Genomic DNA, 65,771 nt, shown 5'->3' with positions numbered 1-65,771 from the left:
CCCTCTCAGGTCACCCTTGCAAAGGTTCGCTGTGGCTGAGTGCCCTGTGGAGATCTTCTGTGGTGGCTTTTTTTTTTTAAATAATGTGTATTACCTAGTGCATGACTTGCTCCTAGTTCATGCTGTATTGTTGCCTCTTCTTTCTTTTCCTTTTTTTTTTTAAGATTTATTTATTAATTTGAAAGGCAGAGTTACAGAGAGAGATAGAGAGAGAGGTATTCCATACGCTGGTTCACTCCCCAAATGGCTGCCAATGGCCAGAGCAAGGCCAATCCGAAGCCAGGAGCCAGGAGCTTCTTCCAGGTCTCCCACTCAGGTGCAGGGGCCCAAGGACTTGGGCCATCTTCTACTCCTTTCCCAGGCCATAGCAGGGAGCTGGATGGGAAGTGGAGCAGCCAGGACTCGAACCAGCAACCATATGGGATGCTGGCACTGCAGGTGGCAGCTTTACCTGCTACGCCACAGTGCTGGCCTCTTCCCTTGTTTCTGTCTTCCTCTCCTCACTCATCCACAACACTCCATTCCGACCACCTCATGTTCTATCCCCTGTACCTCTTTCTCCTAAAGCTTTCTTCCTCCACCCTATGGATGAGCTCTGCACAAGGAAGTTCAAGTTCAAGGCTCTCAGCCAGGTGCTGGACAATGCTCTCCGTGATATAAGCTGTCCATCTCTGAAAAGGCAGCTAGGGTGCCCAAGCTGTGTGCCCTTGACCATGGCTGAAACCAAAACGTGGGCGCTTTGGCTTTTCTCACTCCCAAAATGCTTTGCCAAAGCCGTGAAAGACGACAGCCAACTTGGCCGTGAGCTCGCCTCACTTAGCTAGCTGCAATCTGCGTGCCAATAGTTTTTCCTTAAATAGCAATTGGTTTTGAATGGAGCCTGATCCCCATAAACCTCTTTGGCAGCTTCAAAAGAAATCGGCAGAACTTGCAAAAGCCAGCAGGCCTGGGTTTAACAGGAGCCTGCGCTTGAATGGGATTGGAGCTATGAATTCTCACAGCCGTCTTGGTCTCTTTTGTTCTGTTAATGCTCAGAAGGGGGACTTGGGGTTCCCTGTGTCTTCACTCCTTCATGGGAACCTTCATGAAGCTCCTAGTCCTGGGAGAGAGTTCACCTCCATACCCTCTGCCCTTAAAGATTTATTTATTTGAGAGGCAGAATTACAGACAGAGGGAGAGACAGAGAGACAGAGAGAGAGAGAGAGGTCTTCCATCTGCTGGTTCACTCCCCAGATGGCCACAACAGCCAGAGCTGTGCCGACCTGAAGCCAGGAGCTTCTTCTGGGTCTCCCATGCAGGTGCAGGGACCCAAGGACTTGAGCCATCTTCCACTGCTTTCCCAGGCCAGAGCAGAGAGCTAGATTGGAAGTGGAGCAGTCAGGACTAGAACCGGCACCCATGTGGGATGCCAGCACTGCAGGTGGAAGCTTAGCTGGCTGTGCCACAGCGCCAGCTCCTGGAAATGACTTTTGATCCAAGTCACATCTGCCAGACGTGAAAATCTCCAATTGGATCATTCATCTGGGACACTAGCTTGTCTTGCCTCATCCTATACTTTTGTAATTCAGGTGGGAACCTCTGTCTCAATTCTTCTTTATGCTCATTCCTCAAAAAATACAGCTCCCTAAACTGCCCACACCTTTGCACCTGCCCCTTCATCCTGTTCTAACTGCCTTCCAACCTGAACTTGGCATCAACTGTTGGCCTCATGTACTGGCATACGTATGTCCCACCCTTGGAGAAGGGAGGCTGTGGGGGTGGTGGGAGGAGTTGTTTGGTTTGCTCTGTGTATCTGTCCCTGGGATTTTTTCCAGAAATTTGCCACCTCCGCCCTTTGAAATGACTCCACAGCCCGGCCTATCCAGTTATGCTACCTAAGCGCTTAAGCAGGTCTTCATTGACAAAGATTGGTGTTAATGGAGCTTTCCTGCCAGTTTAGAGTTTATGTTCTGATTCTCCAGGGTAAAAAAAAAAAAAATCCACCTTTCAAGGGAAAGGTCTTTCCCTCTCAAGACCTATCAACAAAATAGACACCAGAGAAGCCAGGTGTCAAGGTGAAGTGCAGTCAGGCTGTATAGACAAAAGGACACCTGAGTTTCAGTGCTGCCTAGCTCTCTAACACAGTTCACTGTGCAACCTTGAACGATACTATGTAGCTTCTCTGCAAAACAAAGGTGAAGCTGCAAGTTATTGGAAGGATCCAATGAGCTCATGGAGAAATTGGCTCTCACCGTAGGGGGCATTCACTTAACACCTGTTCATCCAGGCTAGGTGGGTGGATGGATTCTCTGATGGAATCCTTCCAGGTCAGGGTCTCAATGCCTTGTCAAATGAATAGTAGAAATAGTAGAAAGGCAGCCATCTTTTGCACTTTTTTTTTTTTTTTTTGCTTTCTGAAAATTTCCAGGCTGACCATATCACCTTTTATGAGGCTCTTTGCTTTCCTCCAGTATTTTAACAAGTGCTGGCCTTGCCCCTTATCTGTCCCCACTCACTGCAAACCAGTTCTGCCTCCTGCTCCGCCATGCATTGCTTTCAGTGGCATCTTGTTTGTGGTGGTGGTGGTGGTGGTTCATTTCATGAGTCCCATCACTTCAGAGTGTGTCTGTAGTCTGGCTTAAAGTTCAGTCTTGTTGCATTTACCCTGGGGCTGACTGCCTTGCTGTGGAGCCAAGACACATTAACACAGTTATGCCTGGAATTTAAACAGGCATTCCCAGGACCTCCAAAGGAAGCATGGGTTGCAGGATTGTGTTTGCTTACCCATGGCTTGGCTCTGGGAGACTAATTCACAGGTCCTGGGAAGAAGTGTATTGAATTAGTTTTATCTAACATGGAAATCTTAGGTGCTGAAGCAGTTTCCATGGGTTCTTCATAATCCCATACCACACTGATACTGTGGACCCCATTTGACAGGTGGAGAAACTTGAGAGCCAGAAAGGGTCAATGGCTTATTTCAGTGATACACCTGGGGCATAAATTCAGGTGCCCTGTAACTGGAGGTTTGCCATATTTCGCAAACAAAAATAACAGGATGTTATGTAAAATTTGAATTTCAGGTAGGGAGTGAGTCATTTCTTTTGGCATAAGTACATCTCAAGCAACAGTTGGGATAGACTTTACATACGAAAGTATTATTTGTGGCTTATCTGAAATTCAGTTTAACTAGACAGCCTGTATTTTACCTTACAATCCTGACCCTCCAATTTGGGATCTGATCCCTGTTATTCTGTGGTGTTCTGCTATACTTCCAATGAAAAGGACTTTTCTCTGCCATCATTTGTTTTCCTTGAACGTAGATGCTTATTAACTTATTTTTACCCCCTTCTCAATCCTCACCAGAAAAACTCGCCCAGGCAAAAGAAGAGAACGTGGGCTTACATCAGACACTGGACCAGACGCTAAACGAACTTAACTGTATATAACCCAAACCGAAGAGCCTCGTGCCAGCAGAGACCACAGGGTTCCACGTGTTTGTCTTCTCTTGTAAGACATTCCTATTGTTATTGCATCTTTGCTTTGCTGGATATGTCAAGCCAATTAAGAATACGTGACCAAATATTTTATATATCAGAGAAGCTTTGAGCACCAGTTCAATCCAATGCCTTCCTTTTTTTTTTTTTTTTCCTTCCAAATGGCACCAGCTTTTTCAGCTCTATTTTTAGCCTGAAGTTGCATGTATTCCTAAGATAGGCAGGGTATTTCCTACCAAGCATCCTCTCTAAAAGACTGAGAGCATTTGGTTCCTGGGCAAATAGACAACCCCCCTCCCCCCGATTTTTTGAGAACACAGACTCTACATAATCTGTCTAGTCATGGGTTGATTTAAAATGCTGGACCCCTGTTGTGAGACCACAGGAAGCTGGTGACTGTCACATTAAAATGGGTGGGGATTTTCCATCCAGAGCAGGGGGAAAAAAAAAGGGCTATTGTGGGAAGTCGTAAACCACAGATCAACCTAATCGCTCTGGCCCTTCTCCACACTCCACTGTGCAGAAATAACATTCTCTGAGCAGCCAGCATGAGAGTGCTTGGGGAGTGGTCACCATAATTTCCCAAGGATTTTCTGGATAGTTCCTTGAGGTTATGCTTTTCTCCTAGTTATCCTTCTCTGAGGAGCAGGTGCCTTGTGCCAACGATGACCCATGTTTGTCTGCCATGAGTATGAAGTTCAGTCCTGTTCAGGTCAGCCATATCAGAAGGCTGCTCATCACCAATAAACTGAGCGAGTTTTTTTTTTTTTTTTTTTTTTTTTTCCTGTTAACACAGTATTAGGCAGAAGAGGCCTGTCTGGTAGCCAGAAAAGTTACTGGCTTCATGTCATCTCCATACTTGAGGGAATTGCAAAGTGAGGATTTTCTGAATCTAGGACTTTGGAGTTCCTTCTTCAGGACCAAGTTAATAAAAAGACCAAGAAACTCCTGATTAAACTGGATATGGAGTATTTGGTAGACAGCAGCTGCACATTTTCACTTTCTTACATTTCTGCTTTATCGGTTAACATCTCAGAGCTGAAACATTCCATATTCTCCGACAGTGTGGGGGCCAATTCAAGTTTACAATTCTGACTAAAAAGCACCCTGCTTCTAGCTTACCTGAACCCCTTGCCCTTCACTTCTATTTATTATTAAGCATCACACTACCCAGGAGATACACTAGCCAATTGTGCAATGGAATAAAACCCACACTTTCTTTAGATTCTTGCAACTGTATCATATGTAATGGTATCACTTTTTCTACATTTTGGTCAAATAAATTTTTACAGAAACTCCCATTTGTGTGAATTTTGTTTCGATGAATGTTGTTAGTGGGGTAGCGAGGGGGAGATAACTGGGCCAAGAACTTTGCAGATGTTATTTATTTACTTTGTACCATGACTTCATGATAGAAGAATGAATGATCTCCCTGTTGCACATGAGAACACCTGGCCTCAGCAACTCAAAAGCTCTTGTCCTTTGTTATCCGCAATCCTGTCTGAGCAGGGCTGTGAAGAATGAGTAGGATTTTAATAGATGGTGAAGACAGGCGAGATGGGCTCACTGTTTGACTTAGGAAAGTGCAAGGCCTGCCCGGACAAGGTTTTCTATGTGTTGTACCCTAGGTAGAAAAGCTGGACGGTTGGCTGGATCCAAAATTGATAAGAGCTAGAATTTAACTTACTGAGGAGTAGAGACCCAAACTGAAGTAAACACATCAAGACATTAGGAAAATGCACTTAGCACCTATTTTCAGGTGGTGGCCTGTACAGACAGGAAGGCATCAGGAAGATGTTTCAGTACACAGAGTGGTTGCCATGCAGTAAGAGGGAAGAAGTGATCAGAAGGAAGCAATCTTAAAATGTAGCCGACTTGATGGCAGGGATCTGAGAGATGAGAGTGTCAAAGCTGACTAGTTTCACTACCTGAATTGCTTTGATAATCTGGATAAAAGATCCAATCCAGAAAGGGAGGCAGAAAAATCAAAAAGAGGTATGAAAACCTTTTTAAAAATTAATGTGATATGGAAACAATCTTTTTGCGCTCAAGTACAATTAAAACATGTCCTTCATGTTAATTAAGCAGTAGTTGACAGCTTAGGTGGAAGGTGGGAGCAATGTCGATGGCAGTGTAACTCCCTCCAGTGTGAGCCCTACCATTTCTAGATTGAAGTTCCTCTTTTACGTCTCTCTTCCCCCTCCTCTGCACCCACTTTGGGTGTAGTCTAGTCTCTGGATACTGTTTTAGTCATCCTTGTACCTCAGCACTTAACATGAATGTTCCATGTTTGTTAAACTGACTTGTCCCAGCTCTTGGGGAGTTCCCAGTCCCATAAAGTGTGTGTGGAACACAGGGTGAGAATAGGACAAGGTAGTGAGAGGTATCATACTCGAAAGTATAGATTTTGGACTTTATCTTTATTGAGATCAATATTAGTTAAGTGAGTTAGAGTGAGCACACTGCAGGGTGGAATCTAGGCTAGGGAAAATGGCCAGGGAGACCAGTGGCAACCTGACTGTGGCAGTGGAAGAGCAAGACTCTTGAAAAATCAGGATGTGAGAGATGAGTCAAAAGGTAACTCCAGGTAAGTGAATGTGAGATGAGATTAATTGTGGACATAGTGAGTGTGAAGTTATCTTTGGCAAATCCAAAGGTAGATGTCAAGAAACTAGTTGGACATGGAGGGATGGTGAGCTATGGCTTAAGAAATGAGACTCGTCAGTGTGGAGGTATTAGAAGCCACCGGACTGAATGAGATCACCCAGAAATTGAGACCAGAGACAGAACCACGAGGAACATAAACATCTAAGGCACAAATAGAAATCTTCCAAAGAAGCAGCACCCAGAAATGGGGAAGCAGACACAATAGAAATAAAATCAGGGAGAGAACCAAGAAAAAATCACTTCCACAGTTAGTGGTTGAGTTGTCAAATACCTCAGAGGCTGAGGCTTATGAAGTGGTCAGTGGCTCTGGCTGAAGTTTTCTTAACCCTGAGTGAGGTCAGCGAAAAGAATGAGCCTAGGAAGGGTGGAGGAGAGGCCAGGGCCATCTTCCAGAGAGCCTTAGCCAAGCCTCCAGGCCTCTCTGATGCCCTCAGTGTGACCTACAAGAGACTGGACCATCGCTGAGAGGCACAAACCCCAGCGGTTCCAACTTTGGTTCTCTGATGCTTGGTGGTTTGAATTCAAAAACTAACTTCCCACTTGAGAGCCTGGGAAAGTCAACCTCCTGTGGGCCTGTTTTCCCACCATAAGAAAAAAAAATACAAAACTATCATAAAACTTTTTTTAAAAAAGATTTATTTATTTGAAAGGGAGAGTTACAGAGAGGGAGAGACATCTTCCATCCGCGGATAGCTCTGGTTAGGTCAAGCCAAAGCCGGGAGCTTGGCTCCTCCCACGTAGGTGGCAGGGGCCCAAGCACCTGGGCCATCTTTGGCCGCCCTCCGGGGCACATGAGCAGGGAAGTGGCTCAGAAGTGGAGCAGCCCCATACTTTTTTTTTTTTAAGTGTTGGTTACCACCGCCAGGCACAGACGCAACGCTCCTTAACGTGACCTAGAATTGCCGCCGCCCTGAGTCCCTGGGCGGGTGACTTGACCGCCTCAGACAGCCGGCTGGGTGTGAGGCTGACGAGGCTGGGGGGATGGACACTAGAAGCTGAAGGTGGCCGGGACAGCCTCTAATTAGGTCCGAGGGCGGGTCTCGCTTGAGGCGTCCCAATTTCTCCTCAGGGCGCAGCTGGCGGCGGGAAAGCCGCTCAGGTCGCCGAGGCCTGGATATTTCTCTTGGCCGAGAGCCCGCAGCCCGTCTCGAGGGGTTGCATTTCTGTCTCGATGAGCTCCCGGCTCTCTCTGTTTCCTCTTCGGCTCCCACTGACGGGCAGGACGCGGAAAACTCCACTTGGCGTTGCCTGGCTACCCAGCCTTCCCGCGCTCGCCTTGGCGCCTACTGCGGCTGCGCGAGCCGTCAGGGCGGGCCCCAGGGGCTCCTCCACGTGCGTGCGCCCTCTGCCGGCGACCAACGATCTTCCAAGTGCGCGTGCGCCTATCCACCAGGCCCCGCCCCTGGGCTGCCGGCGCGCGAAGCCGTTGGCCCCGCTCCCGACTCGCCCCTTCCCCTCAGAGGGCGGGGCGGGGCCTCCCCAGAGCCCGAGGCGGGGGGGGGAGGCGGGGACATGGGATGCCACACCCCCGCTCCGGTCCCTGTTTGAAGCCCCTCTACTCTTCATCGCTGGCCAATCCCAGCCCGCCCTGTCCCGAGCGCCGACCAATGGGAGGCGCGCTCGAGCTGCTTCCGGCTCCGCGCTCCGCTCGCCCCTTCCTCAGGTCTCCCCGCGACGGGCGGGGCTCGGGGGCGGGCGGCGGCCGCGGTGACGCGCGGCGGGCCGGGAGCCAATGAGGGGCGGGCTCGGAGCTGATGGACGGGTCCAGCGGCCAGTGGCGAGGCGCTGGCCGCACTTCCCGTCGAGGAGAGAGTGTAATATGGCGAAGACCTACGATTACCTGTTCAAGCTGCTGCTGATCGGGGACTCGGGGGTGGGGAAGACCTGTGTCCTGTTCCGCTTCTCCGAGGACGCCTTCAACTCCACTTTCATCTCCACCATAGGTAGCGGGGCTGGGGAGCGGCCGGGGGCGCCGGAGGCCCGGGCCGGGCGCGCCCCTGAGGGGCTGGGGCTGAGGCATCGACCCTGGCCGAGGGGCAGCGGGCTCTCAGGGGGTCTGAAGGGAGCCGAGCAGCTGGCTCCGCCGCGCTTCGCGGGTTCCCGGGCCGTGGTGGTGCTGGGGACCAGTGCCTGTTTGGCGAGTGGGTAGACTGAGGCTCCCGCCTCTCAGCCCGCTCCGTCGGGAGTGTCGGTCCGGGGCTGGGGTTTTGGCGCCCATCCTCTCGTGCCGTCCTCGCAGCCCCTTGCCAAGCCAAGTTCATCTGTGGGCGTTGTGGGAGGGGTCGGTCGTACAGAAGTGGATGCTGGGGCACTTGCGCTCTGCCAGCTGCGTGATCGCGCCCTCCCGGGGCTGCAAGTTAAGGTGTTTGTCAGGAACCCATTTCGCGGATGTGGGATTTGAGGCTCAGGGTGGCCGGGGGACTTGTCCAAGGTCACACAACCTGCAGAATAAATGGCACGGATGAGACTTGAACCTCGATGCGTCTTGACAGCCCAGAGGAGCCACTTGGGAGCAACACTCCGACCCCCACCTCTCTCTCCTGCTTTTTCCCCTGGGACTGGACTTTAAGGACTGAGCCTCCTCCCTGGCCCTGGAATCGTGAGGGAGAGTGAGGAGCATTTACCTTGCCCCGCCCTCTATCCCACTCAAGGGTGACAGCCCCAGTGAGTGACAGCTGCCCGCCCAGGGACCTGTCATCCCCTCCCCCAAGGAGATGCAAGATACAAGGCTCCGTGAGAAGCCACAGACAGCACCCCACTCCCTATCACAGGGCCCAGGACTCCGTGGTTGTCCCACTGAGGGAACAGCGCTTCCGGCTGGGCCACCCCACGTGGCGGCTGAGCGGAATCCACTTGTCTTTTTCTGTCGGCCCTGCTGACTTCTCATCACCGTGCCACAAAAGCCAGCCCCTGCCCACGATGACAAGGCTGGACCCGGGAGGCACAGCCGTCCCACAGTGGCCTGCGAGCTAGGTAGCCCTGTTCAGGAAGCAGAGGGGACAGTCACCCAGTCCAGGGGTTGACCCCAGACTGAGGAAACTTAGGGAATGGCTTCCCCCCACCCCACCCCACCACTGCCACCACCACCATGTCACTTGAGCCACATCTCATTATCACCCGGAACTCCACCATGCTGGAGGTCACCATGCCTGCTTTCCTGTTGCTCTTTGCCCTGGAACAAGCACTACCCCTCTCTGAGCCCCGTGTCTTCAGATTAGAACTCCATACAATGAATGAACGGCCGCCCGTGGCCCAGAGCGACAATCTGGGGGAGGCCAATTGGTTCCTGGAGTCGCCTCGCGTGGCGGGAGGTGGCACTGGAGCCAGGGTCCTGTCCTGTCCTGCCACACCAGTCTTCTTCCTGTTACATTTGAAGCCGCCTTAACGGGGCTCTGGCTTCTAGGCTTTGCTCAACCGTGACCTTGGAGTTAACGGGCCTCGTAAAGTGTGCGCTTGCTAATTGAACCTCGCGTGTTCCTAGAACCCAGGAGGAGTGCAGGACAGAGGGCTGCTCTAGGGCTCAGGCGACTGAGCAGTGCATCTTGAGTTTGTGCAGCCCAGTGACAGGAGGTGCAAAGGATCCGCGCCCGACTGCTTTATCCCTGAGACAGAACTCAGGCAAAGAGCCCTTGGATATTGGTATCGAGTGCCCCTCTGGGTTTTCTTAATAGATCGGGGATTGAATGGCTGTTCATTTGCTTCCCTGGGGTTACGTCTTGCCAAGGCCCATTCTTAGGAGCTCCATCCATCATCTGTGGTGTGAACTTGGCCCTGCGGCTCCCTGCGATCCATTCTCTACCAGCCTGGCTCCGTTCCCGCCATCTCCTCGGGGACCCCGCTCCGTGCCTTCTGCGAGACGGATGATGTTTGTGCAAGTGCCTCCCTCACCACGCGCGGCCACCTACACCCTGTGGCTCTGTGGCATGCCAGCCGCCTTCCACGGACATCTGGGCATCAGCACTGGAGCCAGGGCTTCAGAGCCGGCTCGGGTGCATCAGGAGGGGAGGTAGCGACGGCACGAGGCTGGGCGTTTTGTCCCTGTGACAGCAGCAAGGAAGCTGCGTGCAGCCCATTGCCTTGGCAAAGTTGCTAATGGGCAGAGTTCGAGTGCACGCTTGGGTTTGCAGCCACGAACCTGGAGTTCCATCTGGGTCTCCCATGTGGGTGGCAGGGGCCCCAGGCACTTGAGCCGTCTTTGGCTGCTGCCTTCCCAGGCGCATCCACAGGGTGTTTGGATCGGAAGCGCGCAGTAGCTGGGCCTTGAACCGGCGCTCATCCGGGATGCCGGCACCAGCCCCTTTGTAACAGCTTCAGTGAGATAATGGGGTACCGTACGGTGTCACCCACCAACCAGGTACAATTCAGGGGTGCTTTTCTGCACTCACCACAATCCGTTTTGCATTTTGGTCATGCTGTAAGAAACCCCCACCCTCCTCCGCCAATCCCCAGTCTCCCACTCTCCCCAGCCCCCGGCAACCCCGAACACACGCCCGGTGTCTGTGGGCTTGCTGTTGTGGACATTTCTGTCACAAGGTAGAAGAGGTGTGGCCTGGTGCGTGCAGTTTCTCTCGCTCAGCATCATGGCTTCCAGGGTGCATCCCTGCTGCAGCGAGTGTGGGCACTTTGTTCCTTTTTGTGGCTGGGCAGTATTCCACTTTGGGTTGGTCCAGTCACCGGCCGGTGGACCCACAGAAAGGTCTGGAGCAGAGGTTTGCTTGGTGACCTGGTTAGGAGAGCACTGGGGTGCCGGCTCTGAGGGCCCCGCAAAGGCACCCTTGGCAAAGGAGAATGAAGCAGGAGGTGGGGAAGGAGGAGGAGGTAAGGTCAGGACAGTGTCTTGGGAAGTGACCCCGGGGGAGGAGAAATTAGCACAGCTGATGGGCAGAGAGGGACTGGCATGTGCAAAGGCCCTGGGGCAAGAAAGGACATGGCCTGGGTGCCTCGGGGTGTGTGATGGAGCACCGTGCAGGGCCGTGTGGGACAGGGAGACAGGCACGGCTGGCGGCATTGGCAAGGGAGGAGACCAAAGACGTTGGCAGCCTGAGCTCCTGGGTGTGCCCACCATCTGTCACTCTGGGCAGCTCCCGTCGGCTCTGAGAGCCTCAGGCGCCCCGTTCTGTGAAAGGGGAGAGTCTCCAGATGCTTCCAGACTTGCTGGGGAGGAGGCAGAGGGCACACATCCCCAACAGCAGGCAGGTGAACCCCCAAGCGGAGGCAGGTGACCGTTCCCCCAGAAACATAGGTTGGCTGACCCCGCCCCCAGACAGCACCCGGGACAATGGGCTGACCGTGATGGGTCTTCTTTTATTCTTTTCTATTTCAGGAATCGACTTTAAAATTAGGACCATAGAACTCGATGGCAAAAGAATTAAACTACAGATATGGTAAGTGGTGCCCTGGGGCAGCCTCTGAACCCGGCGAGCGCTTGGAGCCAGGAGCCCTTGGTGCCTGCCCCTCCCCACCCCCACACCCCGTGACCTTGGCCTTCATCTCTTGGTGCCCAGGGCTGCCTTCAGGCTGTCTTCAAAAACTCTCAAGTGCTCTCCCCATCAGGGACCTGTGCGCTGCTGCTGTGGCCCGGGGGACTGTGTCCACACCTGTTGGGGACATCACCCCAGGCCCGCTTAGCTCAACCTTCTGTGTTGTTTTTTGTTTTTTTGTGTTTTTTTTTTGAGATTAATTTGAGAGACAAGAGACAGACAGAACTCCCGTCTGTGGGTTCACTCCCCAGATGCCAGAGCTGAAGCTGGGAGCCAGGAACTCCATCCAAGGTCTCCCACATGGGTGGCAGGGACCCAGGCCATCATCTGCTACCTCACAGGGGCCCTGCATGAGCAGGGAGCTGGAGTCAGGAGCCAGAGCTGGGATTCCAAGCCAGGCCCAGCACTCTGATGCGGACAAAGTCCAGGTCTGTGCCCGGGTGCGGAGCCGCCCTGACTGCACCTTTCCTTTGGAGTCCATCAGCTCATACTAGAGTGTAAAGGTCTACTAGCACTTCCTCTTTTTTCTCCTGGGGAAGCCCAAGCCTCGTTTCCTGGCATGCAGACCTGAAACCCAGTCCCCCAACACACACACACACTCACTCACACACACACACACACACACATACCCTGAACTGAAATTCAGCTGAGGCCAAGCCCAGTTGGGGAGACCCACTTCCACCCCTCAGAGCTGAGGGTGACTTCCCTGCCCCATAGAATTAGGGAAGTCGTGAGTGGCCAAGTCCCCAGCACGGGCGCCGACCCTGGTCTGCAGCCCGTTGTACTAGGGAGACCAAATTCAGAGTGTGCTGTGCCATGGGTAGGACTCTGTGCTGAACAGCGGGTCCCATGTCAAGAGTACCCAGGTTCAGTTCCCGGCTCGGGTTCCTGCCCCGAGTTTCCTGTTATTGCAGACTCTGGGAGGCAACGGTGACAGCTTTGCTCACTGCGTTTCTGCTACCTACATAGGGACCTGAATTGAGTCTGTGGCTCCCAGCTTCAGCCCCGACCGCTGAGGGGCATTTGATGGGTGAATCAGTGGATGAGAGTGCTGGCTTGTTACAGGCTTGTTTATTTATTTGAAAGGCAGAGTTACAGAGAGAGAGAGAGAGAGTCTTCCATCTACTGGCTCACTCCCTTAAATGGCTGCAATGGTCAGGACTGGAGTAGCCCGAAGCCAGGAGTTCCATCCGAGTCTCCCACACAGGTGCAGGGGCCCAAGGACTTGGGCCATCTTCCACTGCTGTCCCAGGCCATAGCAGAGATCTGGATCAGAGGTGGAGCACCCGGGACTAGAACCAGCACCCATATAGGATGCCAGCATTGCAGGTGGCGGCTTTACCCGCTGTACCACAGCACTGGCCCCAATAAAATTTTACAACAAGGAAGAAGCCCTAGTACCAGGCAGGCACCCCTGGCTGGGAGCAGAGTGCCAGGAGATAGGCAATGAGGCCGCCTACCCTGCCCTGCCCTGTCTCTGTCCATCACAAATCAGGGTGGCCTTTGCCCTCTGAATCTGACCCCACGCCCCAAACCTGGGGGTGGTTCAACACCTCGTCCGAACTACAGAGCCCGGTGTAAGCTGCTCTGTGGCCACCTCGTAAGTCGGGAGCCGCGGCCGCTCCTCCACTCCCAACACGTTGGCTCCACGGCAGCTTTTGTGCCCGGGTCGCACCTCCATTCCCCTCCCCCCTGCCTTCCCACTCCTGCTTTTTAGCCCTTCCAGGAAAAGTGTGTGTGTATGAGACTTAGAGTTCTTCCAGGAGGCCCAGGACCACGGCCGGGAAGAACAGGGCTGCTCAGAGCCACCCATGCCACCTGGGGCGGGCAGTGGGGATGGGGGACCAGCGCTTGGCCCAGCAGCCGAAGCACTGGTTAGAATGCCCACATCCCATGACAGTGAGTGCTGGCTGGGTTTGGGTCCTGGCTGCACTGCTGATTCCAGCTCCCTGCTGGGGCGCTCCCTGGGAAGCAGCAGGCGATAGCTTAAGTAGTTAGAGGTCCCTACCGCCCACGTGGGAGACCCGGATGGAGCTCCCGGCTTCTGGCTTCCGCCTGGCCCAGCCCTGGGCTGGTGTGGGCATCTGGGGAATAGATCAGTGGATGAGAGCTCTCTCTGTCTCTCTCTGCCTCTCAAATAAATAGAAATAAATATGTTGCTTTTTTTCGTTTTTTTTTTTTTTTTTTTTTTTTTATGATTTAGTTGAAAGGCAGAGTGACAGAGGGAGAGACGAGAAATCTTCCAGCCACTGGTTCACTCCCCAAATGGCTGCAACAGCCGGGGCTGGGCTCAAGTGGAGCCAGGTGCTCCATCCAGGTCTCCCATGTGGGCGGCAAGGACCCACCTGCTTGGGCCCTCACCTGCCGCCTCCCAGGGAGCACCTTAGCAGGGAGCTGGACCAGAAGTAGAGCAGCCAGGACACAAAACAGGTCGCTCCAGTGTGGGCTGCTGGTGTCACAAGCGACAGCTTAACTCTCTGTGCCACAACGCCGGCCCCCAAAATAAGTAAATAAGTTTCGAAAGCGTCAGCTTGGTGCTGGGTGAGTCATTTCAGTGCAGTGCATACATACGGAGTCTTCTAGGGAGAGAGCTAGGACCACAGGAAGAACCCTGGAACCAGAGGCATAGTCTTGCCATGACCTTGGCCCTGATCTTTCAACTAAACGTGGAAGCCGGGCCCCACCCAGCTCTGTCTTCCCCAGGCATCCCCTCCCACCCCAGGAGAAAGCAGGTGTCCTGGCCCCCACCGGTGTCACTGACCCCATTTCTCCTTCTCACGCTCAGGGACACGGCTGGCCAGGAGCGGTTTCGGACCATCACCACAGCCTACTACAGGGGTGCAATGGTACGGACTAGAGGTTTGATTTGTGTGTGGCTTTTTTATGTATTTGAGAGGCAAAGAGAAAGGTTTTCCATCTGCTGGTTCACTCTTCAAATGGCCACAGCAGCCGGAGCTGGGCCAATCAGGAACCAGGAGCTTCTTTCAGGTACAGAACTTGGCCCGTCTTCTGCTGCCCTCCCAGGCGCATCAGCAGGGAGCTGGATTGGAAGTGGAGCAGCCAGGTCTTGAACCTGCGCGCGTGTGGGATGCCGGCACTGCAGGCAGAGGCTTAGCCCACTACGCCACAGCTCCGGCCCCGTGTGTGGCTTTTCCCTGAAGTGGAAATGAACATCCCCCCAGGGCTTCAAGTCCAAAGCCCGGATGTTTCTATGGAACCCAGGTCCCGAGTTAGGTTTTGGAAGAGGCCGCATGCCCTGCCCAATCACCCCCAGGCACATGTGTTTCCCCCTCCCCCCCCACCCCTATCTGGCATCTGAACCAGTGCCAGGCTGAAGCCGGTTCCTCCGGGCGAAGCGGGTGAGATGGGCCGGCATGCCCCAACATCTCGGCCCGGTCCCGTGGCCCACGTCAGCCTCCGTGGAATTCGCTACTAAAAACTTGGCTGTTCCGCCAGGACCTGATAGGTCCAGGCTGTTGGCTGTTGGCTCTGGCGCCCAGGCCTGCGGCAGCTGGGTGACGTGATTGGGAGATCCAGCCGTCATCTCTCAGATATTTCTTTCAGTTTATTTGTTTTACAGATTTATTTATTTATTTATTTGAAAGGCAGAGTGATGGGGGGGGGGGGCGTGGGAGGGAGAGCTCTTCCACCCATTGGTTCACTCCCCAAATGGCCCCCAACAGCCAGGGCTGGACCAGGCCAAAGCCAGGACTTTGGAACTCCATCCGGGTCTTCCACATGGGTGGCAGGGACCCAGGCACTTGGGCCATCACCAATGCTTTCCCAGGCGCATATGCAGGGAGCTGGATTAGAAGTGGAGCAGCCAGGACTCGAACCAGCACCCACATGGGTGCTGACTTAACCCACAGCACCACAACCCCGGCCCCCCAGAACACTCTCTGGGCCTGAATCAGGAATGAAAGGGAGAAGGGGCGGGGTCCTGTTCTTAAGGGTCCCAAGTCCATCATGCTAGTGTGAGGTGGGCCCCGGAGACGGGACCCAGGACGTGGACCCTTGGAACAGAAGCCGGGAGCCAGGTCACCCACCCTCACTCCATCCATCTCCTTATACTTGGAAAAATGGAACCCAATGGGAATCTGTCCAAGTGTTTGTCTCCCCACTCCCAGCTCCCTCCCCACGGCAACCCCCTCCCCCAATCACTTATCCGCATAGGCACCAGGGCGTGGGCACTGGGCAGGCAGTGCCCCGCACCTGGGAGCCCTCCAGGGAGACATGAAGTATTTAGAGCGTGCCGCCCCGCAGCGCACGGAACACAATGGAAACTTGACCCGAGCACGGTGCAACCTTAGTGGTCCTCATTAAAATTAAGCGACTGTTTTTCCCCCTCACCTCACGGTGCTCCCATGGAGAGAGGGGCAGGGGGCGCTCCAAAGAGCTGTGTGGCCTCGGGCTTGGTCTCATGCCTCTCTGGGCTGAGAGAGCTACCCCACCCCATTCTCCAAGCCCTCCCCTGCACCAGCCCCCCAGCCCTGGGGTCTTAGCCGGGGTTATCTTGCTGCACATTGACCGTGAACCTGAGTGGACAGGTCATTACTATCCCTGGGCTTCTTTTTTTCTTTTTTATGTGAAAGGCACAGAGACGGAGATCCTCTGTCTGCTCACTCAACTCCCTCAAATGCTTGCCACAAGAGGGGCTGCAGCAGGCTGAAGCCAGGAGCCAGGAGCCCCAGCCTGGTCTCCCACGAGAGACAGGCAGGGACCCCCAGCACTTGGGCCGTCACCTGCTGCCTCCCAGCAGGTGCGTGCACAGGGAGCTGGACTCAGACCCAGGCCCTCCAGGTTGGAATGGGTGTTCCAAGGGGTGTGGCATTTTAGCAGCCACACCAAACTGCGGCCCCCATTATTGTCCGACCGCAAAGCGCTGGAGGCTCAGCCCAGGGCCCTGCCCTGCCCAGAGGGTACAGCTGGCTCCATCCCCCACCAGCCGCCGATGAACTGGACTGAGCAGCCTCAGACCGTGTCCAGCACCATTTAAGTGGCACTCAGTCCCCCCAGCCCCTGGTTGACCCTTGGCAGGTGGGGGGGGGGTGCGGGAGGGCCCACTCGACACCTGTTTCCCTTTGAGTTTCAAATCATTTAAACCTGGACAATCCAGCCCCACGGTCACGCCAGCCACGCCTTCAGCAGCTCAGAGCTGCCATCCCAGAAAGGGTGACCACCACAGCCTGGTGTCCCCGGCTGAGTTTGCGGACAGTTGTGGGGGAGGGGACCGGAAGGGAGTCATGTGGCCCCCTGAGGATGTGTTCCGAAATCTGGACTCCTGAGGGTTTGAAAAAAGTCATCTCATGTGACAGTAGACAGGGGACCAGCCACCCTTGTCCCCCGTCCCTGGTCTGCAGCGTAGAGACTACGGTGCCTGTATGTTCCGGAGCAGGCTGCAGCAACCAGGCTTGGGATGCAACTTGGGGGCAGTGGGGAGGCGGGTCACCGTGGAGGGGCCCGTGGAACACAGCTCACGGCCGGAGGGGCTGCGAAGGGTCACCTCCGGTGTCTGGTGGGCCAGGACCAGTGCCTGGCAGGCCAAGACAGGGGAGACTGGTTGTACCAGGGGTTGGGGGGGGCCCTTGTTTCGGCCCCCGGGGCCATTTATAACATCGTCCAGGGATCATACACAACGACCAGCTTAAAAATCAGCCTGCCATCTAGACTGGCCGAATTTCCAGTCCTGCCCACCATTGCCTTGGCACGGCCGGACCCAATAATTTCACAGGCTCCAGCCCAGTGACCCCGCAGAAGGGTGATGGGGGGTCAGGGTGCTGGCTTCCGGGACCCCTCAGGCTTGGCTGCCAGCGGGCCCAGTCTCCCATGCTTGGGAGGGGACCCCCCACCCCCTCCAGGGTCCACAGCCAGCTGAGCCTGGGCATTCCCCCCTACAGGGTATCATGCTGGTTTATGACATCACCAACGAGAAGTCCTTCGACAACATCCGGAACTGGATTCGGAACATTGAGGAGGTAGCTGAGACCCTGGGGGCGGGTCCCAGAAACCCCTGGGCTTCATCCCCTTTCCCGGGCTGTCACCGGGGAACCCGGCCGATCAGTGGAGAGATTGTGCGGTCCCGAGAGGCAGGGAGGTGCAGGGTGTTGCCGTCTAGAGGGAAGGTTCTGGAAGCACTGGCAGGGCGTGGCGGGTTGTACTTTGGGCTGCCTGCAGCGGGGCTGTGAGGTCAGAGGAGCGCCCCGTGTTCAGGCCAGCAGCTGGCAGTGAGAGGAGACCTTGAGCCCTGGGGGTGGGGTGGGGGACAAAAGCCAGCTTTGTCATGGCCCCGCTCCCCCAAGGCGCTGACCTCACCCCCCCAACCCCGTCTTCCTGGATGGAGGCGGCGCCTGCAGCTTTGCTGACTAAGCAGGTGGCGCCGCTGAAGCCTCAGGTGTGGCCAGGAAACGGGCCCGACCCGGCAGTGGCCGTGGCCCTGTGACCTGGGCCGGCTCCTGGACCCCTCTCGCGTGTGTCCCCCCTCCCCTGGGTCCTGGAGAGCACCTCTGGCGCTGTGATGTTGAGGGGCGGGGGCGCCGGCCTGCAGGCCCGGCTGACCGGCCTCTGCCCCCTCAGCACGCCTCCGCAGACGTGGAAAAGATGATCTTGGGGAACAAGTGCGACGTGAACGACAAGCGACAAGTTTCCAAGGAGCGGGGAGAAAAGGTGGGTGTGGTCAGGCGCGCCCCCTAGTGGCCGGCGCTGGAAAGGCCAATGCCCCCGCCTGGCTTGCTGGGGACTGTTGGGGGGGCGCGGCCCCAGGATGAGCTGGTCCCCCAGTGGGGTGCCTGGCATGGAAATAGAGGCCAGGAAGTGCACGCCCATCTGGTGTCACCGCCCAGCCACTGTCAGGGTCCTAGCAAACGGGGGTGGGGGGAATGGCCGCTGGACTCCAGGCCGCCTCTGCCCTCCCTATTGGGCCACGCTTAGCCCGGGTGCCCAAGGGGTGCCCATGACCGCCTTCTCCTGGCCCAGCAGGGGCCCGTGGGTGCTCCCCCACCCCCAACCCATCTGCTGCCCCCCCCCCGCATGAGGCCAGAGAGGGTACCTGACGGCTGACTCACCCCCACACGTGTGCCTCCCTCCCCCCTTCCACAGCTGGCCCTCGATTATGGGATCAAGTTCATGGAGACCAGTGCGAAGGCCAACATCAACGTGGAGAACGTGAGTCCGGAGCGCGGGGCGTGGGCACCCGCTGATGGGTAGGCAGCCGGCCTCCCGAGGGACGGGCCTGGGGCTTAGAGGAGCCGCCGCTGCGTTCCGCCGGCCGCAGAGCGGGACGTGCGGCCCCTGCCCGCCCTTGGTTGCGCTGTCTCCGCTCCAGGCTGAATGGGCTGCGATGCACACTAGTGGACAGGTGGGGGAGGCGGGCGTTTGGTGCAACCCCAAGGCGCCTGCAGGGGGCGCTCGCACCCGTCGCGGGAGAGCCTGGGTGTCGACCTGGCCCCGCTTCCCACGCCGGCTTCGCAGGGGATGGCTCCAGCCCTCGGCCCCTGCCGCCCACGCGGGGTAACGTGGGCGGAGTTCCAACGCCTGCTTGCAGCCTGGCCCCAGCTGTTTGCCGGCGTTGGAGGGCGGGGTTGGGGGGCTGGGAGCTCTGTTTGTCTTTCTCCTTCTGTCTCTCAAATACAAACAAACAAACAAATCGGCTTTAAACAAAAATCAGATCTTGGCAAGCCATGCCTACAGAGACAGACAGAGGGCTCCCATCTGCCGGTTTGCTGCCCCCGATGCCCGCGGCCAGCGGCGGGAGGCGGGGACTCAGGCAGCCGTCCCAAGGTGGCTGGCGGGAAGCCGGGCCCCGGGGCCGCCCACCCCCGCCTCCCTCCGCCTCAGTCTGCTGGTCTGCAGGCTGGGGGACTTGACCTTGGCCAGGAGGGGGGCGGGGCCAGGAGTGCCCTGCCTGCCTGCGGTGGGCGGCCCAGGAGTGGGGTAGGGGTGTGTAGGACAGAGCGCTGACAATCTGCGTGTCCCACAGGCCTTCTTCACGCTCGCCAGAGACATCAAAGCAAAAATGGACAAAAAATTGGTGAGTCCGGCCAGCCGGTGCCTCCCCGACCCCGGCCACGGCCGCCTAGAGTGTTGGTGCTGGGGAAGAGGGAAGTGTGCAGATATGGGGGTGGGGGCGCCGCCTGCTGAGCGCTCAGCCAGCCGGTGTCTCCGTGCTTTGCCGCAGAAACAAACCCCTGAGCCCCGGGAATGAACGAAGAGGGTTCAGCTGGGCCTCGGGCGGTTCTGCTGGCTGCAGCGCCCCCTAGCGTTGCGGGCGCTGGGCGGTGCGCCCTCTCCTCCTGCCTCTCTGAGTATTTAGTTTTAAGCAGTGTGGTGCTCTGTGTCTTTTTTCGTAAGAGTATTTATTTATTTGAAAGGCAAAGCAAGCACCAGAGAGGGAGGGAGGGAGGGAGGGAGAGAGAGACAGAAAGAGAGCGAGATCTTCCATCTGCAGGAGCAAGCTCACCCCAAACACCCAAAGCCGCAGAGAGGCTGGGCTAGGCCAAGGCCAGGAGCCAGGGATGCCATGCGGGTCTCCCGCGGTAGGGGCAGGGGCAGGGCCCAGGGCTCTGGTATGGGGCGCTGGCGGCGCAGGCCGTGGCCTCCCCTTGCTCTGCACCCCACACACCGCCCCAGCTGGTTTTGTTTTTGTTTTTTTGGGAAGTAAACCCTGTCCTACCTGCTCCTCCCTCTGCCTTGGTGCGTCCTCGGGGTGGGAGTCCGTGTCCTCTCGCAGCCCTGGCCGTGTCGGCCCACCGCGCCCACCCGGTCTTTCCTCTCTCTGCTGCTGTCACAGCTCAGCCCAGCCAGCGCCCACCCCTTGCCATGGCTGCCGCTGGCTGGTTGAAAGGGAACGAATGGGTCGTAGCTGGAAGGTGGGGGACTGGTGGATGGGGCGGGCTGGGGAGGGCTGGGCTGCCGGCCGAGGGCGCCCCGCCGCACCCTGAGACCCCGACCCTGTGTTTGCAGGAGGGCAGCAGCCCCCAGGGCAGCAGCCAGGGAGTGCGCATCACCTCGGACCAGCAGAAGAGGAGCAGCTTCTTCCGCTGTGTCCTCCTGTGAGGACCGCCTCGCTCTGAGCCTCGCTCAGCCCAGCTGACTGTGCCTGCCCCGAGTGAGCCCCTCGCTCGCGCGCTCGCCCGCTCGGCCACCGGAATGCCATTGAGAAATCGTTTCTATTTTAGTAACTGTCTAGAATCCTTGTCCACTGCGGAGACGGAAGAAGTTAAGAATTGGCTCTTTTTTCCTGGGACGTCCGCTGAAGAGGCGCGCGCAGAAATCGCGTACCCAGAGAGAGAGAGAGAGGGGTGGAGCCGAAGTGCGGGGTCCACAGCCGCCCACGCCCGGGGCCAGCGCCAGCTCCCCGCCCCCACTCCCTGGAAGCAAGGCCGCCGCCGCCGCCCGCCCCCCACCAAGGCCAGCCGGGGGTTCCTGGGTGCTGGGCTCCAGGCCCCGAGGGAGGCAGCCGCCGCCAGGCCCGAGCACCTGGCAGCCCGCTTGGCAAGCCTCTTCTCTCAGTTTGGGACAAGTGACAAAAGCCATCCCCGCCCCCGCCCCCCTGCCTTCTTGTTAACTGTTAAACCAAAGGGAAGCACAAAGTAAGGGAACCCCGCGTGCGTGCAGCGCTGGGAGGAAGCCGCCCGCGGGGCGGGGCGGGGTGCCCAGGGGCCACAGGTGACCCCAGCCACGCCCCTGCCCGGTGCGGCCCCGCCCTCCTCCTCCTCCTCCTCCTCCTGCCGCCGGCTCCACGCTGGACATTTGTTTTTCCAGCGGAGGTTTTTTTTTTTTTTTTTTCCTTTCTTTTGTCTTTTTCCAGATTCGTAGTGCCATGAACTGATTTTCTGTCTTTTTGATTTCCAGCGGCACAACCCTGGTGACCCTGGGAACCAGCGGGAAACCCCACCCCCCTCCCGCTGGACGCTGGACGCGGCCTTGGGCGAGGGTGGCGCCTTCTGCGGGGGCGGGGGGGGGGGGCCGAGCCCCCGTGCATTCCACAGCGCCAGCCCTGGCCCGGCGGGGGGGGGGGGGGGGGGTGTCTGCTGTCCCCGACACAGACTGCCTGGGACCAGGTGACCTGGCCAGAGGGGCACCACCATTCCTCCCAAGCTGCTGTCGATCCAAACCGTTGGCATCATAGATTTCTTTTCTTTTCTTTCTTTCTTTTTTTTTTTTTTTTTCAAATTAAAACCAACAAACCAGCGATAGTCTGCTGCCCTCTGGAATCTCTAATACGCTCTGTTTACATCGATAAATGCACTTACGGAAACAAATTAAAGCTCATTTGAAAGTTCGCAGATTTATTTTTTTAAACCACACACTTTAAATTTTTTTTCATTTATTTGAAAGGAAGAGAGAGATGGGGTCTGGTATCCCCTGGGTCACTCCTCAGATGGCCACAACAGCCAGGGCTGAGCCGGTCTGAATCCAGGAGCCAGGAGCTCCATCTGGGTCTCCCACATGGGTGCAGGGGCCCAAGGACTCCGGGCATCTTCAACTGCTTTCCTAGGCCACAGCAGAGAGCTGTGTTGGAAGTGGAGCAGCTGGGACTCAAACCCGTGCTCCAGTGTGCAGTGTTAGCATTGCAGGTGCCACCATCCGGGCCCCATGAGTCGTGTCTTCTGCTGTCTTCACGGGCCTTAAGGAGGGCCCCTGTGCCCACTGCACAGATGCAGCGACTGAGGCTGGGGGGGCTGAGCTACTCCCAGGAGGTCACACAGCAGAGCAGTGAGACCCCAGGGCTAACCCACAACCCACAGCACCCACCCCTGCTGTGAGGAGGAGAGGGAGGTACTAGTCAGGCTGGGCTGCGGCTGTAGGCCCCCTGGGGAGGCCGTTTCAGCTGGGAAAAGAGGAAGTGGTTTTGCCTGAATGCCCGGGGCAGGGTGGGTGTGTGTCCGTCTGCCAGGTGCAGGGGGGCTGCCCCCAGGGCCCCCAATACGTGCATGAGCCCCACTATGCTTTCACTCACTTTAATAGCCGAAGAGGCTTGAAAAAAAAAAAAATGACCACGCTGATCAGGGACAGTTCACAACGAACCCAGCCCTGGGCTCTGCTGATTTTGAGGCCGCCACAGCCGTGAGATGGAACGCCAATGTGCTCTCCACCAAGGAACTCGGGGCGTGGCCCTGTGTGGCCAGAGACCTCCCCTCCGCCCCCCCAGGGTGTCGGGGTTCCAGCCGGCCTCAGGGCCTTTGCTGTGCCATGCCCCCCACCTTCTCCGCACCCCACTCCCCAAATCACACGGACTCCTGGAGACCCCCCCGACGCCCCTCTGTCTGGGCATTCCCACAGCTGGCAGGCCGGCCATGTTCTAACCTTTGTTTATTGGTTTTTTATTTGAGTGGCAGACGGATGACAGCACTCGGGCTCTGGTCCACTCCCCAAATGTCCACAACAGCTGGGGCTGAAGCCAGGAGCTGGGAGCTCCATCCGGGTCCCCTGTGTGGGTGGCGGGGGCCCGAGTGCTGGAGCCAGCACCTGTGCCTCCCAGGGTACGCGTGAGCAAGGGGCTGGAGTCTGGAGCTGGAGCCAGACTGAAATCCAGGACCTCAGACGTAGGGTGTGGACAACCTCCCATCCGTCTTTGCTGGGCCCTAGGTACCCTGAGGGTTGTCATTCCTGTGGTCCCCTGAGGGCCTGGACACAGAAGGCACTCAGTAAATGTTGTGGCACAGCTGCCACCAGCAACAGAGGCCACTGTTCTGGGTCGGAGCACGGGTTCGAGTCCCGGCTGCTCCTCTTCCGATCCAGCTCTCTGCTGTGGCCTGGGAAAGCAGTGGAGGATGGCCCAAGTGCTTGGGTCCCTGCACCTGCGTGGGAGACCCGGATGGAGCTCCTGGCTCCTGGCTTCAGCCTGGCCCGGCCCTGGCCATTGTGGGCATTTGGGGGACTAGACTGGATCGATCTCTCTCCCTCTCTCCCTCTCTCCCTCTCTCCCTCTCTCCCTCTCTCCCTCTCTTCCTCTCTCCCTCTCTCTCTCCACTGCTCTCTGTTACTCTGCCTTTCAAATAAATCAATCTTTGGGAATAAGAGAAATGCTGTTGGCAGCGAGGTGAGCCGAGCACAGCGGGCCCCCAGGGCTCACCTCTTGAGGAAGCAGGAACCACAAGGGGCCGCCCCGCCCCACCCTGCTGACGCACAGACCCTGAACTGAAACCAAGGCTCCTGCAGCCGGCTCTGTACAGCCCGGAGGGAGGGCCAGGGCCACCCAGGAGTCTCCCAGGTAGGAGCCTCAGAGTCCCCAGACACCCCCCCCCCCCAGCGAGACAGAGCATGGGGTCCGGGCTGGGCCAGAAGGGGTCCTGACAGGCATTGAAATGAGGAGGAAATTTCTGGAGGCTATGAGGGAGGACTTCCTGGAGGAGGAGGCCTCGGAGGGGAAAACTGGGTTGGGGGGGGGAGTCACTCCTGGCAGGCAGAGGCATGGAGGGGAGACGGCAAGCGAGCCCGATGCATTCTGGGTAAAGGAAGCTTGTCAGGGTTGGATTGTAGGGGCAGGGAAGTCGGGAAAACTCAAAAGTTTGAAACTCAGCAGGCGTCCATGCATCCCCAAACAGTTCCTCCTCGGCCACCGGCCTCCTCCCCATCGTCCTCCGTGCCAGCCCAGCGCCAAGTAATGCTGGGGACAAAGAAAACAAAGCCAAGCACGAGACCAAAGAGCCCAGCTCCAGGTCCCTGGGCGGCAGAAACAGCCAGGCAAGTAGACCCCAAATGCGTGTGGTCACGTCTGGGGCCAGGGGAGGAAGGCTGGGAGGGTGGGGAGCAGAGAAGGGTGTGTGGGCTGCCAGGAAGAGGGGACATTTCTGTGGGATTTTGAAGGCTAAGTAGGAGTTCTTCCAAGTAGAAAAAAGCATAAGTTTGTAAGGCTGTGCTAGGTAACCACAGGATTCATGAATTATTTTATGCACCCACTTACAAGAGTGCATCACAAAGTTTAGGGGAAACAGAATTAAAATATTTAATTTAGGGCTGGGTGTTTGACCAGGTGTTTCCTATGCCTACGGCCCGTATCCGAGTGCCTGGGTTCCGGTTCTGGCTCAGCTTCCTGCTAACACACACCCTAGAACGCAGCAGGTGATGCCCCCAGCACTTGGGTCCCCTGCTACCCACATGGGAGACCTGGGTTCAGTACCTGGCCCGTGGTCCAGCCTGGGCCATGGCAATGGCATTTGTAGAGTGAACAGCCTGATGGGATCTCTCTCTCTCTCTCTCTCTCTTTCTCTCTCTCTCTCTCTCTCTCTCGCTTTCTCTCTCTTGCTCTCTCGCTCTGTCTCTGCACACACACGCACAAGCCAAGTTGAAATCCATCTACGGGTTTTTCAAGTGCCTCTTTTCCCAGAATGCTTTGCAGGTGTGTGTGTGTGTGTGTGTGTGTGTGTGTGTGTGTGTTCTACAACGGGGACGTGTTCTGAAAGTCGGCACCGCTAGGGGGCAAACAACCCATCAAATAAATCAACCAACCTTTAAAAAAAAAGGTTTCTCTGAATTGCATGCATAGCGCTTTTTTTTTTTTATTTATTTACAGTTCACACTTTTACGAACTTTTCCTTTCAATTTTTATCTACTTGAGAGACAGACAGACAGCTCCCACACACGGAAGCTGAGGTAGGAATTCAATCCGGGTCTCCCACGCGGTTAGCAGGGACGCAGCATCTGGAGCCGTTCCCCGCTGCCTCCCAAGGTTTTCACCAGCAGGGAGCTGGCATCAGGAGCCGGGGCCAGGGATCGAACCTGGTGTCTCAGTGTGGGCTGTGAACACCCCAGCCAGGGCCCCAGCTGCTGACCATGACGCTCCGGAAGACTCCCTGGCATGGATTTCAAAAATGGTTTTTCACCAACATAAACTCACATTTTATTCCATTTTCCATGAGTTTCGGGGAGGGCCCTCAGGATAGGTAGATACATAGACACACGGAACAGCGAATGGGTGGTAAGTGGGTGGATGGACAGATCGACGGAGGACAGATGGACGGGTGGGTGGATGGGTGGATGGATGGATGGGTGGGTGGGTGGGTGGATGGATGGGTGGGTAGGTGATTGGGTGGATGGATGGATGGGTGGGTGGGTGGATGGGTGGGTGGATGGGTGGTTGGGTGGGTGGATGGATGAGTGGGTGGATGGATGGATAGGTGGATGGGTGGATGGGTGGATGGATAGGTGGATGGGTGAATGGATACAGATAGCTATATGGATGGAAAGATAGATGACAGGATGATGAATGGATGGATGGATAATTTTTTGAGATTTATTTATTATGTATTTGAAAGGCAGAGTTGGAGAGAAGGAATGAGAGGAAGAGAGAGAGAGAGAGAGAGATCTTCCATCCACTGGTTCACTCCCCAAGAGCCTGGACCTCCATCCAGGTCTCCCACCCGGGTGGCCCCTCTGCTTCCCCAGGTGCATTAGCAGAGAGCTGGACCGGAAGTGGAGCAGCCAGGACTCGAACCGGTGCCCATATGGGATGCCGGCACTGCAGGTGGCGACTTTACCCGCTGCACCACAGCGCCAGCTCCCTAGCTCTTCTCATAATGGCGTTAATAAGACTAAACACAAAAGGGAAAGCTCTTCAGGGATTTCTTGGAAGGAGCTGTTGAGTGACTACACACAAAATGCCAGGCACACAGTAGGTGCTTGGGAAATGCAAGCCGGTGTTGAATGCATTGCTCTGTCCAGCCTGGAGGACTTCTCGATGGAGGCGGCACCATAAGCTGCAAGAACAGAGCCAAGCTGAGCAGTGGGCCAAGTCTGACCCTTTCTCTGTCTCTCTCACCCACAGGTAACGTCCCCCCGACCCTGGGGCAGCCATGACAGAGGCCAGAAAGCTGCCTCCCCCGCTACCCCCACGTCTGGACTGGTTTGTGCACACCCAGATGGACCAGCTGGCCCAAGACGGCATCCCCGCATGGTTCCATGGCACCATCTCAAGAGAGTGAGCACAACCCACGCCCTCCCCCTGCCCTGTCTTTCCTCGGCCCCAATCCTGAGCAGAATTCTAGGCTGGGCTCACGATGTAACGAATCTGAGTTTCCCAGCCCCCAAAACTGCCTCCTCCTTGACTCACTGTGTGACCGTGTGCAAGCGACTTCCCCTCTCTGGACCTCAGCTCTACCTGTCCAGCACCCCCTACCTCTCCCAGGCCAGGCATCACCAATCGATAAGGAGCAGGATGCAGCCTCAGAATCCTTCTCAACACAGCTCCTCTCAGTCCATCCGGATAGAACCAAAGCACCCCAGTGAGGATGTGAGCAAGCCAGCCCTCTGAGGCCTGGCTCCACATAGACGGAGACAAGGCAGCCAGGGCCACCCTCGGCACGCAGGAAGTGGACAGGAAGCCGTGGGCACAGGAAGAGGGAGCACCTTGGCGGCCCACTGGACACGGCCATCACAAGTTAATTCTCAGCGCTTACTTCCAGTGTAACCAAGAAAGCATCCATCATTCTGGGCACATGATCGAGCCAAAAAAATGCTTCCAGAGAAAGTCCCAGGACACATGCACCATTCACCCTGGGTCCCTGTGTGGGATCTGCTCAGGGTCCCCCCACACCCCGCGGACACGCAGGCGACAAGGACAAAAACAAACAGATCAAAGTCCCTAGTATCCGGAACAGACGCTCCCAGCTCGTCTGGCAATGGGGTTGCTGTGCCTTTAAGGCTGCTGAGGATCAGAGACGGACAGAGCTCGGCCTGAGGTCACACAGTGTAATGAGCAGCGGAGCTGGGGGCTGGGAACCCACGACCTTCCCGGTGCCACCCGGATCCGCCCAGAGGAGCCCTAACATGGGTGGGGGTGGGGGACACGAGAGGAGGCCGTGTGACCCCTGCATCCTGCTCCTTATCGATTGGTGATGCCTGGCCTGGGAGAGGTAGGGGGTGATGGACAAGCCCCGGGATCAAGGTTCCCCAGAAGCCTCAGACCACCATGGAGAGCCCAGGCTCTGATTGTTCGTTTGGAAAAAAAAACCACAAAGTCCTAGGAGGACCCAGGGGGACAGGAGCCTGGACCCTGACTATCTCCTCCCTGTGTGTGTGTGTCCACCCCACCCCCACCCCCCAGGACCGCCGAGAACTTGCTGGAGTCACAGCCGCTGGGGTCCTTTCTCATCCGGGTCAGCCACAGCCACGTGGGCTACACCCTGTCCTACAAGTAAGCCTCGGATTAGGGGGCCCGGGCTGGCGGCAGGTGCACTCTGGGCGTGGCCTGTTGGCCTGGAGACGGCTTGTGGGCGGGGCAGGGGGCCCCGGCTGGCACGGTGGGCGTGGCCTAGGCTTTCACCATTGCAGGCGGGCATTCTTGTCTTGGCCAAGTCGGACCCTTTTGGGGGAGGGAGACGCGGGGAGGCCCAGAGCCGGATCCGATCTTGGTGTGCGGCCGCAGAAGGCAGGTGCGGGGTTCAGGCAGCCACACCCCACGTCGGGGCGCTGCGAGGGATTCCCGCCTCTGCTCCCCTGCTCATGCGCACCCTGGGAGGTAGCAGGTGCAGGCGTGGCTCCAGCGCCTGGGTCTGTGCCATCCACCTGGGAGACCTGGGTGAGGCTCCTGGCTTTGGCCTGGCTCAGCCCCGGCTGCTCTGGATGGGAAAAAAAAAAAATCCAATGGCTTAACTACAGCTACCCACCATGGGAAACCCTTGGCCCCCGGGTCACACAGCCTAAGACTGGCTTTGTCATTTCTTGCTGTGCGACCTTAGAAAGTCACTCAACCCCTCTCGGCCTCTCAAAGCCCTTCGTGGGCCATTGCATCCGTTCAGAGATTGGCCAAGCATCTACTGAGCGCCTGCTGTGTGCTAGGCACCTAGCCTTCTTCGGGGGTTACACTGAGCCCTGGCCAGGCTTGGCGTGAACCTTCGCGGCTCCGGGTCGCCAGTGGGGAACCGGAGGCGCGCTGGGGCGGGCGGGCTGTGGGCCGCTCAAGGGGAGGCGGTGTCTCCGCAGAGCCCCCGGCTGCTGCCGCCACTTCATGGTCAAGCTCCTGGACGACGGCAGCTTCGTGATCCCCGGGGAGCAGGTGGCCCATGCCTCGCTGGGCGCCCTGGTCACCTTCCACCAGCAGCACCCGGTCCAGTCGCGTGCGGAGGAGCTGCTGACACAGCCCTGCGGGCAGGTGAGGACCGCCAAGGCCGCGGCCGGCCCTGGCTTCGCTGTGGGGTGCGGGGCGCGAGTCTGTATAAGGCTCGGTGGGCGTGGCCCGGGGGGGCTTCGCTGTGGTGGGCGGGGCGCGAGTCCATATACGGCTCAGTGGGCGTGGCCAGGGGCTTAGCGGTGGTGGGCGGGGCGCGAGTCTGTATATGGCTTGGTGGGCGTGGCCCGGGGGCTTTGCTGTGGTGGGCGGGGCACGAGTCCTTATAAGGCTCCGTGGATGTGGCCCAGGGCTTAGCTGTTACCTGCCGGGCATGATTCCTTATTATTATTATTCAGTGGGTGTGGTCTGCAGCGGCACTGTTGTGGGCGGGACCCGACTCCCTGTTAGATTCAGGGGGCATGGCTTGGGCCCTGAGACTCTGTGTGGATGGGGCACAAGTCCTCAGAGGGCTCAGTGTGTGTGGCCTACAGGCCAAGACCTGCCGTGGGCGGGGCCTATTTCCGTAGACATTTTGGTGGGTGGGGCCTGGTTCCCCCACGGCTGCTGTGGGCGGGGAAGTTCCTGGGACCCGCCTGCCCGGGCGTGTCCCGGGCCCCAGCCCAGCCTCTTTCGCCCCGCGTGGGACTGAGCTGCAGGGCCCTCCTGCCCCCAGGAGGATCCAGAAAACGTGGACTACCAAGATCTCTTCATTTACTCCACCGCACTGGCGGAGGACGCTTGCCGCTCCGCCCATGGCCCCGGCGACCGTCAGCCCACGGACAGCAAGCCATCGGCGGAGACGGACCGCGGACCCAGCCCGGAAGCCCCTCTCGGGGAGGCCCGGCAGGGAGTCTGGAGGAACCTCAAAGCGCTGCCGCAAGTAGGCAAGAGGCTCCAGGAGCAGCTGAGGTCCCGCCTCTCAGCTGTGAGCTTCTCGTCGCTCCGGGACCCCGGGCGGACGGCGGCGACCCAGGGCTCCGGGGCCAGCACAGGCAGCCAGGGACACTCGGGACACCCGGCCCGGGCGGGCAGTGTCTCCTCCGCGGAATCCTCGGTGGCCACATCCCTGAAAAGCCTCTCACAGCCTTCGAGAGACAGAGACGCCCCCTCCAGGAAGGCCACCAGGTCTACGAGCTGGAGCGAGCCGACACCCAGGCACCGCAGCTGGCACCACGCGGCCGTGAGGGCGCTGTCCTCCCACGGGTCCGAGCCGCGGCCGGGGGACTTGGAACAGCCCGAGGACTGGCTCCCCGAGGAGTATCGCCCGCCGCCGCCCTTTGCGCCAGGGTACTGCTAGAGGACAGGGCGATCCAGGCTCCGGGCCCCTGCCGCTGGGGGGCCAGCCTTAGCCCTGAGCCTCCCCTCCCCACTGTCTCCAGTCCCCAGGGACCAGGGACACTAATAAAGTGCTTTGGGGACCTATTCCCACGGTTGTCAACGGTGCCCGCCGGGTCAGGCACCTGCTGTGTGCCCAGTGCTGACCTGGCCCCGCCACGCCCACCTCCAGGGCTCCCAGGTCTCCCCCACAGGGGCAGGGGCCCAAGGACTTGGGCCATCGTCCACTGCTTTCCCAGGCCACAGTAGAGAGCCACTTCTGGCCTTCACAAGTGTGGAAAGATCTAGAAAGCAGCCCTCGCCTCCCTTTTTTTTTTTTTTTTTTTTTTTAAATTTTTTTTAAACAAACAGGGAGATCCCGGACCAGAGTGCGGCCGGTCCCTGAGTCACACAGCGTCGGGAGCCGTGCGTCCGGTGAGGCTCGCTGGCCTGAGTGCACGCCCAGGGCCCGGGCAGAGTCCCCAGGGCTCCGAGCGCGCGGAGGGCTCCCTCCCGGGTCCGCCGGCTCAGATGCGGATGTGGAAGGTGCTGTGAGAGAGAGAGAAGGCCATCGCGGCGCCAGCAGGGGGCAGCACTCCCTCCCCCCTCCCCCATCCAGGGCACCTGCTGCGGCTTCAAGAGCAACATTGTATCAAGGTGTTGGTTACTGCATCTAATTGAAGATACAATGAATGGGCCAACCGCTCAAAGCCGCACAGAGGCCAGGGCTGGGCCAGGCTGAAGCCGGGACCCCGACGTGGCCGTCACCTGCTGCCCCCCTGGGTACCCCCGGCACTCAGACGCGGGGACGCGGCTCTGCCTGGAAATTGCTAAGGGGGTGGCGGGGAGGGGCTCTGCGCTGCTCTCTCTAGGCCTCAGTTTGCACCTCTGCAAAATGGGTGAACCTGCAGGGCACCGGAGCAGGTGCGGCCCCAGGCAGGGGACCCTCTATGTGTCGGCGCTCAGGACCGTCTACCAGGGAACCTGTGGCTTATCCCAGGGGAAGGTGATCTCACGGGCTTGGACTGTCACAGGCCGGCGCTGTGGCCTAGCAGGTAAAACCATTTTAGCGCACAGCAGGTAGCCCCTGGGCTAATCCATGTTACCCTCCCTGTCAGCCTGGCGGTACTGGGTTCTGATTCTCCCGCAAGGCTGTCCAGGGACAGTTGCACGGTCTGCGGACTGGATCAGGCCGTGAACGCCGCAGGGCACCTGAGGAAGTCAGGCGCCCGCAGGATCATGTTCTGGAAGTCTTCCAGGGACAGCCGCCCGTCGTGGTCCCCGTCGGCCTCGTCCAGAACCCGCTCACACACGAGGCTCACTTCCTCGGCGCTCAGCTCCCCCCGCGTCAGCCTGCTCACCGTCTGTTCCAGGTCCCAGGCGCAGATGTAGTCGTCGTTGTTAAAATCTGCAGGGCGGGGGGTGGGGGACAGGCCACGGGGGCGGGGCTGGGCTGGCCCTGGTCGCAGAGACAGAACCCGAGGCCATGGGCCGGCCCCCGAGAGCCTGCCGCACAGCCTGGGTAGTCTTTGCACCGGACTTGTGCAGGGACCTGCTGGGAGTCTGACTTGTGGATTGCCTAAGTATTCAGCGCGCGCCTACTGTGTGCTTGCATGGTCTAAGTATATGTCACCCATCATTCAAAAAGTATGGCGTGAGCTACGCAGCGTGGGCTCTAAGTCCGCTCCATCCGGGTCTCCCACGCAGATGCAGGAGCCCAAGCACGTGGGCCATCGCCTGTTGCTTTCCCACAGCAGGGAGCTGGACCGGAAGTGGAGCAGCCGGGACTCGAACTGGGGTCCCTATGGTATGCTGGTACTGCAGGTGCAGCGCCGGCCCCTCCTACGAGAAATGAGGCCGCACCGCCTGGTGATGGAGGCTGACAGGCTGAGAGGGAACAGAGGGAAAGGTACCCCAGGCAGCGAGCGCAGCAGGTGCAAAGGGCCTGGGGCACACGGCATCTGCTGTGTTCAAGGCCAGTGTGGCGGGAATGGGGTGAGCAAGGGGCCAGGGTGGGCGGAGGAGCAGGCCGGGCCCCCAAAGCCCTCGGGGAGCCATTTGTGGTGGGCTCCATCTTGTTCCACGCCTCGCCTACCCCGGGCTGTGCACCCACCATAGATTTTAAAGGCATAGTAGGCCTTGAGGTCACGGGGAGCCATTTCGCTCATCACGGAAAACATGTCCAGGAAGTTGTGCAAGGTCATGTGCCCGTCGCCGTCCTCAGAGAAGACCTGGGCGATCCGCTGGCGGAAGGGGTTATCCTGGGCACCAGAGGGAATAACGGAGGCTAGCCTTCGGCCAGAATCGCCGGGACACCCCCATCGGCCCACCCTCAGCACCCGCCGCTCTGCTGGGCCCACACCTAGGGCGCCCTACCGCCCAGGCTCCCCAACAGGACTTCCGGGATCCACGCTCCAAGCCCCACTGGTCAACATGGCCACCACTTCCAGCTCCAAGGGCAGCCACGTGATCCCAGGATGGCCAATCCAGGATTGTCATTGGCTTAGCCACTGTGGATTGGCTCTGGGCAGAACACGTGATGCGAACTGACCAATCAGAGGCTGCCCTGGCTGGGAGAGCCTTGCTTTCTATTGGCTGTGGCGCTGAGGGGACCGGAAGCTGGGCTGAGGAGACCGGAAGCTGGGCTGACGGAGGGTCATGCTCCACCCCAGCTCCCTTGAGGGGCGTCAACAATGAGGCAAACGTGCGGCCATGAGGACCCGGCCTTTATACAGGGCTTGGTATGGAGAGAACCGACTCTCTGCCCCGCAGCAGGCCCCGGGTGGAGCCCCTCACAGCAGTGACCCCATCCTGCCCCGTCCCCAGCCCTCCATCTTGTCTCCGTGAGGCCGCTGCTGTGTGACCATGCCCAGTGTCCTGACGTCTCTGAGCCCGGCTGGTCACTGCTGAAATAATGGCATGGAGGGAAGTCCCCCTGCCGGTCTGCCTGCCTGCCCGCCCCGGGCCGACGTACCTTCAGCTCGGGCATGCCGCAGATCAGCTCGTAGGGCACCTTGACCTGCGGGCAGCTGGTATAGTCCAGCGGGACCAGCTGGGGCGCCAGGTCCTGGTACCGATAGAAGAGCCTGGAGCGGGGAGACGGACGCCGGGGAGGCGGGAGCCTCGGGCCCTCAGCTCACAAAGAGAAGGCAGCAGGGGTGCTGGGCTTTGAAGCATGAGTAGGAGTTCGCGGGGGACAACTCGGAGGAGGAGACCAGTACCTGCCTGCCTGGGACGCCTGCCCACCCTTCTCGTACCTTCCTCCCGTGATGGGGCCGAGCGCCCCGGGGTGCTAGGCGGTGTCTCCGAGGGAGCCAGGAGCCCCTGGGCCCTAGCCCCGCAAAGCCCCCTCCCTCGGGTTGGGATTCCGTGTGGCCTTGGGCGAGGGCTCCTCCCTCCCTGGGCCTCTGTTGCTCTGTCTGACGAAGCCAGGGGCGTAGGACCCCTCCCCTGGGACTCTCCTCTCCTCGGGGGGGGGGGGCGAGGTGGGCGGTGGTCAGCGCCGGCCTGTGGGAGCCTCAGGGTGACCCCTTGCGAGCTGGCCTCGTCCTCGCCCGGACAACGGGGCGCGTGGGTGAGAGGTGCACCCATGAATTATAAATGGCCCACGCGCCCACACACGTGGGGGCCATGTCCCCGGGTCGCTCGGCCGCTGAACCCCGAGCCAGCTTGGGTTTCAACAGCCCCGAGTTCAAGGCCAAGGTCTCGGGGGGCCATGCCCTGCCTAGACACCACCACCCCGACCCTGGGGAACATGCCAGAGCCTCGGGCCACCCCCCCCCCAGCAGCCCACAGCCGGCTCTGGACCCCCACCCCCACAGCTGGGGTCCCCGCCCCGACTCCAGGCCTGGGGGCAGGGGGCGGGGGCGTCTCCCCAGCTCACACCCGCTGGGCAGCTACCCGGTAGGTAACCTTGGGAGAAAGCCCAGGCTGCGACAAGGCTAGAAGAAGCGACTCCTCCCTCCGCGGCCCCTCCCCACGCCCGTGTCCCGGGCAAATGCAAAGACCCCCCTCCCCCAGCCATGACCCTGACCCCGCTGACCTCAAGATCTCCTTCCTGGTGAAGAAGGTGCAGTCCTGGGGGGATGGGGGGGAGAGACACCGACTTGGCCCCAACCCTGCTTCTAGAACCCTCCGTCCCCGCCTCCCTCCGGCCACACACCCGCCAGATGACCCTAACGCCCCCCGCCCCGACATGCACCTGCTCCAGAACCCCCGAGCCGGCCACACACCCAGATGACCGGCGCTGGGCCCATTTCGCAGATCTCCTGTGAGTCCCACTGAGGCCCTCCGACTGCTGCTCTCACCTGGAATTCCTCCAGCTGCTGAGGGGTGAAAACGCTCTGCTTGTTGCCCATGGCCAAGGCCACGGCCTGGACTCTCAGGTCCCTGCGTGCCCCGCTGACCAGCCCTCGGTCTCCCTCCGGGCCTCCGTCTGCAGTGCCAGGCTGTTGTGCACCAGCGTCTGGGAAAATACTCCTGCCCTGGCTGTCACCTGCCCACCCCACCCCACCCTCGCCCGATCCGCCCTGTCACCCCCCAGCCTGGGAGAGACTCGGGTTACAGCCAAGCTCGCTGGACAGCAGCCTGGACGTGTCCACGCCACCACCATCGGGGGTTCAGGGAGGCAAATCCCAGCCGTCTGCTGTGTGGCCTCGGCCAGGTCGCCTGCCCTCTCTGAGCCTCGGGGAGCTGGGGGTTAAGTAAGCGTCCGCCTCCTGGGGTCATTCTGCACATCTAAAGCACAGGTTGGGGGTTCAGATCAGCCAGCTGTGACCGGACTGAATCCTGAGTCCCGCCTGCGGCTGTCAATCAGACCAGGACTTGTCAGAGCCTTCAGGGTCCAGTGGGCACCGTGCACCCCCCAGGGGAGCAGCCTGTGAATACCCAGAATCCTCCTGGCAGAGACTCAGGGTGGACAGCTCTCAGCCTGGGGCCACAGTGGTGGTGCAGTGGGTAAAGCTGACACAGGCAGCACCCCACAGGGACGCAGGTTCTAGTCCCGGCTGCTCCACTTCCAATTCAGCTCTCTGCTGTGGCCTGGGAGAGCAGCAGAAGATGGCCCGAGTCCTTGGGCCTCCTGCACCCGCGTGGGAGACCCGGAAGAAGCTCCTGGCTTCGGATCAGCTCAGCTCCAGCCGTTGCAGGCATTTGGGGAGTGAACCAGCGGATGGAAGACCTCTCCCTCCCCTTTCCCCTTTCTTGTAGCCCTGCATCCCAAACAAACAAATAAACAAAGCTCCAATATAAGCGAGGGAAAAAGAAAGTCCAGAGAGGTCAAGCCACTTGCTCCAGGGCACACAGCATTGGAAGTGCCAATCTCCAAGATCTGTCTCAAGCAGCCTCTGAGGCCAGGCTGCTGGGCTGGCTGGGGGGGAGCAGGCTGGTCCATCTGAGTCTGTCCTGTCCGTCTCTGATTCCGTGCGGCCCAAGAAGGTCCGGCCGGACAGCGGGAAGTCCATTCTCTCAGGGCAGATCCAGCATTGGACGTCTGCCTGCTGCCCCCTGCTGGTAGGACTGGGAAAGGCCGCCGCGGTCCCCGTTTTTGGGTCCCGTCTCCCTGCAGGTTTGCCGACTCGACCGGTTTCTGAAGTCTTCACCCCTCTGCCCTCTCCTCTCCCCCACCCTCACCGCCTCCAAAACACGCTCCTGGAAAACAGGGAGCGACAGCCCCCAGAAATCCGATGCACGAATGTCCACAGTCTGGGCCCAGCGACGGGGCCGCCACGCAGGGGTGACGGCCACTGGCAAAGCCCGTGGCCACTCGCTGGTTGGGGACCAGTCACTGAGGGAGTCCTCGGGCCCCTGCCATCCACGCGGGACTAGGATGGAGCTCCCGGCTCCCGGCTTCAGCCTGGGCGCATCGGATGGTCCCCGTCTGCCTCCCTGCGGCCTCCAAGCCGGGACGCTGAGAATGAAGCTTGTATTTTGGGGACATCCAAAGCTTGTCACCATCAAGCTTCAGCCTACGGAGGCGACAGGGGTGCGGCCAAGAGGAACGGAGCCAACATCCGAACAAAAGACTCCCGTAGTGATGGTCCGACCTGGACTTGGCCCAGGTGTCGGCCGCAGGTGAGTGGACAGAGCGGATCGGGTTGCACGATGGGAGAAGGCGCAGAAGCGCAGGGGAATGAACTGTTAGGCCCAGCGAGAGGACGGAAAAGCCTCCAGCATCCGCCTGGAACACTGTTTCATTTATATGGAACTTTGGAAAACTGGTTTATTGATGAGAGGGAGAGAAGGAGAGAGGGAGAGAGGGAGAGAAATCCTCCATACGCTGGCCGCTGGTTCACTCCCCAAATGCCCACAGCACCTGCTGGGACGCGGCCCAAACAGCTGGCAGCTGGGAACTTAATCAAGTTGTTCGTGTTGAGTGGCGGGGGCCCGGTGGCCTCCTCCCAGCGTCTCCATCAGCAGGGAGCTGGCAGGGGGGGTGCGTGAGGCTGACACGGGACGTGGGCGTCCTACTGGGCACCTCAACCACATTTTTTTTAAAAGTGTCCTCTACCCCTTGTGGCCCCTCTATAAAATGAATTAATTAAATTCAATTTTAAAAATCGGGTGGGCGCCGGCCTGAGCTGCAGCCTGCGGTGCTGGATCTGCGAGTGTCGGATCGAGTCCCGGCTGCTCCACTTCCCACCCAGCTCTCTGCCGTGGCCTGGCAGAGCAGTGGAAGATGGCCCAAGTGCTTGGGCCCCTGCACCCACGTGGGAGACCCAGGAGAAGCTCCTGGCTTCGAATCAGCCCAGCTCCGGCCATTGTGGCCAATTAGGGAGTGACCAAAGGATGGAAGACCTCTCTCTCTCTCTCTCTACTGCTCTATGCAACTCTTTCAAATAAATAAAATAAATCTTTAAAAAATCTTTAAAAAAATTTAGTACATCAGCAGAGTTCAACTAATGCGGTCATTCACCAAAAGCTGAAAAATTAACGAGCACTGGTTAAGTTCACAAAATTACATCCGGGTATCCACCGACCGCTCAAATCGTGGCAAAAACCGAGAACGGGACCCCCAGCGGCTCCGAAAACACTCAGAAAGGCGAAGGGCTGCACGGATTCTACCTAGAGCCTCAGAGCCGGAAGCGGGTGTCCAAACAGGAAGTGTGGCGGGAGGCGAGTCGTACAGGACGCCGACGCGCCGGCCTCCTCGCCACGCCCCAAACCGGAAATGCCTTCAGAACCTAAGAGCGCATGCGTGTGGCCTAGTTCTACCAATCAGGAAGCAGGGGGGCGGGCGTTGGGGGCGGGACTAGCGTTTGCAAACAGGAAGTGTGGCATTCCGCCTTCCGAACGGCGGGCCGGCAGCCATGGAGGCCTACGAGCAGGTCCAAAGGGGTCCCCTGAAGCTGAAAGGCGTCGCAGAGCTCGGCGTGACCAAGCGGTGAGAGGCCCGGGAGCCCGCGGTGCCGCGCCCCCCGCCCGCCCCCATCTTTCCCGGGGGGCCTGGGGCGTCTGTCTCGTGCTCTCTTCACCTGCCCCCGTCTCGGTCTCCCCCCTCCCAGGAAGAAGAAGAAGAAGGACAAAGACAAGGCGAAGCTCCTGGAAGCGATGGGGACGAGCAAGAAGAGCGAGGAGGAGAAGCGGCGCTGCCTGGACAAGCGGACCCCGGCGCAGGCGGCCTTCGAGAAGATGCAGGAGAAGCGGGTGCGGGGCCGGGGGAGGGGGCTGGGCGCCGAGGGGACCCCGGTGCACGTGCAGCCGAGAGGTGCTGGATCGGGGCCGGAGGGCCGGGCGCGGGATCCCGGGTCCGCGCCTGGGTCCCGGTCCGACTTCCTAGGGAGCACGCGAACTCACGCCCGCGTCTCCTGTCTTTGCAGCAAATGGAACGGATCCTGAAGAAAGCATCCAAAACCCACAAGCAGAGGGTGGAGGTGAGGCCCGGGCCGGCAGGGCGGTGTGGGCGGAGGCGGTGGGGCCCCGCGATGACGCCGGCTCTCTGCTCTGTGCCCAGGACTTCAACAGACACCTGGACACGCTCACGGAGCACTACGACATCCCCAAAGTCAGCTGGACAAAGTAGCCCCCGGCCGCGCGCGAGGGGCGCCCCTGGGCGCCGCAACCCCCCATCCCCTGTCCCCCTCCTGGAACCCGATTAAAGCGAGAACGCCCCCCACCCACGCGACTGTGCGTTCTTGGAAGGGAAACCTTGGTAGTCTGGGCCCGGAGCGCCGCGTTTGTATCTGGAGGTCAAGGTCGCCTTGCCAGTGTCTGCCCCCCCCCATGAGACGGACTCCCCAGGAGAGAGGCGCTAAGACGGCGTGGGCGGCCTTCGAGGCTCCGTGTGGCTTCTGCTGCTCCATACGGGCTCCGTGGCCTTGCAGCTCTCCGCTCAGCACCGGCCGCTGAGACAGCTCGGGTGGCAGACACCGCTTCCGGTGAGCTGGAGTGTGAGCAGTACTTCCGGTGAGCCTGCAGCAGACACTGCTTCCGGTGAGCTGGAGGGGCAGCCCCACTTCCGGTGAGCCGGAGTGGAGTGGCAGCACTACTTCCGGTGAGCCTGCAGCAGAAACCTCTCCGGTGAGATTGAACAGAAGCAGCACTTCCGGTGAGATGAACAGAAGCGGCACTTCCGGTGAATTGCCACAGACACCTGAAACAGAAGTAGCACTTCCGGTGAGCTGGTTCAGGAGCAGCACTTCCGGTGAACAGCAGAAACCACTTCGGTGAGCTGCAGCAGTAGCATCACTTCCGGTGAGCCCGGAGCACCCGCAGCACTCTTCTTCCAGGCGCCTCTAATGGGTGTCCAGTGCCAAGGCAGACATTGCTAATCGATCGCGACGTTCCTCACCGTGGAAACCTTGGAGCACTGGTCCCTGAGTGGGCACGCGTGTGCTGTGATGCGGCGGCCGCGATGTTGGGAAAAACAGTGTCCGGGGGCCGCGCCGGGGCGGGGGCTGTCTGTGTAAAAGCCGCAGAATAAAGCAAAAGCGTCACTGAAGAGGAGTCTGGGCGTCTGATTGCCTGAGCCATAGCGGCCGGAGATGACTCCTGCCCTCTGTGCCGCGGGCTGGGTGCCCAGCGGGGAGCGCCTGACAGGCACCCAGCCCACCTGCTCATCCGGCGGGCCGGAGCGAAACCAGGGTCTCAGGGGAACGGCGGGAGGGCGCGGACCCAGCAGGAAGCAGTGTCCCGGGTAGCACTGGGATGCACCTGGCGCAGCAGGTAAAGCCTCCGCCCGCAGTGCTGGCATCACACAGGGGCGCCGGTTCGAGTCCCGGCTGCTCCATTTCTGATCCAGCTCTCTGCTGTGGCCTGGGAAAGCAGTACAAGACGGCCCAGGTCCTTGGACCCCTGCACCTGCGTGGGAAACCCGGATGGAGCTCCTGGCTTCGATTTGGCTCTGCTCCGGCCGTTGCGGCCATCTGGGGAGTGAACCAGCAGATGGAAGACCTCCCCCCACCCCCGTAACTCTGTCTTTAAAATAAATAAAATTTTTTCTAAAAACATTTCAGCTGAAGAATGCAGACACGCCGTTGGTTATGACCCGACCAGGGCCGCTAAAAATGTAGCAGGAAAGCACACGTGCCCAGCAGTGGCTTGCGGTTTTTCACGAGGGCATTCCGAGCAGTAAACCGCGGGCTGGCGCGGTGACCCACGTGGACACTGACAGGTGGCCGGAGGAGGCGGGAGGCCAGAGCTTGACCTCTGCACAGAGAAGCACCGCCTTCGCCCTGCCCTAGGACGCGTCACCCCTGGTGGCTGTGTGTAGGCTACGCTCCCCGGCCAGGCCGAGCTCCACGGGTCTGGACCCGCCCGGCTTCACCAGAGCGCCGCGGCCGGCCGGAGTCGCCCCGATTCCGCCGGCCCCGCCCCCCGCGCCCCACTTCCGGCCGCTCGAGGAGCGCAGCGAGAAATACGGTCTTCCCGGGCGTACTGCGCCTGCGCCTAGCCCTCCCGCACCTGCGCAGACCTGGCCGCCCCGCCCCCCTCGCCCTCAGCCCGGACATAACGGTCCGCGCGCGGCGCTCCGGGCCGGAAGTGGAGGGGAACCGTCGCCGGGCGCGCCCGGCCTCGCCCCACGCCCGGCCGTGCCCGCCGCCGCCGCCCTCGGTTGCCGCCGAGGCCTCCCGCAGCCGCCATGTCCGCCAGCGCTGTGTACGTGCTGGACCTGAAGGGCAAGGTACTGAGCGCTCCCCACCCAGCCTCCCCGCTGCCGAGTAACCGGCGGGGGCCTCGCCCTGTTAGGTAAACGACCCGTGGACCCCACCCAGCGGTAGGCGAGGCGGCCGGGCGGCCCCACCCGAGGGTCCCCCACCCAGCAGGGCGGGGGTCTCCAGTCCGCGAGGCCCGCCCTGCTGCCAGGTGGCGAGGTGGGCTGCCGCCTCCGCCGTTGCCAGGTAACGGGCGACGCCGCCCCTCCCCTGCACCCCACCCACCCCCACCGCCGCGTGCCCGCTGGCGATTCGGGCCGGGGTCTCGGGCCTCCGCGGCGGGGAGGGCGGGCCGCAGCCGGCCCCCGGCGTGGGAGGGGTGGGTGGACGGCGCGACCCTTGGCCGGAGGTGGCCAGGCGTGGCGGGGGGTGGTGGACAGCGTGCGCTCGCGGCCGGTCCCGCCTTCTCCCGGGCGCCGCCACCCCGTGGGAACCGCTGACGTCATCGTGACACTGAGTGAGGTTAGGGTTAAGGTGGCGTGGGCGGTGGACAGAGTGGGGAAACCGAGGCACGGAGTGGGCCCGGCGTTTGCAGGGGGCCCAGCAGCCGGGAGGGGCAGGTGTCCTGTGTCCTGGGTTCGGTGCCCGCCTCCGTCCACGCAGAGCCTGGGAGGCCCGGGTCGCTGGGGCCCCGCCACGCGCCTGGCGGGCCCGGGTCCGGTGCTCTGTTTGCAGCTGCAGCCGCCGCCAGGCGCCCTTCCTCTGGGCATCTGGGGGAGCCAACCAGCCGATCGCTGTGTTTGTCTCTTTCTGTGCCTTGCAGACAAAACCAGAAAAAGTTTATTTGGGTGCAAAAAAAATGTTTTTAATCGGTGCATAGGTTTTTTTTTTTTTTTCTCATAAACTTTTCCCTCGTGCGCATAGATTTCGGGGGGAAAATTGCCTCCAATTTTTTTTAACTTATTTGTTTCAAAGGCAGAGTTACAGAAAGAGAGGGAGAGAGAGAGAGGTCTTCCATCCGCTGGTTCACTCCCCAGTTGGCCTCATCGGCTGGAGCTGTGCCGATCTAGAGCCAGGAGCCAGGAGCTACTTCCGGGTCTCCCACGCAGGTGCAGGGGCCCAAGCACTTGGCCCATCTTCCACTGCTTTCCCAGGCCAGAGCAGAGAGCTGGATGGGAAGAGGAGCAGCTGGGACTAGAACCGGCCCTCATATGGGATGGCAGTGCTGCAGGCGGCGGTTTTACCCGCTCTGCCACTGCGCCGGCCCCAGCCCTGATTCCATTGCCCGTGACCTCTGAGAAGCCCCCTCATCAGGGCGGCAGGGGCTTCCCTGGGGGAGGGGCCAGGTGTGGCCGAGACCCAGGCATGTTTCCCAGGGGCCTGTGAGAGCAGCGCTGGCCAGGCCACCTCCCCACATGGGAGCCAGAACTGGGAGAGGCGCGGGTGCCGCCTGAGCCCGGGAGCAGGTGAGCGCGGCCGCCCCTTCCTGCTCCACCCGGCGCCCTCCCCAAGTCCCTGGCCCTCTGCTTGCTTTGGAAGCCACCCAAGAGCTGCAGCTCACGAGGCCGCCTGCAGGGCTTCTGAGCCCGGCCAGACCCGGGAAGCGGGAAAGACGACTTCCCCGAAGCTGCCCGGCTCCTTCCGCCAACGTGTCGGAGCCTCTCGCGCGACCCCAGCCTGTGGCCAGGTACAGGGTGGCCACGGGCCAGGCACAGGGTGGCCACAGTGCTGCCGCTGGCCGCGGCTGTGCACAGTGCCCGGGGAAGCTCAGGCCCCATGGGGGCTCAGCTCTGCCACCCTGTGCAGGGGAGCACTGGGGAGGAGGCGCTTCCCTCTCTGGGCCTCGCCTTTCCCTCCCCAGAGGCTTTGACAGGGCTGGCGTGGTGAGGTCAGGAGATACCGGCCCCACAGGCCCGGGACAAGGTCCTGGCAGTGCAGCTGGGGAAGGGGGAGGCGGGTGCCCCAGTGGGCTGAACGAGGTGACCAGGCGGCAGGTGGAAAGGAGGCGTCCGGTGGGCCGCAGGGCGGGACGCACACACACACACACACACACACACACACCCCCGCCAGCCCTCCGCAGCCGGGACGCCCCATATCAGAGGTTTCGAAAGTCTGCCTCCTGCACTGAAGTGTTTGCTCAGAAGTAAGGCAACAGCGCCTTGAGCAATCCGTGCCAGCCGCGGGCGCCCCGTGGGTGGGCAGAAGCTCTCCCCGGGCACCTGTCCACCTGCGGCCCAGAGCCCCTTCCCGCCTCTTCTGCTCTCGCCCGTTGACTGTTGGGTTCCGAGGGGGTGGGGCCCAGTCGTGTCTCCCCACAGTGCCCCTCTTCCCAGGCCCACATCCAGACAGCTTATCTGGAGAGCCACTGGCCTCCAGGGTGCTGAGTGGTCCCTGCCATGCCCAGACTTGCTGTCCCTTCTGTGTCCACGCTGGAGCCCCGGTGTTACTCTGGCCTTCTCCTCCCCACCCACATGGCCGCTGCACAGATGTTTCCTGGGCACCCGCCGCGGGCCAGGCTGTGTCCTGGGTGCTGGGGCACAGCTGTGAGAGACCCCAGAGCAGCCGCTGTTCTCAGGGAACCTCAGACAAATGAGGACACAGATGTGTGTATAGCCTGGCAGAGGGGACAGGCAGGGAGGACTTCCTGGAGGAGGTGCCGTCTGAGCTCCAAAGTGAGCAATGAGAAGGCCCTGAGGGGAACAGTGGGGTCACTTTGAGACCAGCCAGGGGCCACACTGCCTGGGCTGGAATGAGCCAGAGGAGTGGGTGGAGGCTGGAAGCCGGGCTGGGAAGTTCTGGTAGGCCGACCTCGGGCCGGGGGTTACCAGAGGGAGACCTGGTAAAGAGGAGCCTGCCACACTTGGCGGGGAAGCACCAGTGGGGGCTGCGCGTGCCAGTGCCAGGGGACGGCTGGCACCCGATGACCCCGCCCTCTGCCTCTGGCCGCAGCCCCAGCCCCGCCGGTCCCCCGTTCCCGAGTGAGGAGCCTTGTGTGGCCTGGTCACTGCTCCGGCTGCAGGCCCAGGGCAGGCGTCTGCTGACAGTGGACGCCTGAGAGACGCGGATGCACGCAGCAGCATCAGGCCCTGCTCTGCCTGTCCCTGGGGCATTCTGGAGGCCTGGGGCTGTCCCTGGGGAAGAAGGGGGGCGGGCCGCGAGGTGTCACGTAGGCGCAGCTCACAGCAGGATGAGCGCGCTCATGTGCCTGTGTGTGTGCACACCCGGGAGGCCGTGACCACACCTTCCGCCACCCCGCCTCCCACCCTGTGCCCAGCCAGCCCCATGGCCAGGCCGCCCCTGGTGTGTGTGTCACCGTCATGAGGGCTGCGCTCTGTCTGGTAAGGTTTGTTTTATTTGAAAGGCAGAGAGCGCGAGCGAGAGTGCTTCCGTCTGCTGGTTCACTCCTAGTGGCTCCCTCTGTCCCTCTGTCCGTCCTCTGTGCCTGGACCTTGTCACTCGTGGTACTGTGGCCGCCACTGGGGTGCAGCAGGTTCAGCCCGTGTCAGAGTGACCATCCGAGTCCCAGCTGCTCCGCCTCCCATGCAGCACCCTTGCTGATACACCCGGGAAGGCAGCAGAAGACGGCAGAGAGCTTGGGCCCCTGCACCCACGGGTGAGCCCTGGAAAAGGCTCCTGGCCCCTGGCCCCTGGCCTCGGCCTGGCCCAGCTCCAGCTGTGTGGCCGTTTGGCTGGAAAATCTATCTCTCCCTCTGCCATTCTGCCTTTCGAATCAGTAAAATAAATCTTAAAGAAGTTGTCTGGAGAGGTGGGGGCGTGTGTGGGTTCCGTGTGAACACTGCCGTGTCCTGGGGGGCCTCACTGCAGCATGAGAGTCTGGTGGCCGTGGGTTCCCGGCGCCGGGCCCCTGTGGACACGGCGGGCCGGCTGGAGGTGCACCTGCTCCTGGCCCGGGAGCCTGCTGCACTGCATGGCCATGGCCCGGCTCTTCAGCCCCTATTGTCTCCAGTGGGGGTGTTTCCCAGCTAATGCCGCTGTGAGCCTGGGCTCAGAGGCAGCCCCTCGGCGGACACCTGGCGGGGCGCGGCTGGGGAGCCACGTGGTGGCTCCGGCGTTGGCAGTGGCTGTCCCACTTCCCATTGCCGTCAGCGGAGGGCGGCAGGGCCCTGGGTGCTGGGAGGGCCCCTCCGACCCAAGCCCCCACCCTGGTGCCATGGGCAGGGCTCTGAGGAGGCAGCCGAGCCCCCCCACCCCGGTGTCTCGGGGAGTCAGCCCTGGCCCGCACCCCAGAACGCCAAGCCCCTGTGCCCCTGCCGCAGGTGCTCATCTGTCGCAACTACCGCGGCGACGTGGACATGTCCGAAGTGGAGCACTTCATGCCCATCCTGATGGAGAAAGAGGAGGAGGGGATGCTGTCGCCCATCCTGGCCCACGGTGGCGTCCGCTTCATGTGGATCAAGCACAACAACCTCTACTGTATCCCTCCGCCGGGCGCCGGCTGCAGGGGGCGGCGGGGGGCGGCCTGGGCTGTGCGTGCCGGGAGAGGGAGCAGATCTCCCCCCACTCCCCGCTCGCCCTGCCGTCCTGCAAGGGGGTTGGCCCAACCGGGGGTCCCACTGGCCGCCTGCAGCTTTGGGGACATCATGGGGAGGGCCGCGGGGTTCCGCTGGTTCTGTGCACGCGACATGCAGGGGACAGCTCTGCATGGGGGCACACGAGGCCTCGCCCGTGCAGGTGTGGGTGATGGACCGGGGCCTCCCCTGGAGCCTTTGGGAAATCCGGACTCCAGACCCCACCCTGGCCACCCTGCCGGCCTCCTTGCTTTGGTAGTGTGAGGAGGGTGGTCCCACCCTCGTCCAGCTCCCCGTGGGGGGTGGGTCTGTGTCACCTGTTTGGGGACAGCTCTGAAGAGCAATGAAGGTGGCCTGGGAGCAGAGTGGGTGGCCGCCCTGGTCTGACATCACGCTAATGACAGCCAGGTAATTGTGACTTTAACAACTGCAGTGTGAGCTCAGCAGGGCCCTTGGGCCAGTCTGGACCTGTGGGCAGCCGGGGAGACTGGCGGGGCCCCTCCCAGGTGGGCGGACCTGCTCTCGCTCCCTGCCACAGTTTCCAACACAGAGGCCAGCTTGCCTTTGGCTGGGCCGGTGGCACTTCCTGGGCCCCTGAGCTGTGCCAGGGCAAGGCAGGAAGTGGGGTGGGTGCAGCGCCTGCCTGTCTCCCCCTTCCTCCCAGAGCTCACCACTTGGCATGGGAGCCAGGCGCACAGGCGTGGCGTGAACAGGCCACCTGGGACGTGACGTGTGGGCCTGCAGGCGAGGGCCCGGACTCCCCTGGTGGCTCCAGACCCCTTAGGGAAAGGGGCAGGAGGCGTGCGGCAGGGGCTGGCTCCCCCAGCTGGGGTGATTGTGCCAGGCCCCTTATATGTTTCGCCCTGGGGAATCCACGCCTGACACCCATTAGACAGGAGGGAAAATGGAGATTTTGTTAAAAAGGTTTGGTGCCAGGGCCAAGGCTTGGATTTCCAAAGCCAGCAGGGGCTGGAGGCAGAACTGGCCAGGGCCGCTTTCCACAGAGCCTGGCTGGGGAGCCCCAGGGGGACGTTGGAGGGACGGGGCTGCTCGCGGGGAGTGCCGTTCTCTGCTCCTGGGAGGAGTCGCACACCCATCCCCCCAAGGCGGCCCCTCACCCAGTAGTGTCCCGGGGTCCCTGGGTGCCCCCTGGGGCCAGCGCCGTGCCTGGCTGGTCACTGCGTGTCCCGGCCTCACTCAGACCAGGCTGGCCCGACAGGGGCCAAGGGCATGGCGGGGCTGCCGGAGGCTCTGAGCACAGTGGGGGGGGGGGGAGTGGGGTCGGGGCATTGTTCTCAGGGTCTCTGGAGGCTCCTTAACTGCCACGCAGTGGTCGCCACTTCCAAGAAGAACGCATGCGTGTCTCTGGTCTTCTCCTTCCTCTACAAGGTGGTGCAGGTGAGTCCCCGCGGGGCCGCTCCCTGGTGGGCACCCTGGCTGCCTGCGGCGTCCCCTGGGGGGGGGGTGCAGTACTGCAGTCCTCATGGCTCTGCAGCCTTAGAGAGGGGCGGAGTATGGATGGGAGAGGGTGGGGCTCAGGGCGGGGGTGTGCCCCCACCAGCTGTGGGGTGGGGTGACCAGTCCCAGCAGACAGTGGGTTGGCAGTGCTGCCCTCAGACTGACTGCAGGGCTGAGAGGTGGGGCAGCAGGTGCAAAGGCCCTGGGACAGGACTCTGTGGGCGCTGTGCTCAGGCAGTGTCCGGGAGGCCCTGCGCCTGGGAGCAGGGCTGGACCCCACGGCTGTGACTTGCGTTCCAAGGCTGCTGAGCAAGGGAGGCAGTGGAAGGCAGCAAGGAGAGGAACCTGGGGCCGTGAGGGTGAAGCCAGCGGGGCACCAGGCCCACGCCGGGCCGGGGAGGCTTCCATCCCTCAGCCGGTGCCGCCCGTGCAGAGGCCTGGACCGGGAGGGTGTGGGGGCCTCGGTCTCGGAGCTATGCTCCTGTCCCAGGTCTCTGCACAGAGATCCAGGTGGTCAGAGCCCTGTCCCTCCTCCCTGCCCTGCCCCCGCTCACTGTCCATTCAGAGGGAGCCGCATCTGTGTACAGCTGCCGAGCAGCCTTGAGAGTCCACAGAAAATGTGTGATGAAAAAACTGGGGCCGGCGCCATACCACAGTGGGTACGGCCACCACCTGCTTCCCATATGGACACAGGTTCGAGTCCCGGCTGCTCCACTTCCGACCCAGCTCCCTGCTGAAGCCCCTGGGAAAGCAGCACATAGTCCTGGGAACCCTGCCACCCACGCAGGAGGCCTGGATGCGGAGCTCCTGGCTCCTGCCTTCAGCCTGGCCCAGCCCAAACCATTGCAGCCACTGGGGGAGTGAACCAGCTGATGGAAGACCTTGCTGTCTCTAACTCTGCCTTTCAAATAAACTTAAAAAAATTAAAAAAAAAAAAAAACAGGAAAAAAGTATGCATGGATTTCAAAAACCTCTTGTACCCAAATGAACCTCTTTTAATTCCGTTTTAATTTTTAAAACTATTAATTTGAGAGGCAGAACTCCCATGCAATGGTTCAGTCCCCCAGATGCCCACAGTGGCCAGGACTGGGCCAGAACCAGAACCAGGAGCTCTAAGGAGGCCCAGTTAGCTGGGCCCGCTGCCTCCCAGGGTCTGCCTTAGCCACACCCTGGAATTAGGAGCCAGAGCCAGGAATCAAAGCAGTATTGGATCTGGGTGGCTTAATTCCCGGGCAGAACGGGCAGCCCTGGTTCTGTTTCTGCCGCGAACTTTTTCAAATACCTCCTGGTAGCCTGGCAGCTCAGGGTGGGGCTGGAGGCAGCCCCCACCAAGTCCCTGCTGGCCCCAGTCTGGAGGAGATGCTGAGGAGGGGCCCCAGGCCTGGTGCTGTCTGGCAGGGGAGAGTGATTGGGCTTTGGACTGGGCCTGCGAGGACCTCCAGCCTACATGTCCCAGCCCAGGGCCCCGGCTCAGCCCCGGGAGGCGGGCAGGGCCAAGGGACCGGCGCTCACCTGCTGTCCCGGTTGCCGGCTGCTGCTGCAGGTGTTCTCCGAGTACTTCAAGGAGCTGGAGGAGGAGAGCATCCGGGACAACTTCGTCATCATCTACGAGCTGCTGGATGAGCTCATGGACTTCGGCTACCCCCAGACCACCGACAGCAAGATCCTGCAGGAGTGAGTGGGCGCCGGGGAGGGGGAGGGGGTGGGAGAGCAGGTGGGGCCTCTTCCCCGTGCCCCTGCCTGACCCCGAGCCCGTGGCCCCACAGGTACATCACGCAGGAAGGCCACAAGCTGGAAACGGGGGCCCCGCGGCCCCCCGCCACCGTCACCAATGCAGTGTCCTGGCGGTCGGAGGGCATCAAGTACCGGAAGAACGAGGTCTTCCTGGATGTCATTGAGTCCGTCAACCTCCTGGTAGGCGTCCGTCTGTCCATCTGTGCATCTTTGAGAGTGTCCTCTTCTCCGTGATGGCAACAGACACAAGCAGGATGGTGCAGCCAGCGAAGCCCTGGGGGCCAGGCGGTCCCCTGCGAAGCAGATCAGCCCCTGTGGCCGGCAGCTGGTTTTAGTGTCTCCCACCAGCACTGAGCGCCAGCACGCGTGTCACCACGTGGTCGCTCCCTGTTCCCTGTCTCTTCCCACAAAGCCCGGTCACAGGACGGCCCTCCCTCACAGCTTGTTTTCTGTTTTGTGCGTGGTTAGGTTTCTCTTTCTTTTATTTTACATTTTATTTACTTACTTAAGAGGTGGAGTTACAGAGAGTGGGAGAGACAGAGAGAGAGAGAGAGAGAGGTCTTCCATCCGCTGGTTCACTCCCCAGATGGCTTAACGGCCGGAGCTGTGCCGATCCAAAGCCAGGAGCCAGGAGCTGCTTCCGGGTCTCCCATGCAGGTGCAGGGGCCCAAGGACTTGGGCCGTTTTCTACTGCTTTCCCAGGCCACAGCAGAGAGCTGGACAGGAAGTGGAGCAGCCGGGACTCGAACCAGCGCCCATATGGGATGCCGGCAGTGCACCTGGGGGCTTTGCCCGCTCCGCCTGAGCGCAGGTCCCTGCCTTTGTTTCCCTTCTGAGTCTCTACTCATGCAGACATGGGTGCTGATTCCCCTGACCTGGACATAGAACCTCCACACGTGGTCTCTGCTGCCCCCTCAGGGCTGAGCAGGCCAAAACCCGGAGCCAGGAGCTCCATCTGGGTCTCCCACATGGGTGCAGGGGCCCAGGGACTTGAGCCACCTTTTGCTGCTTTCCCAGGTCATTAGCAAGGAACTGCATTGGCAGTGGCACAGCTGAGACTACAACCAGCGCCCATATGGGACGCAGGCGCTGGAGACCGCAGGTTTACCCGCTGTGCCACAGCGCCGGCCCCCTGCTGAATTTTGATTGGTATTGCGTACACGTCACGTCTGTAGATCAGTCTGGTGAACTTCGGCATTTCCATCGTGTCACGTTTCCCAGTCCGAGACCCTGTCAGTCTGTTGTGGGGTGGGGTGGGGGTGTACGTGGCTGTAGACGGCCAGGTGCTACGTCAGTGTTTGGGTGAGTGACCGCATGTATGACAGTGGTCCCAGGAGAACCTACAGCCTGGGCAGGGCTCGCCGTCTCAGTTTCTGTGCTGGTCACACAGTGAGAGAGTCGCCCTGTACGTGTGCTGTCCGGTGTGTGCGGGAGCTGTTTCCATTTCTGAAGCTGTTGTCAGTTGTCTATTCTTAATTTCATCCTCCAGTTGGACGTCACAAGGGTATAGGAATGTGACTGCTCTCTGTGTTGACTGTAGCCTTGCTACACTCACTCATCTGAGGGGTGTTTTGTTGTTGTCATTGTTTTAGATTTATTCCCCTAGGGGCCGACGGTGTGGTGTGGCAGGTTGACTTCCGCCTGCAGCGCCAGCATCCCGTACGGCGCTGGTTTGAGACCCTGCTGCCCGATTTCCCATCCGGTTCCCTGCTCACTGCCTGGGAAGGCAGCGGAGGATGGTTCAAGTGCTTGGGCCCCTTCCCCACGTGGGAGACCCGGAAGAAGCTCCTGGCTTCGGCCTGGCCCAGTCCCGGCCATTGTGGCCATTTGGGGAGTGAACCAGCAAATGGAAGATCTCGCTCTCCCTCTCCCCCTCTCTCCCTCTCCTCTTCTCTCCCTCTCCTCCTCTCGCCCCTCCCCCTCTCCCTCTTTGTAACTCTGCCTTTCAAATAAATAAACACGAGCTCGTTCATTTGAAAGGCAGAGTTGGAGAGTGGGAAGCTGGCGGTCACGTCGGGTGTCTTCCTGCACTGTCGATGTGCGTGCCGCGATGGTTTTCCCAGCCCCACACTCCTGGAACGGCCCTGGCTGGTCTCGGTTTCCTCTTCTTCCCCTGCGTCCCTGGGCCTCAGACCATCCCAGCGTCAGCGCCAGGGCTGACATCTCGGGGCCATGTTCCGAAATGTTCGCAGCTCTTGGTGTGCTGAGTGGTTTTGGCTTACATGCCGGCTGTCGGCCGTGACCTATGATAAGGTTCTAGGTTTCGTTTACAACGTAAGGGAAGTGTTGATGCTCTCATTTTAGCCAGCAGTCCACCTGCCTGGGTTCAGGCCACCACTTCAGCGCTCAGCCTGTGGGCCACAGAATCATTTCTGTGTTCAAGGCCTGCGTGCCAGACGTGCGCTGCTGGGGCTCCGTCTGGGGCCTGGGATCTTAGGTCCCCTCACGGGTCTCTGTGTGTAGCCTGAGGAGGTGGGTTGCTGGGCCCCTGGCCCTCTGTTCCCTACCGGGGCCTCCCTGGGTCCTGTGGGTGGAAGCCGGGGGAGAGAGCCCCGCTGTCCCACGTGTCTTGCGTGAGTGCCCTGCTCCCGAGTATCAGGAATCCGCACTGTGGCCCCACAGCCCAGCTGGAGGCTCCCCTGCCCACCTCGCCCTCTCCCAGCTGCCCACCTCGCCCTCTCCCAGCTGCCCCATCTCGCCCTCTCCCAGCTGCCCACCTCGCCCTCTCCCACCTGCCAACCTCGCCCTCTCCCACCTGCCCACCTCGCTCTCTCCCCAGCTGCCCACCTCGCCCTCTCCCACCTGCCCCATCTCGCTCTCTCCCAGCTGCCCACCTCGCCCTCTCCCACCTGCCCCATCTCGCTCTCTCCCAGCTGCCCACCTCGCCCTCTCCCACCTGCCCCATCTCGCTCTCTCCCAGCTGCCCACCTCGCCCTCTCCCAGCTGCCCACCTCGCCCTCTCCCAGCTGCCCACCTTGCTCTCTCCCACCTGCCCACCTCGCCCTCTCCCAGCTGCCCACCTTGCTCTCTCCCACCTGCCCACCTCGCCCTCTCCCACCTGCCCCCCTCGCCCTCTCCCACCTGCCCACCTCGCCCTCTCCCACCTGCCCACCTCGCCCTCTCCCACCTGCCCCCCCTTGCCCTCTCCCACCTGCCCACCTCGCCCTTTCCCACCTGCCCACCTCGCCCTCTCCCAGCTGCCCCATCTCGCCCTCTCCCAGCTGCCCACCTCGCCCTCTCCCACCTGCCCACCTCGCTCTCTCCCACCTGCCCACCTCGCCCTCTCCCACCTGCCCACCTCGCTCTCTCCCAGCTGCTCCCCGCCCCCACCTCAGGCGCACTCTCCGCCTGAGCTCTGGTTCAGCACCTGCTGTCGGGCGAACCTGTGGGTTCAGCCAGTCCCAGCAGGTGGGTCACCCTGCTGTGCCCTCAGGCAACAGCTTGTGTGGCGGCCCGGGCCACCTGCCGGCCCTGGTTGGGACTTCTGAAGAGCTAAGCCTCCAGCTGTGGGACTGGCGCTTCGAGCAGAGCTGCCTGCCCTGTGACAGCGGCCGCAGTAGCTGTGATCCTGCCCAGGGTGCCCTGGGGGAGTAACTTGGAGAGAGCAGAGTATGGCTCCGCCGGGAGGGCCAAGCTCCTCTGCACCCTGGCTGGCACCAGGGCGGGTGTGGGGCTGCCACCTTCCAGGTCTGACTGCAGAGCCCATGGCCGCGTCACCATTGCCTCCAGATCGCGATCAGCTGGACGGGGCAGGGTGCCGGAGCAGCCGGGCCCTGGCAAACATCTCGGCAGCGCCCGCCCTGGCCGGCTGGGGGCACTTGGGGTGCCACCTCAGCGCAGGCCACAGCCCCGAGTGCTGCCCACGGGGCTGGCATCAGCGCCTTCCCAGGCCTACCCGCAGCTGCGGGAGGCAGCTCCCAGAGGAGAGCAGTGAGGGGCCGGCAGGTAGCACACAGGGTCCTGACAGCGCCGCAGGTGCGATCCCAAGGTGCCCTGTCCTGGAGCCCAGGTGGGCCAGTCGCTGCTTCCCGGGGGACACAGCAGCCAGCAGCCTGCCCCTTGCTGGAGGGGAAGACAGAGACAGACCCCCACGGGCCACCGAGACACGGAGGGCAGAGCCTGTCTCTCCAGGTCGGTCTCAGGGCTGTCGCCTGGCACTGCAGGGGCGGGCGCCCTTTGGCCACGTGGTGCCTTCAGACCCTTGCGGCAGGCACTGGGCCCCCGCTGCCTCGGCTCGGCTGGGCTCCAGGGTCGGCCCATGCCCTGCGAGTGTTCTAGTGTCCCTGGGTCAGAGTCCTTGGGGCGGGGGGGGGGGGGGGGGGGAGGCGGCCACAGCCCCTGCTGTGAAGGCTGGGGGAGGGGTGAGCCCGGGACTCTGAGCAGGGTGTGGGTGGGAGGAGGGCGTGGCCTGGCCTGAGCTGGGCTACCGGGAGGGGGCTGGGTAGGGAGGCGAACCTTGGGAGCACAGGGTGAGCTGAGGCCCCCCGCCCCGCGCCCCCCAGGTGAGCGCCAACGGCAACGTGCTGCGCAGCGAGATCGTGGGCTCCATCAAGATGCGCGTCTTCCTCTCGGGCATGCCCGAGCTGCGCCTGGGCCTCAACGACAAGGTCCTCTTCGACAACACGGGCCGTGAGTAGCCGGCCGCGCTGGGCGGGGGCCTCAGACACCCAGGGTGCAGTTCCCGTCCCTCGGGGCTCTGCTTCTGCCCTCTCCTGGGGCTCTGGGTCCGCACTGGGTGAGGGCCACACACGGGTTCCCGTTCTCGCAGGCTGGCTGGTGCTCCCAGGGTGGGGCAGGGGACGCAGGGGCTCAGCCTGGGGTGGCGCAGGCCTTCTCCGGACTGCGGCCGTGCCCAGGCCTGCCCAGCAGCTCTGCCTGCTCTGGGCGAGCAGAGCCTGACCCACGTTGCCATGTGTGGAGTACAAAGCTGAGAGAGGACCCAGGCCCCAGTGGCGGGGCGCGAGCCCTCGGGGACCCCCACGCTTCACGCAGCCAGGTCTGAGAGTCACTCAGCAGACACATTCCATCCAAGCAGCTCCCCTGTCTGGGCCCTGGGCTGCCTGCTGGAGACTCCGGTGAGCTGGGCCGCCACCGGGAGGAGGCTTGGAACCCGCGTGCCCCGTGCTCTGCAGCTCGGGACACTCTCCCAGGGGCGGCCTGGGCCACAGGAGCCCACACACAGGGCACACAGTGCACACACACACATAGCACACACACACACACCTGTCCCCTGCAGGACGATCTCTCAGGGGCAGCCTGGGGCCACAGGAGCCCGCACACAGGGCACACACACACACACAGTGCACACACCTGTCCCCTGCAGGACGCTCTCTCAAGGGCAGCCTGGGCCACAGGAGCCTGCACACAGGGCACACACACACACACAGTGCACACACGCAGAGTGCACACACACAGTGCACATACACACACACACCTGTCCCCTGCAGGACGCTCTCTCAGGGGCAGCCTGGGCCACAGGAGCCCGCACACAGGGCACACACACACACACAGTGCACGCACACAGGGCACACACACACACAGTGCACACACACAGTGCACGTACACAGAGTGCACACACACAGTGCACGTACACACACACACCTGTCCCCCACAGGATGCTCTCACAGGGGCGGCCTGGGCCACAGGAGCCTGCACACAGGGCACGCACACACACACAGTGCACACACGCAGAGTGCACACACACAGTGTACACACACACACCTGTCCCCTGCAGGACGCTCTCGCAGGGGCAGCCTGGGCCACAGGAGCCCACACACAGGGCACGCACACGCACACACAGACACACAGGGCACACACACAGCACACACACACACCCCATCCCCTGTCCCCCGTCCCCCGCAGGCGGCAAGAGCAAGTCGGTGGAGCTGGAGGACGTGAAGTTCCACCAGTGTGTGCGGCTCTCGCGCTTCGAGAACGACCGCACCATCTCCTTCATCCCGCCCGACGGCGAGTTCGAGCTCATGTCCTACCGGCTCAACACGCACGTGAGTGCACCTTCCCCTGGCCCCGCCCCGCCCGGCATGCCCTCCCCTCCGCAGAGCGGGCCTGCACATGGGCGACCAGCCGCGAGCCCGCCCGCTCTCCCCGCAGGTCAAGCCCTTGATCTGGATCGAGTCTGTGATCGAGAAGCACTCCCACAGCCGCATCGAGTACATGATCAAGGTCGGGCTGGGGCCGCCTCCCCAGGGCCCAGACGTGGGGGTCCCGGCACCAAGGAGACAGGCCGCCCAGCTCCTCCCTGCCTGCGAGGGCTGTGGCCAGGCACCCAGGAAGGCTTCCTGGAGGTGCTGCCCACACCGAGTAGAGCTCCCCGGCCCCAGTGACCGTGTGCAGCCCGGGAGACGGGGGACGGGGATGAGAGCCTCGGGAGGGTGCCGGCTGACTGAAGTGAGGCGTGGGCTATGTCTGGGGAAGCTGGCCCGGGAGGGGGCTCCCATGAGCCAGAGTCGGGGCATGCGCGGTGGGAGTGGAGCCGGCCCGTCTCACTCTCGCCCTCGGCCCGCAGGCCAAGAGCCAGTTCAAGCGGCGGTCCACAGCCAACAACGTGGAGATCCACATCCCTGTGCCCAACGACGCGGACTCGCCCAAGTTCAAGACGACCGTGGGGAGCGTCAAGTGGGTGCCCGAGAACAGCGAGATCGTGTGGTCCATCAAGTCCTTCCCCGTGAGTGCCCCGGGAGGCAGGACTTCCTGTCCTCGCCCCTCTCTGCTGCTGTGGGGGGCATGGGGATGGTCCCAGGGAGTGAGGGAAGCTGGGACCACAGCAGTTGTCGCGCCGTGTTCATACCTTTCCCTTAGACCACAGCGGGGCCGCGTGAGCGGAAGTGCAGGAGACCAGAGCCCGCCGCCCCGGGTGCCTTTGTCTCTGTGTTTCCTGTCACCAGGCTGTGACCCAGGGTAGAGGGTAGAGCCCAGTCCCTGCTCTCGCTGCAAGAGCGCTTTCCCTCGGGCTGTGGGCGGTGGTTTTGGCCATCAGTTTAGGGGCAGATTTTTCCAGGGTGAGTGACGTGCTGTGTGCCCTCCTGTCCCCGTGTGTGTGTGTAAATGAAAACCCAGTGGAAGAGGAGAGGAAAATCACAGAGGGTAGTTCCTGGCCCTCAGAGGCAGAGGGAGCCCCCGTGTACCAGGTCGCTCCCTGGCTCTCAGAGGTTGGGGTTTGGATTGTCCCGCTGGCTGGAGGCGCCGTCCTGGAGACAGCGAGTTGTCGGGGTCTTGGCCCCGGCTGGCGCGGTGCAGTCAGCTGTGTCTGGTGTGTGCAGCCCCCAGCGGCCCTGCTGTCAGAGGGCGGAAGCGACCCCCAGTCTACGGAACACTGCGTGGCTGAGCCGTGGTGTGCGGTGCGTCTCACACTTGGAATGGCTTCAGCCCCGGGGGTTCATCAGGCTGTGGCCCCACCGTGAGGCAGGGAGCAGCTGGTACCTCCTCCTCCCCTCGGTTTTTCCACACTGCCCATAAGGCGGGGTTTGGTGGTGTTTGAGAGGCAGAGGGCGCTCCGGTCCGCGGGCTCGTTCCCCGAGTGCCTGCCGCCGCAGCGCCCAGAGCCATAAGTGCAGTGCCGGCCTCTGTCGTGGGTGGCGGGAGCCCAGTGCCTCGGAGCTCTCGCTGCGCCTCCAGGTCACGCCTTTCAGCACAGGAGTGGAGGGCGTATCCGCGCCACACCAGGCCTGAGAAATCGCTTGGCCTGGGCCTTGCCGTGCCCAGGCTTCGGCAGGTGGAACTGAAAAGTCAGTAAGGCGAAGGCAGGCTAATTTTGGAGTTGATGGTCTCATCCGGCCTGCAGATGGGGTTACAGATGCCCCCTTCAGAGGCCCGGCCCTACATTAGCAGGACGCTGGAGCGGGGTGTGGAGCTGAGACCTGGATCTGGCACTCTGGGCTGGGTTGGGCTGGAGGCGGCGTGGACCACTGCCCCGCATATCCCCCTTCTCCAGCTGTGGAGTGTTCCACGGTGTGGCTCTCATCCCCCGCAGTCGTGCCGTGCTGACAGCCTGTGCCCTGACGGTGACACCCGTGCGCCTGGGACATGGGCTCGCTGGGTGCCAGACAGCACGCGTCTGAGCTGTTCCTGGATTGTGCCGGCTCCTTTGGGTGGGGCTTGCGCCGCCACCCCCAGCGTCCCCAGCAGAGCGGTGCTCTCTGCCATTGTAAGCTGCGCTTCTCTCGTTATCAGCAAGATGGGGGATTTGCATTTCTGTGTGTGGAGACAGCTGTTGCAGCCATCTGGGAGTGAACCAGCAGGTGGAAGATCTCTCTTTCTCTCTCTCTCTGGTGTGTGTGTGTGGTCTTCTCTCTAACCCTGCCTTTCAAATTAATTAGTATTAAAAAAGCTTTAATAAATAACAAAGGCTTCCCCATCTGTCCCCATGCCTGTCCTGGGGACTCGGCCTCTGCTCCTGGAAGCCTCCAGGGGGCGCTCTTCCCCTTCCGTTTCAGCCCCTAGCAAGGCCGGTGTGGCCAGCGGGGCGGGACGCAGACCCCCTTTCCCTTCTGCCAAACTCGTTGCTAGAGAGCCCCTCTTGGCCAGCGGTTTGCCAGGCCTGTTTATCAGCCCAGCCCTGCACGCAGCCGCCTCTGTCTGCACTTCCTCTCGCCTGGCCACCCATGCGGCAAGCGGGAGGGTTATTCCGGGCCGCACACCTGCTAGGTAGGGCCCGCCTCTGCCCCGCCCCACCCCCACTCTGCTCTTCCCTGCTTCTCCTCCAACTCCTTGCCCACTTCACTTCCCTCGGGAACTGCGGAATCCAAGCGTCTGCTCAGGACGTGTAAGGCAGCCGGGGAGAATTCCCACGGCGTGGTGACGCTCCGCCGTCCCATCCGCTGGCCCGTCTTCACCCCATCCCGTCTGGTTGCCTGTCCTCGTCCCCACTCTTGTGCCTTCTGAGAGCGCTCCAGTGCTGACCTCCTAGCGCTAACACAGGCCTGCCCGTAGCGTGCAAAAACAGCGCGCCAGTAAGGTGCAAACAACTCCCGGGAGTCTTCCAGGAGGGAGGCCCCCCCCCATCCTGAGCCTGCGACCACGGAATGTCTGTCCCGTCTGTCCCCGGTCGCCCTCTCCCAGGAGCCCCCAGGGCTCCCCGCGGTTAGGGGCAGGTCTCGTTAAGATGGTCTTCTCAGCCCCGTATCTTGGGAGCTGGGTCTCCCTCCGTTTTACCTTCCTATGGGTCACAAACGTTTGTGCGCCAAGTGTCTTGGCGCCTGCCTGCCTTTCGTTGTTGGGATGGTTTTCCTTTCAGTTCCGTCTTAGTGTTTGTGAGAGGCAGCGTTCTCTCCCTCTCCCCTTCCTGGGCATCTCGTGGCTTCCGGCTACTCGTGGCCGTGGCCGTGGCCGAGGGGAGAGCAGCCTCCCGGTCGTCGGTCCTACCAGGGCCGCCCACCCAAGCGAGCCCTGCCTGCTTCCCCGTGTCTTCAGCGTAGGTGGGTGATGAGCTTGACCACGCGCCTGTTCCGTGTCTGTCGACGGTCGCGGGATTTCTCTGCGAGCGGGTTGGATCTCGAGGAGCCCTGTGCGATCGTGGTGTTTTTCTTTTTAATGCCTTGCTGAATGGAGTTGCTAGCGTTGTGCAAGTGCAGGACCTTGGCCTGGTATTCGTGACCGGGCTTGTGGGTTTGCTACAGTCTCCGCGCCGTGGAGCCGTTTAAGTGGACTGGAGATCGTCTGCTCGCACAGGTTGGGAGAAGTCGGCCGCGCCCCCAGCTGCGTCTCTGCTGCTCTCTCGCCGTAGAAATTGGGTCAACGAGAGCTTCTATGTTCGTGGGGCGGGGCAGTGAGTTCGCCCGCATCGAGGGGCCCACGCCCTGGGAGGCAGTGCCGACGGCTCAGGTGCGGGAGGGAGACCCGGGGGGAGGCGTGGTCCTGGCTTTGGCCTGGCCCAGTCCCCGCTTCCTGCACGCGGACCCTGAGCCCACAGATGGGAGCCTGTGTCCCTTTCTCTCCGCCTGTCAGAGCGGAATGTTCTCCCCTGCTGGAGTCAGTCTGGGTCACTTCCATCCTAATCAGATTTTCAAACGAGTCTACATAAAAGGTTACACAAAGCAGCCCTTTTTCCTTTACGTTTTCTCGTGTGTGTTTGTGCCTTTTTTTTTTTTTTTTTTGCCTTGATAAGGATACCTAGGGCTTCGTCTGCTTAGTTTTTTCCAGATTTCCTTTTTAATGAATTTGTTGTACTATTTTTGTGCTCTTTTTATTTATTTATTTATTTATTTACTTGACAGGTAGAGTTATAGGCAGTGAGAGGGAGAGACAGAGAGAAAGGTCTTCTGTTCGTTGGTTCACTCCCCAAATGACCACTATGGCCGGCGCTGCGCCAATCTAAAGCCAAGAGCCAGGTGCTTCCTCCCGGTCTCCCATGTGGGTGCAGGGGCCCAAGCACGTGGGCCATCCTCCACTGTCCTTACGGGCCACAGCAGAGAGCTGGACTGGAAGAGGAGCAACTGGGACTAGAACCAGGCGCCCATATGGGATGCTGGCGCCACAGGCAGAGGATTAGCCAAGTGAGCCGTGGCGCTGGCCCCGTGGTCAGTCTTTGATTGAATTTCTCCCTCCTTGCTTTGTTCTGATCCTAGCTTTCCGAGTCAGGTATTCAAGTCGCTAGCTCTCAGCTTTGTGCTGGCCTAGGAATTCACACCACAGCTCCTTCTGCGAGCCCTGCCTTGGCCGCATTACCCCCAGGCGCTGACGGCGGGCAGGCCTTGGCTGCGTGATTTTCCAGAGCGAAGTCCGCTGGAGAGGTTTTCTTCCTCGATTTCCTAGCGGGAGGGCCTTCCCGCTGGCATCAGAGTGTTACTTGGGTGAGGTGCAGGAGGAGGTCAGCCGCGTGCGTTCCCGTGGGCACCCGGGAAGCCGAGTCGGGTTGCTTGGTGCGTGGATACTCAGCCCCGCTGTCCGTCTCCCTGCAGCGGCGTGGCTGTGACCGCAGCCGCAGCCCTGTCCCGTTCTGTCGGCCTCTGCCTGTAGCCTCCCTCGCTCTGAGCCAGCCTCAACAGCTCAGGACGTGACGCACGGGGCGCGCGGCCTCCCTCACCCCACAGGCCTGCGCCCTGCTCTTCTTGCCTGCGTCTAGCGGGAGGCTGACCGGCGGTCTGGCTCGGCGCCTCATGCTCCAGCTGACAGCGGCTTTTCTCCGCAGCCCGCGCTGGTGGCTGCTGACACCACGCTCTTCTCCGTCTGCTCGGCCCCCGGCGGCCGGCTCCGCCAGCGTCCCCACTCCCGCCCTGGCCCCGGTGGCAGAGGGCAGAGACTGACCACTCGCCCCAGCCCTGTGAAGGGAGCGGGAGCCCAGCTGGGGAGCCCTTGCGCTGCCCCAACTCAGGGGGACGGTGCCTGCCCTGCTGGACCTCAGCCAGAGCCCCAGGAAGCAGAGGCCCTGGTGGCCCGGATGTGGCCCGAACTCAGATGCCGCCTGCCCAGAGCAAGACTGGGCGCTAGGGACATCCAGGCTGAGCCCTGCTGCTCCTCGTGGCCAGGAGAGGTCCGGGTCCCAGGCCTTCCTGGCCCTGTTCTGGCCCCTGTGTCCAGCTGCTCCCGATTTGCCCTCGGAGGACGTGGGCCACCCCAGCCATCCGCAGGGTCTCCTGGCTTTTGTTCTTCCCCCGTTGGTATCCTTCACGTGTGATGCCCGAGCCCAGGTCATGGATCGGGGTTGGAGGTGCCCTGGCCGGGCGCCTGCGTCTGCCCTGGTCGAGTGAGGGCCTCCTGACCTCCCTCAATCCTGCCTCCTCCAAGTCCATTAGCGCGGGAACGTGGGGAGTGTGGCCATTCAGTCTCCAGCACGTGAACTTTGGGGCTATGTTTGAAGCACAGTAGGCCATCCACCGGGATCTGTGGCCCGAGCTGGTGGCGCCCTCGCCCGCTCTGCCTCCCCGTAGCCACTCTGCCTGGTTTTCCTCCCTGGCAGCAGCCCTCTCCTCCCCCCAAGCGTGTGCGCCTCTCTCTCGCCCCTTTGGTTTCGCCGTGGCCCCTGAGCTGCAGGTCTGGGACCCTTGGAGGCAGGTGTGGTGCGCTCGGCTCAGAGGGGCGGCTCGCCAGGGGAGCTGGGGACAGGGAGACGGCAGCCCACCCAGGCCTGCTCCAGGGGCGGCTGCTGACCAGGCTGGGGTTAGGCCCCGCCTCACGCGCGTTCCTGTGCCCGCTCCCCAGGGTGGCAAGGAGTACCTGATGCGGGCCCACTTTGGGCTGCCCAGCGTGGAGGCCGAGGACAAGGAGGGCAAGCCCCCGATCAGCGTCAAGTTCGAGATCCCCTATTTCACTACCTCAGGCATCCAGGTATGCGGGGCCCACAGGCGTCGGGGGCAGGGGCAGAGCAGGCGTCCCACGGCCTGCCCAGGACTCCCCGGTGCCGCCGGGCTCTGCCTTCCACCTTTCCCGCTTCCCCAGGGGTCGCCTTGTGCCGCGTGCAGGCACCTCTGCCCCCCAGCCTGCCCGCCCTGGCAGCCCCAGGGAGGCAGGGCCCCCGGGGTGGGGGGGGGAACGAGGGGGTGGGCGTGAGCCTGCTCAGGGCTGCTGCCTGTGCCCAGGTGCGCTACCTGAAGATCATCGAGAAGAGCGGCTACCAGGCCCTGCCCTGGGTGCGGTACATCACCCAGAACGGAGGTGAGTGGCCGCCCGGGGTCGGGGGCGGGGGCGGGGGGGGGGAGGGGCAGGCGGGGGCGGGTGGTGATGGCCGCCTCCCTCCTCCTGTAGATTACCAGCTCCGGACCCAGTGAGGACACAGCTGCCAAGCCCACCGCCGAGGAGCGCGCTCGCTCCCTGGACCGGGCTCCCCGGCTGCACGAGGGACTGCCCAGCGCCTGCCCGCTCTGCCCGGGAGCTGGGCGGGGGCCGCCCCCTCGTGCCACCCCGGCGCGGGCTCCTCCCGTCGGGCACGGCGGCCTCGCCCTGGCGGTGCGGACTCCTTGTTGAACCTCGCGCGCCTGCGGGCGGCCCGGGCGTTTGCCTGCAGTTGCCAACGCCGTGCCCGCGGGCCTCAGCGGGGGTGGGGCGCTCGCTCCTCCCGGGCCGCGCCACGGGACCTGACCCCCAGCCAGATCAGTGTTCCCCACGGGAGGTGGGGCCCAGCGAGGGACACTGGCCTCCGCCTTCCCGCCAAGGGTCCGGGGTGGGGGCCCGCGCCTTCCGCGGCTGTGCCTGGCCCCCACCCCTCCCCCAGTGTGTGTTGGTGTCATAGTTCCAGTAAATTCCCTCTGAGCGCACTGGCTGCCTCCGTCCTGTGCGGCGTGCCGCCAGCTCCTCCCCGGGAGACCAGGGCGCAGGCAGTGCCGTCACCGACCCTCCTCCTGGCCCCCGCGACCCCCAGCTGGCCAGTGGTCCCTGGGGGCTGTGGAGAAGCGCCCGCACCCGTGGGTGGCCAGCAGCGTCCCCAGCTCACAGCCCACGGCCCTGCAGTCAGGTTGGCATTCAGGAAGCCGCTGGAGGAGCTGCCGCGGTTCTTGGTGTCACGGTCACAGCCGCGGGGGGGGGGGGGGGGCACAACAGCAGAGATGGGGCCTCACCTCCCCCTGTGCGCAGCTGTGCGTGCACTCCCACCCCCGCGCCTCCTTGGGCCTGCTGCTGTCCCTCTGTGGCACACAGAACCGTGGGCCCCGTGCAGGCGCCGGGGCATCTGTTGGGGTGGGGGCTGGCGCCCGCCACTGTGGGGCCGAGGACCCCGGGGTGCTGGGCCCATGGCCTGGTGCAAGTCCCAGGGCTGAGGATCCGGGACCGACCGGAAATCCTTCCCGCTGCAGTAGGGGCGCACTGCCGATCCTCACCCGCTCCCTCTCCCCAGGGCTGCAGCCCTCCAGGGGTGTCTCGTGGGCCCCCAACTCCACAAGGCCAAGCTGAACCGTGGCCCCCGCCCAACGTGGCGTCCTCCCCACCTCCACAAGCCACGCCGCTCAGCCCACGCCCCTCCCCTGCTCACAGCAGCAGCCAGCCGCGGGACCCCCGTACAGAAGACCCCTCCGCCATCCTCCCCTCCCCCCCAGCCCCTGTGGGACAGAGCGCGGTGGTCCCGCCCCCCCCCGCGCTGGGCTCGGTTCCCAGTGACAGGTTAGACCCCAAGCCCTCCCTGTGAAGGGAAGTGGGCGCGGCGGGGCCTGGGGAGACGCCAGGGGAGCCTGCAGGAGGCGGGGAGCCGGCAAAGCGAGAGCCCTTCATTCGGGGTGTTGGGGGGGGCGCGGCTGCAGCCGGCTTTGATGCAGGCGGAGCAGCCGCGCAGAGCCCAGCAGAGCAGGAGGAAGCTAAGTTGATCCTGACGCCAGCAGGACTCTGAAATGCAGGCACCGGGGGTGGTCCGCGTGGCACCCCCGCGAGGAGAAGCCTCGGGCCGCAGCCCACGCCTGCACGGGGGATTCGGGCTCTCACACACGCAGCCCGAGGTAACCGCGTGGCCGCGCTCACTCGGACTCCAGGTCTGACACGGGTTGCTCTTGCGAAGAGCCAGCTGCTTTTAGCTCCGTTTTAGAGGTTTGGGGCCCTGACACCTGCATGGGCCCACTTCCGGTCCAGCTCCCCGGCTGATGCGCCTGGGAAAGCAGCAGGCGACGGCCCAAATGCTTGGACCCAGCACCCACGTGGGAGACCCTGGCTCCTGGCTGTGGCCTCACGCAGCCTTGGTGACTGTTGTGGGCTTTGGGGGGAGTGAACCAGTGGATGGAAGATTCTCTCTCTGTAACTCTGCCTTCCGAGTAATAAATCAATCCATCTTCAAAAGTATCATCCCGGGGAAGGTGGTGGTGGGATTCCACTCGGAGCGCGGTGCAGGTGCAGAGAGCTTGGGAGAGGCCAGGCTCGCGCTGGTATCACGGATACGCTGGTGAGAGCCAGCAGGGAGTCCCCGGCGAGCCCTGAGCCCCGCCTTGTAGCTGGCAGCACCCGCAGCCTCCACCAGCTCCCGGGGGTGGGGTGGGGGCGAACCCCAGCCACATCCGGAGCCCGCTGTGGCTTTAGCCAGCACTTGGAGCCGTCTCGGCGAGGAAGCTCAGGTCCGTGGAGTGGGCCTCTCCAGTCTCGGTGTCCAGCCGGCGGCACTGGGGAAGTTGCAGGTTTTGCAGCGTCGTGTGGGATAGGCGTGGCAGCTGTGGCGGGCTGGGGCCACGTGGGGTTTCTGTGGGCCGATGTGTGTGGCAGTGGCAACTCGGTCGCCAGACTGAGCCATCGCAGTAAAGCCCGGCAAAGGAGCAGCTAAGCGGCTGCCCCCGGATCCGAGTGCCTGCCTCAAATCCCGGCTCCTCTGCCCCGGATCCAGCTCTCTGCTCACGCACCTGGGAGGCAGCCGGTGATGGCTCAGGGGCGGGGGGCCCCTGCCAGCTACCAGGGAGTCCCGGTTGGAGTGCCTGGCCCCTGGCTGCTTCCCAGAATCCTAACAGAGCAGAGGGGAGCGCCCTCCTCGTTGCAACCCTGCCCAGCCAGCAGGTGGCACTGTCGCGCTCGAGTGGGGCAGACGGCAGAGTGCACCAGGGCTCACCAGGGGCTGGTGCACTGGCGGCGTTGGTGAAGCCACTGCCTCCCATGTGCAAGTGTCGGTTCAAGTCCCGGCTGCTCTACTTCCCATCCAACTCCCCTGGGAAAGCAGAAGATGGCCCAGGTGCTGGGGCCCCTGCACCCACGTGGGAGACCCGGATGGAGCTCCTGGCTCCCAGCTTCAGCCTGGCCCAGTTGTGGCCGTTTGGGGAGTGAGCCGGTGGAATCTTCCTTCCCCACCTCCCACCCCCACCCCGTCACACTGCCTTTCAGATGTTTTTAAAAGATGCTCACTGCAGCTCTGCAAGGCGGACAGCAGTTAGGGGAGGGGCGTGCCTGTGGGCTCATGCACTCAGGGCCCGGGGCGCTGGCAGTGGCTTGAACGTTGTCTCCTTACAGCTTTTTCCTGGGAAGATGGAGACAGCAGAGGTCTTCCACCTGCTGGGCCCCGATGCTGGGAGCCTGTAGCCCGACTCAGGTCTCCCACGTGGGCTGCAGAGCCCCAGGTGCTTGAACCATCTCCTGCTGCCTCCCAGGGTGGACCATTAGCAGGGAGCTGGGTCCGGAGCCAAGGAGCTGAGACTCGGACCATTGCCAACAAGCACCACCACCCCCGCCCATTCATACGCTGCAGGTGTTGGGGGTGGGGCTTTGGGCGGTGCCCAGGATTAGCTGAGGTCATGGATGGGGCACCTGTGATGGCCTCAGTGGCTGTACACGGAAGAGGAGAGGGGCTGGTGTTGTAGCACAGCGGGTTAAGTCCCTGCGTGGGAAGGTGGCATCCCGTATCCAAGTTCTGGCTGCTCCACTTCTGGGCCAGCTCCCTGCGAAAGCGCCTGGGAAAGCAGTGGAAGATGGCCCAGGTGCTTGGGCCCCTGCACCCACGAGGGAGACCCGGATGGAGTTCAGGCTCCTGGCTCTGGTCTGGCCCAGCCCTGGCTATTGGGGGCATTTGGGGGAGAGAACCAGGGGATGGAAGATGGATTTTTCTCCCCCTCCCTCCCTCTCCCACTCTTCCTTTCAAATAAATAGATCTTATTTTAAAAGAGGAAGAGAGACCCCAAGTTAGCACACTCAATCTCACCACGTGACGTCCTTGCCATGTCGCGAGGCTGCAGTAACGGCTTTCACCAGGAGGTGGTGCCAGCTGCACCCTCACCCTGCCCAGCCCCCAGCCCCGTTGAGCTGCGTGAACTTCCATTTCGCATAAATTGCCCGGTCTTTGACATTCTTGTTACAGCAACACACTACCGTGCTGAGACGGCGGAGTCCCATGCGCTGTGGCGCTCACCCGCCCCGGGATTCTGCGGCGCCCCTACCCGGGAGGATGGACAGCACAAGGGAATAGTACACAGCACCATAAAAGCACACGGCCCTCCCTGCCTGGCGTTCTGCACTTACCCGGAAGGAACCTGAGAGAACCTTCCAGAAAGATGGGGAAGCGCTACGTTTTGATCTAGGTGCTGCTGCATCCATACATCTTTTTTTTTTATATAAGATTTATTGATTTATTTGGAAGGCAGAGTTATAGAGAAAGCTTGCATCTGCTGGGTCACTCCCCAGTGTCTGCGATAGGGGGCTGAGCCAGGCAGAAGCCAGGAGCCTGGAGCTCCATCCGGGTCTCCCACCACCTGTGTAGCAGGTGCACAAGCACTTGGGCCATCTTCTACTGCTTTCCCAGGTGCATCAGCAGGGAGCTGGATCGGAAGGGGAGCAGCCGGGACTCGAACCGGCGCCCCTGTGGGATGCTAGCGCTGCAGACGGAGGCTGAACCCAGCATGCCAGTGACGCCGCCCCCCCCCCCCGACGCACCGCCGACCTGTGCCCCCTGTACACTTCCTGTCCGTTGTATCGCGGCTCTTCAAGCCTTAAAATAAAACACTGACATTCTGGGAGCACCCATCTGGCCTGGTGGTTAAGACTCGTGAGGCCGCCCATGTTCCCTATCGAAGCTCCTAGGCTCCTGACTCCGGCTCCGTGCTAATGCCGACGGCCCAAGTGCTGGGGCCCCCGCCACCCACGAGGGAGACCCGGCTGCAGCACTCGGTTCCCGGCTTCAGCTTGGCCCAGCCCTGCCTGTGTTAGCCATTCCCTCCCTCCCTCCCTCCCTCCCAGACATCCAGAAATATTTAAAAGTAACGATCACCAGTGCTTTCGCGACGGCCTAAGACCGCTCTTAAGAAAGATTCTGATCCCGTCCCTCCCCTGCTCAAAATCCTACCATGGCTCCCCAGTGCCCTGCTCGCCCTGCAGGTCCACCGGCCCTCTCCCTCCCATTCACGGCTCGACCTGGACGCCGTCTCCCCGGCCACTTCCAGCTGGTCGCTGCACGCACGTGTCGCCTGCTCCACATTTGCTCGAACCCCGTGTCTATCCCCAGGGTCCAGAGCATCCCTGGCCGGCTCCGACTGGGAGCTATGGACACGCCCATGGGGCTGTGCCAGCTCTGACCACCAGGGGGCGCGCGGGGGCCAGACATGGCAGCTTGGGGGGACCTGCTGCACCGAGAGGGGAGTGGG

General features: G+C 61.4%; 6 protein-coding genes across 10 annotated transcripts in view; 5 read left to right on the top strand and 1 right to left on the bottom strand.

Annotated features, from left to right (window-relative positions):
* TPM4 (tropomyosin 4) overlaps positions 1-4,772 on the top strand; it is a 20,343-nt gene extending 15,571 nt beyond the window's left edge. For both annotated transcript variants that reach the window (XM_002722089.6, XM_051835789.3), the window contains one exon: positions 3,343-4,772. In XM_002722089.6, coding sequence (XP_002722135.1) covers positions 3,343-3,425 — 83 coding nt within the window. In that variant the 3' untranslated portion in view covers positions 3,426-4,772. The remainder of the gene's footprint in view (positions 1-3,342) is intronic.
* A 3,119-nt stretch (positions 4,773-7,891) lies between these two features.
* Positions 7,892-21,899, top strand: RAB8A (RAB8A, member RAS oncogene family). Its single transcript, XM_051835792.3, has 8 exons — positions 7,892-8,083; positions 11,464-11,524; positions 14,406-14,466; positions 17,518-17,595; positions 18,194-18,283; positions 18,716-18,781; positions 19,596-19,646; positions 20,579-21,899. Exons 1-8 carry the CDS (start codon positions 7,960-7,962, stop codon positions 20,669-20,671), a joined length of 624 nt encoding a protein of 207 aa, XP_051691752.1. The 5' UTR covers positions 7,892-7,959; the 3' UTR covers positions 20,672-21,899.
* Positions 21,900-23,705: 1,806 nt separating this feature from the next.
* HSH2D (hematopoietic SH2 domain containing) lies at positions 23,706-30,089 on the top strand. Of its 2 annotated transcripts, none has more exons than XM_089316487.1 (6): positions 23,706-23,831; positions 24,166-24,304; positions 26,385-26,537; positions 27,663-27,752; positions 28,541-28,709; positions 29,344-30,089. In XM_089316487.1, the coding sequence occupies exons 3-6, from the start codon at positions 26,413-26,415 to the stop codon at positions 29,962-29,964; spliced, it is 1,005 nt and encodes a 334-aa protein (XP_089172613.1). In that variant the 5' UTR covers positions 23,706-23,831; positions 24,166-24,304; positions 26,385-26,412; the 3' UTR covers positions 29,965-30,089. The 2 variants fall into 2 exon arrangements, with proteins under 2 accessions (XP_089172613.1, XP_008247545.2); XM_008249323.5 differs by having other exon boundaries at positions 29,341-30,089.
* A 263-nt stretch (positions 30,090-30,352) lies between these two features.
* On the bottom strand, positions 30,353-37,119 carry CIB3 (calcium and integrin binding family member 3). Of its 3 annotated transcripts, XM_002722091.6 has the most exons (6): positions 34,289-37,119; positions 34,024-34,058; positions 32,956-33,067; positions 32,095-32,242; positions 31,194-31,389; positions 30,353-30,530 (listed from the first exon to the last, which is right to left on the bottom strand). In XM_002722091.6, exons 1-6 carry the CDS (start codon positions 34,337-34,339, stop codon positions 30,509-30,511), a joined length of 564 nt encoding a protein of 187 aa, XP_002722137.1. In that variant the 5' UTR covers positions 34,340-37,119; the 3' UTR covers positions 30,353-30,508. The 3 variants fall into 3 exon arrangements, with proteins under 3 accessions (XP_002722137.1, XP_089172610.1, XP_089172611.1); XM_089316484.1 differs by having other exon boundaries at positions 30,353-31,389; XM_089316485.1 differs by lacking the exons at positions 32,956-33,067; positions 34,024-34,058; positions 34,289-37,119 and adding an exon at positions 32,344-32,923 and having other exon boundaries at positions 30,353-31,389.
* A 150-nt stretch (positions 37,120-37,269) lies between these two features.
* FAM32A (family with sequence similarity 32 member A) lies at positions 37,270-38,919 on the top strand. Its single transcript, XM_002722092.6, has 4 exons — positions 37,270-37,362; positions 37,484-37,625; positions 37,799-37,852; positions 37,933-38,919. The coding sequence occupies exons 1-4, from the start codon at positions 37,289-37,291 to the stop codon at positions 37,999-38,001; spliced, it is 339 nt and encodes a 112-aa protein (XP_002722138.1). The 5' UTR covers positions 37,270-37,288; the 3' UTR covers positions 38,002-38,919.
* Positions 38,920-39,955: 1,036 nt separating this feature from the next.
* On the top strand, positions 39,956-62,502 carry AP1M1 (adaptor related protein complex 1 subunit mu 1). Its single transcript, XM_070058920.2, has 12 exons — positions 39,956-40,101; positions 44,350-44,506; positions 45,932-45,999; positions 47,603-47,733; positions 47,826-47,973; positions 52,296-52,422; positions 53,656-53,798; positions 53,905-53,976; positions 54,320-54,478; positions 59,950-60,075; positions 60,327-60,402; positions 60,493-62,502. The coding sequence occupies exons 1-12, from the start codon at positions 40,060-40,062 to the stop codon at positions 60,513-60,515; spliced, it is 1,272 nt and encodes a 423-aa protein (XP_069915021.1). The 5' UTR covers positions 39,956-40,059; the 3' UTR covers positions 60,516-62,502.
* The last annotated feature ends 3,269 nt before the right edge of the window (positions 62,503-65,771 follow it).

The sequence above is a fragment of the Oryctolagus cuniculus genome, chromosome 16 (genome assembly GCF_051225735.1).
Source record: "Oryctolagus cuniculus isolate XC-2025 breed Fujian yellow rabbit chromosome 16, ASM5122573v1, whole genome shotgun sequence".
Lineage (NCBI taxonomy): Eukaryota > Metazoa > Chordata > Mammalia > Lagomorpha > Leporidae > Oryctolagus > Oryctolagus cuniculus.
This window is presented reverse-complemented; position numbering and strand designations above follow the sequence as displayed.

Excerpts from the sequence above, each read along its gene's own strand:
- RAB8A (XM_051835792.3), top strand. The coding sequence starts at position 7,960 with ATGGCGAAGACCTACGATTACCTGTTCAAGCTGCTGCTGATCGGGGAC. Across the intron at positions 18,284-18,715 it reads CCAAGGAGCGGGGAGAAAAG|CTGGCCCTCGATTATGGGAT; the intron begins GTGGGTGTGGTC and ends CCCCTTCCACAG. Across the intron at positions 18,782-19,595 it reads CCAACATCAACGTGGAGAAC|GCCTTCTTCACGCTCGCCAG; the intron begins GTGAGTCCGGAG and ends CGTGTCCCACAG.
- HSH2D (XM_008249323.5), top strand. The coding sequence starts at position 26,413 with ATGACAGAGGCCAGAAAGCTGCCTCCCCCGCTACCCCCACGTCTGGAC. Across the intron at positions 26,538-27,662 it reads CATGGCACCATCTCAAGAGA|GACCGCCGAGAACTTGCTGG; the intron begins GTGAGCACAACC and ends CCCACCCCCCAG. Across the intron at positions 28,710-29,340 it reads TGACACAGCCCTGCGGGCAG|GAGGATCCAGAAAACGTGGA; the intron begins GTGAGGACCGCC and ends TCCTGCCCCCAG.
- FAM32A (XM_002722092.6), top strand. The coding sequence starts at position 37,289 with ATGGAGGCCTACGAGCAGGTCCAAAGGGGTCCCCTGAAGCTGAAAGGC. Across the intron at positions 37,626-37,798 it reads AGAAGATGCAGGAGAAGCGG|CAAATGGAACGGATCCTGAA; the intron begins GTGCGGGGCCGG and ends CTGTCTTTGCAG. Across the intron at positions 37,853-37,932 it reads CCCACAAGCAGAGGGTGGAG|GACTTCAACAGACACCTGGA; the intron begins GTGAGGCCCGGG and ends CTCTGTGCCCAG.
- AP1M1 (XM_070058920.2), top strand. The coding sequence starts at position 40,060 with ATGTCCGCCAGCGCTGTGTACGTGCTGGACCTGAAGGGCAAG. Across the intron at positions 54,479-59,949 it reads GGTCCATCAAGTCCTTCCCC|GGTGGCAAGGAGTACCTGAT; the intron begins GTGAGTGCCCCG and ends CCCGCTCCCCAG. Across the intron at positions 60,403-60,492 it reads GTACATCACCCAGAACGGAG|ATTACCAGCTCCGGACCCAG; the intron begins GTGAGTGGCCGC and ends CTCCTCCTGTAG.
- CIB3 (XM_089316484.1), bottom strand. The coding sequence starts at position 34,339 with ATGGGCAACAAGCAGAGCGTTTTCACCCCTCAGCAGCTGGAGGAATTC. Across the intron at positions 33,068-34,023 it reads ACCAGGAAGGAGATCTTGAG|GCTCTTCTATCGGTACCAGG; the intron begins GTCAGCGGGGTC and ends TCCCCGCTCCAG. Across the intron at positions 31,390-32,094 it reads CTATGCCTTTAAAATCTATG|ATTTTAACAACGACGACTAC; the intron begins GTGGGTGCACAG and ends CCCGCCCTGCAG.